The following is a 72,089-nucleotide window of genomic DNA, read 5'->3' as shown; positions in this document are numbered from 1 at the left end:
GATGTCGATCCCAACTGTTTCCGAAATCAATAACACATGCTCGTAGCATGTCTTCAAGCGTTTGTATCGTCCTTTCGCTCTGCCCATCAGTTTGTGGATGATAGGCAGTACTCATGTCTAGACGAGTTCCTAATGCTTGCTGTAATGTCTGCCAGAATCTTGAAATAAATCTGCCATCCCTATCAGAGATAATAGAGATTGGTATTCCATGTCTGGAGACGACTTCCTTCAAATACAGTCGTGCTAACTTCTCCATCTTGTCATCTTCTCTTATTGGCAGGAAGTGTGCGGATTTGGTGAGACGATCAACTATTACCCAAATAGTATCAAAACCACTTGCAGTCCTTGGCAATTTAGTGATGAAATCCATGGTAATGTTTTCCCATTTCCATTCCGGGATTTCGGGTTGTTGAAGTAGACCTGATGGTTTCTGATGCTCAGCTTTGACCTTAGAACACGTCAAACATTCTCCTACGTATTTAGCAACATCGGCTTTCATACCCGGCCACCAAAAATGTTTCTTGCGATCCTTGTACATCTTCCCCGTTCCAGGATGTATTGAGTATCTAGTTTTATGAGCTTCTCTAAGTACCATTTCTCTCATATCTCCAAATTTTGGTACCCAAATCCTTTCAGCCCTATACCGGGTTCCGTCTTCCTGAATATTAAGATGCTTCTCCGATCCTTTGGGTATTTCATCCTTTAAATTTCCCTCTTTTAAAACTCCTTGTTGCGCCTCCTTTATTTGAGTAGTAAGGTTATTATGAATCATTATATTCATAGATTTTACTCGAATGGGTTCTCTATCCTTCCTGCTCAAGGCATCGGCTACCACATTTGCCTTCCCCGGGTGGTAACGAATCTCAAAATCGTAATCATTCAATAATTCAATCCACCTACGCTGCCTCATATTCAGTTGTTTCTGATTAAATATGTGTTGAAGACTTTTGTGGTCGGTATATATAATACTTTTGACCCCATATAAGTAGTGCCTCCAAGTCTTTAATGCAAAAACAACCGCGCCTAATTCCAAATCATGCGTCGTATAATTTTGTTCGTGAATCTTCAATTGTCTAGACGCATAAGCAATCACCTTCGTTCGTTGCATTAATACACAACCGAGACCTTGCTTTGATGCGTCACAATAAATCACAAAATCATCATTCCCTTCAGGCAATGACAATATAGGTGCCGTAGTTAGCTTTTTCTTCAATAACTGAAACGCTTTCTCTTGTTCATCATTCCATTCAAATTTCTTCCCTTTATGCGTTAATGCAGTTAAGGGTTTTGCTATTCTGGAAAAGTCTTGGATGAACCTTCTGTAGTAACCAGCTAGTCCTAAAAACTGGCGTATGTGTTTCGGAGTTTTCGGGGTTTCCCACTTTTCAACAGTTTCTATCTTTGCCGGATCCACCTTAATACCTTCTTTGTTCACTATGTGACCGAGGAATTGAACTTCTTCCAACCAAAATGCACACTTTGAAAACTTAGCGTACAATTCTTCCTTCCTCAATACTTCTAACACCTTTCTCAAATGTTCACCGTGTTCTTGGTCATTCTTTGAGTAAATAAGTATGTCATCAATGAAAACAATGACAAACTTGTCAAGGTATGGTACACACACTCGGTTCATAAGGTCCATGAACACAGCTGGTGCATTAGTTAAACCAAACGGCATGACCATAAACTCGTAATGACCGTAACGTGTTCTGAAAGCAGTCTTTGGAATATCATCTTCTTTCACCCGCATTTGATGATACCCGGAACGTAAGTCAATCTTTGAATAAACAGACGAGCCTTGTAGTTGATCAAATAAATCGTCGATTCTCGGTAGTGGGTAGCGGTTCTTGATGGTAAGTTTGTTCAACTCTCGGTAGTCGATACACAACCTGAATGTACCATCTTTCTTCTTGACAAACAAAACAGGAGCTCCCCACGGTGATGTGCTTGGTCGAATGAAACCACGCTCTAAAAGTTCTTGTAATTGGCTTTGCAGTTCTTTCATCTCGCTGGGTGCGAGTCTGTAAGGAGCACGAGCTATTGGTGCAGCTCCTGGTACAAGATCTATTTGAAATTCAACAGATCGATGTGGGGGTAATCCCGGTAATTCTTTCGGAAATACATCGGGAAATTCTTTTACAATGGGAACATCATTGATGCTCTTTTCTTCAGTTTGTACTTTCTCGACATGTGCTAGAACAGCATAGCAACCTTTTCTTATTAGTTTTTGTGCCTTCAAATTACTAATAAGATGTAGCTTCGTGTTGCCCTTTTCTCCGTACACCATTAAGGGTTTTCCTTTTTCTCGTATAATGCGAATTGCATTTTTGTAACAGACGATCTCTGCTTTCACTTCTTTCAACCAGTCCATACCGATTATCACATCAAAACTCCCTAACTCTACTGGTATCAAATCAATCTTAAATGTTTCGCTAACCAGTTTAATTTCTCGATTCCGACATATATTATCTGCTGAAATTAATTTACCATTTGCTAATTCGAGTAAAAATTTACTATCCAAAGGCGTCAGTGGACAACTTAATTTAGCACAAAAATCTCTACTCATATAGCTTCTATCCGCACCCGAATCAAATAAAACGTAAGCAGATTTATTGTCAATAAGAAACGTACCCGTAACAAGCTCCGGGTCTTCCTGTGCCTCTGCCGCATTAATATTGAAAACTCTTCCGCGGCCTTGTCCATTCGTGTTCTCCTGGTTCGGGCAATTTCTAATAATGTGGCCCGGTTTTCCACATTTATAACAAACTACATTGGCATAGCTTGCTCCGACACTACTTGCTCCGCCATTAATCGTTCCGACACCATTTGTTCCTTTCGTTCTATTAACCCCTGGTCCGTAGACCTCACACTTCGCCGCGCTATGACCATTTCTTTTACACTTGTTGCAAAATTTGGTGCAGAACCCCGAGTGATACTTTTCACACCTTTGGCATAGCTGCTTCTGATTGTTGTTGTTGTTGTGGTTATTATTGTTGTTGGGATGATTGTTGTAGTTGTTGTTGTTGTTGTTGTTGTTGGGCCGTTTGTTGTAGTTGCGATTGATGTTGCGATTGTTGGGATAATTGTTGCGATTGCTGTTGTTGTTGTATTGGTGATTCTTATCACCATTTTCCTCCCACTTTCTTTTGACTTGCTTCACATTGGCCTCTTCAGCAGTCTGTTCTTTAATTCTTTCTTCAATCTGGTTCACTAGTTTGTGAGCCATTCTACATGCCTGTTGTATAGAGGCGGGCTCGTGTGAACTTATATCTTCTTGGATTCTTTCCGGTAATCCTTTCACAAACGCGTCGATCTTCTCTTCCTCATCTTCGAATGCTCCCGGACACAATAGGCACAATTCTGTGAATCGTCTTTCGTACGTGGTAATATCAAATCCTTGGGTTCGTAACCCTCTAAGTTCTGTCTTGAGCTTATTGACCTCGGTTCTGGGACGGTACTTCTCGTTCATCAAGTGCTTGAATGCTGACCATGGTAGTGCGTACGCATCGTCTTGTCCCACTTGCTCTAGATAGGTATTCCACCATGTTAACGCAGAACCTGTGAAGGTATGCGTAGCGTACTTCACTTTGTCCTCTTCAGTACACTTACTTATGGCAAACACCGATTCGACCTTCTCGGTCCACCGTTTCAATCCGATCGGTCCTTCGGTTCCATCAAATTCCAAAGGTTTGCAGGCAGTGAATTCTTTGTAGGTGCATCCTACACGATTTCCTGTACTGCTAGATCCAAGGTTATTGTTGGTATGTAGCGCAGCCTGTACTGCGGCTATGTTTGAAGCTAAAAAAGTACGGAATTCCTCTTCATTCATATTCACTGTGTGTCGAGTAGTCGGTGCCATTTCCTTCAAAATAGTCAAATGGAACAAGTTAATCATACAGAATATTAAGAGTAGTTAATAGTATTTCGTAGCATAATATGAACTCATTTATAAAAGCTTTTTCTTCATATTAGCATTTTATAAGTTTAAATTCGGGTAGTACCTACCCGTTAAGTTCATACTTAGTAGCTAATATACAATTCAACTACTACAATTCTATATGAAAAACTGATTATAATAATATTTCGCGTTCAAACTTTTATACAATATTTTACAAACTTACAATACCGCTTATTTTACATAAAGCATGAAATATAGCACACAATAACTTTGATACAAGATAGTTGTGAAGATAATTCTAGCTAATACACAAGTCGTTCAGCAAAGGCAATAAAGACACGTAATTCATACGTCCAGAAACAAGTCGTGCATTCTGGTTTTACTAGGACTACTTCCCATCCTTGGTCTTGTGCAACATAACCGTTATGGCCGTTGATAAGACAGCGTGTTGTAACGTCGTCAAAGGGACGAGGGTTGCGTAATGTCCAACAGTCCCGTAACAATCTAAAAACCTCATTTCTTACCCCAATTACCGACTCCGTCACTTGTGGAAACGTTTTGTTTAATAGTTGTAGCCCGATGTTCTTGTTCTCACTTTGGTGAGAAGCGAACATTACTAATCCGTAAGCATAACATGCTTCTTTATGTTGTATGTTAGCCGCTTTTTCTAAATCACGAAGTCCAATATTCGGATATATTGAGTCAAAATAATTTCTTAACCCGTTGCGTAAAATAGCATTTGGGTTCCCCGCAATATATGCGTCAAAGTAAACACATCGTAACTTATGGGTTTCCCAATGTGATATCCCCCATCTTTCAAACGAAAGTCTCTTATAAACCAAGACATTCTTGGAACGTTCTTCGAATGTCTTACAAACTGATCTCGCCTTAAATAGTTGTGCCGAAGAATTCTGGCCGACTCTAGACAAGATTTCATCAATCATGTCTCCGGGTAGGTCTCTTAAAATATTGGGTTGTCTATCCATTTTGTGTTTTTAAACTGTAAAATAGACAAGAGTTAGATTCATAAAAAAATACTTATTAATACAAGCAATTTTTACATATATCATAAAGCATAAGAACACTATATTACATATATTACACCACACGAATACAACTATCTTATTCCGACTCGCTCGTTTCTTCTTCTTCGGTTTTGGTTCGTTTTGCCAAGTTTCTAGGGATATATGATGTTCCCCTAATACGAGCCGTCGTTGTCCACATTGGTTTAGAAAAACCTGGTGGTTTAGAGGTTCCCGGGTCATTGTTACAACTTAAGGACTTCGGGGGTTGACGATACATATAAAGTTCATCGGGGTTGGAATTAGATTTCTCTATTTTTATGCCCTTTCCCTTATTATTTTCTTTTGCCTTTTTAAATTCAGTTGGGGTAATTTCTATAACATCATCGGAATTCTCGTCGGAATCCGATTCATCGGAGAATTGGTAATCCTCCCAATATTTTGCTTCCTTGGCGGAAACACCATTGACCATAATTAACTTTGGTCGGTTGGTTGAGGATTTTCTTTTACTTAACCGTTTTATTATTTCCCCCACCGGTTCTATTTCTTTATCCGGTTCCGATTCTTCTTCCGGTTCCGATTCTTCTTCCGGTTCCGACTCTTCTTCCGGTTCCTCTTCGGGAACTTGTGAATCAGTCCACAAATCATTCCAATTTACATTTGACTCTTCATTATTATTAGGTGAGTCAATGGGACTTGTTCTAGAGGTAGACATCTATCACATAATATCAAACACGTTAAGAGATTAATATATCACATAATATTCATATGTTAAAAATATATAGTTTCCAACAAAAATGTTAAGCAATCATTTTTAAAGAAAACACGGTCGAAGTCCAGACTCACTAATGCATCCTAACAAACTCGATAAGACACACTAATGCAAATTTTCTGGTTCTCTAAGACCAACGCTCGGATACCAACTGAAATGTCCCGTTCTTATTGATTAAAAACGTTCCATATTAATTGATTTCGTTGCGAGGTTTTGACCTCTATATGAGACGTTTTTCAAAGACTGCATTCATTTTTAAACAAACCATAACCTTTATTTCATCAATAAAGGTTTAAAAAAAACTTTACGTAGATTATCAAATAATGATAATCTAAAATATCCTGTTTACACACGACCATTACATAATGGTTTACAATACAAATATGTTACAACAAAATAAGTTTCTTGAATGCAGTTTTTACACAATATCATACAAGCATGGACTCCAAATCTTGTCCTTATTTAAGTATGCGACAGCGGAAGCTCTTAATAATCACCTGAGAATAAACATGCTTAAAACGTCAACAAAAATGTTGGTGAGTTATAGGTTTAACCTATATATATCAAATCGTAACAATAGACCACAAGATTTCATATTTCAATACACATCCCATACATAGAGATAAAAATCATTCATATGGTGAACACCTGGTAACCGACAATAACAAGATGCATATATAAGAATATCCCCATCATTCCGGGACACCCTTCGGATATGATATAAATTTCGAAGTACTAAAGCATCCGGTACTTTGGATGGGGTTTGTTAGGCCCAATAGATCTATCTTTAGGATTCGCGTCAATTAGGGTGTCTGTTCCCTAATTCTTAGATTACCAGACTTAATAAAAAGGGGCATATTCGATTTCGATAATTCAACCATAGAATGTAGTTTCACGTACTTGTGTCTATTTTGTAAATCATTTATAAAACCTGCATGTATTCTCATCCCAAAAATATTAGATTTTAAAAGTGGGACTATAACTCACTTTCACAGATTTTTACTTCGTCGGGAAGTAAGACTTGGCCACTGGTTGATTCACGAACCTATAACAATATATACATATATATCAAAGTATGTTCAAAATATATTTACAACACTTTTAATATATTTTGATGTTTTAAGTTTATTAAGTCAGCTGTCCTCGTTAGTAACCTATAACTAGTTGTCCACAGTTAGATATACAGAAATAAATCGATAAATATTATCTTGAATCAATCCACGACCCAGTGTATACGTATCTCAGTATTGATCACAACTCAAACTATACATATTTTGGAATCAACCTCAACCCTGTATAGCTAACTCCAACATTCACATATAGAGTGTCTATGGTTGTTCCGAAATATATATAGATGTGTCGACATGATAGGTCGAAACATTGTATACGTGTCTATGGTATCTCAAGATTACATAATATACAATACAAGTTGATTAAGTTATGGTTGGAATATATTTGTTACCAATTTTCACGTAGCTAAAATGAGAAAAATTATCCAATCTTGTTTTACCCATAACTTCTTCATTTTAAATCCGTTTTGAGTGAATCAAATTGCTATGGTTTCATATTGAACTCTATTTTATGAATCTAAACAGAAAAAGTATAGGTTTATAGTCGGAAAAATAAGTTACAAGTCGTTTTTGTAAAGGTAGTCATTTCAGTCGAAAGAACGACGTCTAGATGACCATTTTAGAAAACATACTTCCACTTTGAGTTTAACCATAATTTTTGGATATAGTTTCATGTTCATAATAAAAATCATTTTCTCAGAATAACAACTTTTAAATCAAAGTTTATCATAGTTTTTAATTAACTAACCCAAAACAGCCCGCGGTGTTACTACGACGGCGTAAATCCGGTTTTACGGTGTTTTTCGTGTTTCCAGGTTTTAAATCATTAAGTTAGCATATCATATAGATATAGAACATGTGTTTAGTTTATTTTAAAAGTCAAGTTAGAAGGATTAACTTTTGTTTGCGAACAAGTTTAGAATTAACTAAACTATGTTCTAGTGATTACAAGTTTAAACCTTCGAATAAGATAGCTTTATATGTATGAATCGAATGATGTTATGAACATCATTACTACCTTAAGTTCCTTGGATAAACCTACTGGAAAAGAGAAAAATGGATCTAGCTTCAATGGATCCTTGGATGGCTCGAAGTTCTTGAAGCAGAATCATGACACGAAAACAAGTTCAAGTAAGATCATCACTTAAAATAAGATTGTTATAGTTATAGAAATTGAACCAAAGTTTGAATATGATTATTACCTTGTATTAGAATGATAACCTACTGTAAGAAACAAAGATTTCTTGAGGTTGGATGATCACCTTACAAGATTGGAAGTGAGCTAGCAAACTTGAAAGTATTCTTGATTTTATGAAACTAGAACTTTTGGAATTTATGAAGAACACTTAGAACTTGAAGATAGAACTTGAGAGAGATCAATTAGATGAAGAAAATTGAAGAATGAAAGTGTTTGTAGGTGTTTTTGGTCGTTGGTGTATGGATTAGATATAAAGGATATGTTATTTTGTTTTCATGTAAATAAGTCATGAATGATTACTCATATTTTTGTAATTTTATGAGATATTTCATGCTAGTTGCCAAATGATGGTTCCCACATGTGTTAGGTGACTCACATGGGCTGCTAAGAGCTGATCATTGGAGTGTATATACCAATAGTACATACATCTAAAAGCTGTGTATTGTACGAGTACGAATACGGGTGCATACGAGTAGAATTGTTGATGAAACTGAACGAGGATGTAATTGTAAGCATTTTTGTTAAGTAGAAGTATTTTGATAAGTGTCTTGAAGTCTTTCAAATGTGTATGAATACATATTAAAACACTACATGTATATACATTTTAACTGAGTCGTTAAGTCATCGTTAGTCGTTACATGTAAATGTTGTTTTGAAACCTTTAGGTTAACGATCTTGTTGAATGTTGTTAACCCATTGTTTATTATAACAAATGAGATGTTAAATTATTATATTATCATGATATTATGATATATAATATATCTTAGTATGATGTATATACAGTTAAATGTTGTTGCAACGATAATCGTTACATATATGTCTCGTTTCGAAATCATTAAGTTAGTAGTCTTATTTTTACATATGTATTTCATTGTTAATACACTTAATAATATATTTACTTATCATTTAACATAATTAACCAAGTGTATCAATATCTTAATATGATTCATATGTACCTAGTAAGACGTTGTTATAACGATAATCATTATATATATCGTTTTCGAGTTTCTTAAATTAATAGTCTCATTTTTATGTATATAACTCATTGTTAAAATACCTAATGAGATACATACTTATAATAAAAACATGTTAACTATATATATAACCATATATATGTCATCGTATAGTTTTTACAAGTTTTAACGTTCGTGAATCACCGGTCAACTTGGGTGGTCAATTGTCTATATGAAACATATTTCAATTAATCAAGTCTTAACAAGTTTGATTGCTTAACATGTTGGAAACATTTAATCATGTAAATATCAATCTCAATTAATATATATAAACATGGAAAAGTTCGGGTCACTACAGTTGAATTGTATATTAGCTACTAAGTATGAACTTAACGGGTAGGTACTACCCGAATTTAAACTTATAAAACGCTAATATGAAGAAAAAGCTTTTATAAATGAGTTCATATTATGCTACGAAATACTATTAACTACTCTTAATATTCTGTATGATTAACTTGTTCCATTTAACTATTTTGAAGGAAATGGCACCGACTACTCGACACACCGTGAATATGAATGAAGAGGAATTCCGTACTTTTCTAGCTTCAAACATAGCCGCAGTACAGGCTGCGCTACATACCAACAATAACCTTGGATCTAGCAGTACAGGAAATCGTGTAGGATGCACCTACAAAGAATTCACTGCCTGCAAACCTTTGGAATTTGATGGAACCGAAGGACCAATCGGATTGAAACGGTGGACCGAGAAGGTTGAATCGGTGTTTGCCATAAGTAAGTGTACTGAAGAGGACAAAGTGAAGTACGCTACGCATACCTTCACAGGTTCTGCGTTAACATGGTGGAATACCTATCTAGAGCAAGTGGGACAAGATGATGCGTACGCACTACCGTGGTCAGCATTCAAGCACTTGATGAACGAGAAGTACCGTCCCAGAACCGAGGTCAATAAGCTCAAGACAGAACTTAGAGGGTTACGAACCCAAGGATTTGATATTACCACGTACGAAAGACGATTCACATAATTGTGCTTATTGTGTCCGGGAGCATTCGAAGATGAGGAAGAGAAGATCGACGCGTTTGTGAAAGGATTACCGGAAAGAATCCAAGAAGATATAAGTTCACACGAGCCCGCCTCCATACAACAGGCATGTAGAATGGCTCACAAACTAGTGAACCAGATTGAAGAAAGAATTAAAGAACAGACTGCTGAAGAGGCCAATGTGAAGCAAGTCAAAAGAAAGTGGGAGGAAAACGGTGATAAGAACCACCAATACAACAACAACAGCAATTACAACAATAATCGCAACAATTATCCCAACAATCGCAACATCAATCGCAACTACAACAAACGGCCCAACAACAACAACAACAACAACAGCAACTACAACAATCATCCCAACAACAATAATAACCGTAACAACAACAACAATCAGAAGCAGCTATGCCAAAGGTGTGAAAAGAATCACTCGGGGTTCTGCACCAAATTTTGCAACAAGTGTAAAAGAAATGGTCATAGCGCGGCGAAGTGTGAGGTCTACGGACCAGGGGTTAATAGAACGAAAGGAACAAATGGTGTCGGAACGAGTAATGGCGGAGCAAGTAGTGTCGGAGCAAGTTATGCCAATGTAGTTTGTTATAAATGTGGAAAACCAGGCCACATTATTAGAAATTGCCCGAACCAGGAGAACACGAATGGACAAGGCCGTGGAAGAGTTTTCAATATTAATACGGTAGAGGCACAGGAAGACCCGGAGCTTGTTACGGGTACGTTTCTTATTGACAATAAATCTGCTTACGTTTTATTTGATTCGGGTGCGGATAGAAGCTATATGAGTAGAGATTTTTGTGCTAAATTAAGTTGTCCATTGACGCCTTTGGATAGTAAATTTTTACTCGAATTAGCAAATGGTAAATTAATTTCAGCAGATAATATATGTCGGAATCGAGAAATTAAACTGGTTAGCGAAACATTTAAGATTGATTTGATACCAGTAGAGTTGGGGAGTTTTGATGTGATAATCGGTATGGACTGGTTGAAAGAAGTGAAAGCGGAGATCGTTTGTTACAAAAATGCAATTCGCATTATACGAGAAAAAGGAAAACCCTTAATGGTGTACGGAGAAAAGGGCAACACGAAGCTACATCTTATTAGTAATTTGAAGGCACAAAAACTAATAAGAAAAGGTTGCTATGCTGTTCTAGCACACGTCGAGAAAGTACAAACTGAAGAAAAGAGCATCAATGATGTTCCCATTGCAAAAGAATTTCCCGATGTATTTCCGAAAGAATTACCGGGATTACCCCCACATCGATCCGTTGAATTTCAAATAGATCTTGTACCAGGAGCTGCACCAATAGCTCGTGCTCCTTACAGACTCGCACCCAGCGAGATGAAAGAACTGCAAAGCCAATTACAAGAACTTTTAGAGCGTGGTTTCATTCGACCAAGCACATCACCGTGGGGAGCTCCTGTTTTGTTTGTCAAGAAGAAAGATGGTACATTCAGGTTGTGTATTGAAAGGATCCGAAACTAATCATCTGGACATCGTCCATATAGATTAAAAACGAATTACAATAGTTGATAACATCGCGAGGTACTTGACCTCTATATGATACATTTTACAAACGTTGCATTTATTTCTTAAAGGCAATCTATTATTACATCGAGAGTTGACATATTAGCCTAACATTTTATAACAACCAAATGATCTAATCTGCCATTTTCATAACAATAGTCTTTAATGAACTTCAATGACTCGAATGCAACGTCCTTGTATCATAGCTTAAATGGTCCCAAGTAGTATCATTAACATGAGCTAATGCACAGCGGAAGACTTAATTCGTACCTGAGAATAACATGCTTTAAAACGTCAACATAAAGTTGGTGAGATATATAGGTTTGATGCTAGCAGCGATATAACGATGGACCACAAGATTTCATATATAAACATTTTAATAAAAATATTCTAAGTGGTTGAGCACTTGGTAACCATACTTAACAATTAATCACGTCGCATATTCCCTTTAATATGAAATCTTACTACACCGTACCAAGGTGTAGTCGCAAAACGAAGTACTGTGCAACCGTTGAATACTGGTCGTCCAGTCCGGTTGGGGTTGTCAGGCCCGATAGATCTATCAACAGGATTCGCGTTTACAATACCGCTGTAAATAACAGTTACCAAGCTACAGGGAAGTATGCCAGTGGTACAACTCAACGTAGAATATATTTTTCAGTTACTTGTGTCCATAACGTAAAACATAAAATACATGTATTCTCATCCCGAAATATTTAGAGTTTAAAAGTGGGACTATATACTCACTGTTGTCTCGAAGATATATATATTTTTGACTTGGTCTTCCGGTTGATATCACGAACCTATCCATATATAATATATCAATATATTTTCATTTTAAACAAACATCTCGTATATATATTTATAATACTTTTAATACTTTGAATAATTCCTTAGTCCGTAGTTAGCGTTTCGATGTTAGTAATTCAATTTTAATGGTTCATTTTTAGATGTTTAATATACCCGCAATAAATAAACCCCCAACGAAATAAATAAAACTCCCATAAAACCCCATCGTATATGTGTTGGTCGAGATTAATCTTGACCCATGGTACCGGTGTTGTCAAATGACGTGTTGCGTACATAAAGTACCGGTGTTGTCAAATGACGTGTTGCGTACAATCATGGGATCTTATGATTAATCTTCTCGTGTTGTTTACGGGTGATCCTGAACCATATGAAATTGAATTATGAGTACATATATATAAAATATCATGTTATCTTAGAAATATGTGATTTATATCTTTTTTTCCAATTGATCCCGTAGTTGAAATGATCTAGGATAACCAATTTTGTTTCGGTCATAGTTTCTTCGTTACAAGTCCGTTTTCGTTGATTCAAATTGCCATCTTCTTGGATCGAGTTCTTCTTTAAGACTATGAACTGTAAATACCTTGGTTTGTATTCAAAATCATACGGCATAAGTGAAACATTAGTGAAACATATGAAGTTAAACATTTTGTTACAAAAAAAAAAAAAATCATTTAATGACCATTTTTCTAAAAATACTTATACTTTGAAAAACCAAGTTTTACCTTATTAAATTAGCATATATTTAAGTTATATTACAGGTCTTGAAGTATTTTAAAAGTTAAGTTAGAAGGATCTATTTAGTTTGCAAACAAGTTTGAAAACATTCAAACTATGTTCTTGTTGTTAAACTTTTGTACCACAAAATAAGATAGCTATATATATATGAATCGAACAAGGTTATGAACATAGATTCTACCTCAAGTTCCTTGGATAAGTTTGCTGTAAAAGAGGAGTAAGAAGCTAGAATCAAAAGGGTGATAGAAGTGGATGAAAGATTGGAAGTAAGTTGGTGTTCTTGGAAGGTTTTCTTGAAGTGTTTTTGTATGGTTTTCTTATGGTGTTTATGTAAGGTTTTTGAAGCTAGATCTTCTTAGAACTTTACTGAATTGTTGAAGGTGTTTAAGGGTTATAAGTGTGTGTGTTTTAGCTAGGAGATTGAAGTAGTAAATGAATCAAAATGATGATACATATATACTCCTAAAAATGTGATCTTTAAGGATAACATGACAAAATTTTAGTTTGTAATCTTATGTATTTGTCAAACAATAATACAAAAGCAATTACCTTATACCTAGGGTAGTAACAAGGGCTGGTTAGGTGGTGATTTGATGTGTATATACCAATAGTAAATACGTATAGAAGCTAGGTATGATACGAGTACAAATACTCTAGATATACGTATAGAAATTTTGTGAAAAATGGAATGAGGATTCAAATATAGCTATCTTTTGTGAATACACTTATATGATTTTATGTATTTAAGTCTTAAAAGTGAGTAAATACATTACTTATACGATATATGTATAAACATTATAAGTCTTAAGTATTTATGTCAAATAACGTTACGTATAGTTATCGTTTTGAAAACTTAAGTTAGTAGTTTCAAAATATACTTATAACTTATAGTTTTTGATACAAAATAAGATATTAAAACATTCATTAATCATGTTAAATATGTATATATACATATATATACGCAAACGTATAATTATCATATATTGTATAGTTCGTGATATCGTCGGTCAAACTAGACGGTCAAACGTTGTGTAAAACTCTTTTCGGAAATATAAATCTCGACAATTTGGATTACTTATCATGTTGGTAAGTTTTAATTTATGTAAATATTAATCTTATAAGTATAGAACGATCGAAAAAAAATGCGGGTCAACTTTAGGGTTTTTGCTTATCGTGTCGGAACCATATAGAGATTAGAGTTTAAATTTGGTCGGAAATTTCCGGGTCGTTACAGTACCCATCCGTTAAAGAAATTTCGTCCTCGAAATTTGGTAGAGGTTGTCATAAATAACCATAGGAATGTTTTCATGACGAATATGAGGTAATAATGAAATTTTATCATTATTGAAAGATTTAGATAAAACGATTTGGTTATGTGAGACGCACGAGCGAAGCTATCACAAAAAAAAATGAAATGAGTAAATATGGAATCGTTTTTAATCGATGACGTGGTTTAGAATTGATTTCCGGGATTTAAGGGATTTAGGAAAAATCTTACGTAATAAGATTTGGTTATTCGGCGATCAGAATCTTCTTTGATTTAATGCGGTAATCTGTTTCGATTTCTCTGTCGGATATTTCACTATAAATCCACCCCTTCGTTTCCTTATTTTTCACAACTCGCATCTTCTACTCTTTCTCCTTAATTCCTACTTTAAGGTATCCTTTGAAATGCTTCATCCCGTTCTGATTTTTGTTATACTTCTAACTTTTATATCTTTCATTCTTCTCTTCCATCTACCGCCAGAAGAATCTATTCACTTTTATGATTTTCTTGGAATTATAATGTTTCTAATTCTCCCGTGTCTTTACGTCGCCATACGTATTGATATACATGGTTTGTAGTTTCTGGGTGGTTGTTGGGTTTGATATCTTTCCTTATACTTCGATGCTCCTGCTTCTGTTTTCCATAATCATTGTCATCCATAGTTAATATTCTCTCCTATTTGCTGTGATCTATACCCCAATTTCTATTTTGGGACTTTGTCCCTTCGTTTCTTCTTCCCGTCCTTGAGTCAAGCGATCAATAGTTCGGAATTCGTAGGTATAAAATTTGGAATGAACCTAGCTATTGGTTTTAGAATAAAATTGTAATGGCACGATCTTGATTCGTTAAATTACTCGAATATTCCAGAAAAATAGAACTATCAAGGTGATACGTTCTAATATGTTTGGAGACTTGATAGAATGTAAGAGCCGTGTAACATGGCACATGATGACGGTACTGTGAATCATCACATTCCATTAGAAACTTAACATGACTTACTGTAATATAATGAAGTTGATCAAGTTTCATTATATTATACTAATTCATGTATCAGTTCCCAACACTACTTCAAAACATTCCTATTTTAAACTTGAAGGTTTTAGAACTTAGAAACTAACACAGTTTCTTTTATATTGTAACGCAGATATTACGGAGAAATACATGATTTTGGATAAGAACAGTTGTGAGAATATCTCCAGAAATATGGAGGATATGTATAACAAAAGATATGAAGATATCTTATAATATCTAAGATAAGATGATGATGAAGAATATCATCGGGAAAGGTTTAGGATAAGGGGTAGGTTTTTTTTTTTTTACTAATGGTTTCAGCAAGCACTGAATCGTTTGAATCCTTTGAAAGCAGATTCAGTTCTTGTGATTTATCTACATCCTCCTTCATACTTTGCTCAATCCGTTTTCCAGTTCCAACTCTCCTCTTTTTCTAAGCTTTACCAATACAATGTACTTCATCATTAAACTTTTGACTGTTAAAGTCGTTTACAGTTTTTTTTTTTTTTTTTTTTTTTTTTTTTTCTGCTTCTTCAGCATTTCAAGAACTACTTCATAGTCCAGGATGTTTTTCAGAACTTCACATTCGAAAAATGTAATTCTTAGGGATAGTCGTTCTCGGTATAACTGGGAGAATTTCTACGAGATTTTCAAAATACTGATTGCGGGTTTCGCCAAAGAGATAACGAGTTGCTGGTACGTCTGCTGATGATGTTGTGAAAAAGGTTCTCCGGTAACAACGTCGAAAGGACAAAGTATAAATATCGAGATTATAATAGGAGTAGTCTCACTGAGAAGTCGAAGTGGAGCTGTGACAAAATTAGCTTCTTGAAAAGGAATCGTATGATTGTTTTTGATAATGAATGATAAGGAATTTGACGCGGATACGTTTTAACTATAACTTCGGCTTCGAAAATTTTTCAGGTGCATCACTGTATGCATAAATCTTTCTTCCGTAAACGAGGTGCGGCTGGTTCAACTTCTCGATCGAGGTGTTTTCAAGAATCATGAAAAGATTTGAATGAGGATTATAATTGTCGAAGTACAAATGAGGTTTAGGATGAAATCAAGTGGCAAAATTGAAGAATTGTTTAGTTTCATATGTTATAATCAACATTTTATTTCATTTTAATTGTCCAATGTTTCTTCTTTATGCCACTTGTTGGATTTGGATAGGTAAAAAAAATTCAAATATGAAATTTAAATGGAAATGGTTATTCTGGGGTGAACGGATACGTATATCGATGGTTGTAAGTAAAATAACAAATGACCGTTGAATCAGATTCAAGAATGTACAATATAACTTATTAATGTGAATTCTAAATATTCCTCGGGTACTACCCACCCGTTAAAATATTTTCATCATTATTAGTTTGTACGAAGGAATTTTTAATTACTATCTTTATGAAAATATACTTGCATATATATTTTCTTCAGAGATAATCATAGATTTAATGAGTCAATAAGATAATAAACTCATTTGATTTATCGTTAATTCTAGATTACATAATCTCTAAGACTTTAGAAATTACATAATCGTCATACGATACGTAAAGCGAAGATAATCGATGTAGAACGATATATAGAACGAAGATCATACTCGAAGTACAGATATTGAGTCGTGTGATGTTGATATTCGAAATACAGATTGTGATGTTGAGATTTTGGGGGTGACAAGAGTACTGTCGGCGTTGATGATGGTGGTATAGATTATGCTGCTGGTGCTGCTGCTGGTGTTTGTAACCTTCGCACCGTATTTTCTAAAGCCACTACCCGAGCGCGAAGCTCGTTGACTTCTTCTATTATACCGGGATGATTGACGGTTGGAACGAGCGAATGAACAAGATTCGAAATATGGGATAGTATGTAATCATGACGAGATACTCTAGAAATGAGCGAGAAAATGGTGTTTCGAATAGGTTCACCGGTAAGTGCTTCAGGTTCATCGTTAAGAGGACAATTTGGTGGATGGAATGGATCACCTTCTTCTTGCCTCCAGAGATTTAGTATATTACGAACCCATCCCCAATTCATCCAAAATAGATGATGGGAAATTGGTTGATCCATTCCGGTGACGCTGTTCTCGGAGCTCGAATGGAAATCCATATCGGCGTAGCTATCGAAGTCGGAGGAATTCGAACTGGATGAAGAATCCATCTTGTATAGTCGGAGAAGTGAATTTTTGGTTTGGAATAGATTATAGGAGTTGGGTTTGGTACTCTTCAATACATAATTTACATATGTATATATAATATCAAAATCCCATGAATTACGGAGAATCTTTGAAATACGTCAGGCAATGTCTATAGTAACAGATACGCTAAGATATGAATTTTGTCTATACACTATCGATGCACTAAATGCAGTAAGACGTGTCTAGACTTAAGAATGATAAGCAGGCAGTTCCCTAAGGATGATAAGCAGATGATTTCCGACTAGGATTGATAAGCAAAACTTTTGACAGGCAGACACGGTCAAAGTCCAGACTCACTTAATGTATCCTAACAACTACTAGTTAGACACACTAATGCAAGGCCTGGTTCGCTAAGACCAACGCTCTGATACCAACTGAAAGGATCCGAAACTAATCATCCGGACATCGTCCATATAGATTAAAAACGAATTACAATAGTTGATAACATCGCGAGGTACTTGACCTCTATATGATACATTTTACAAACGTTGCATTTATTTCTTAAAGGCAATCTATTATTACATCGAGAGTTGACATATTAGCCTAACATTTTATAACAACCAAATGATCTAATCTGCCATTTTCATAACAATAGTCTTTAATGAACTTCAATGACTCGAATGCAACGTCCTTGTATCATAGCTTAAATGGTCCCAAGTAGTATCATTAACATGAGCTAATGCACAGCGGAAGACTTAATTCGTACCTGAGAATAACATGCTTTAAAACGTCAACATAAAGTTGGTGAGATATATAGGTTTGATGCTAGCAGCGATATAACGATGGACCACAAGATTTCATATATAAACATTTTAATAAAAATATTCTAAGTGGTTGAGCACTTGGTAACCATACTTAACAATTAATCACGTCGCATATTCCCTTTAATATGAAATCTTACTACACCGTACCAAGGTGTAGTCGCAAAACGAAGTACTGTGCAACCGTTGAATACTGGTCGTCCAGTCCGGTTGGGGTTGTCAGGCCCGATAGATCTATCAACAGGATTCGCGTTTACAATACCGCTGTAAATAACAGTTACCAAGCTACAGGGAAGTATGCCAGTGGTACAACTCAACGTAGAATATATTTTTCAGTTACTTGTGTCCATAACGTAAAACATAAAATACATGTATTCTCATCCCGAAATATTTAGAGTTTAAAAGTGGGACTATATACTCACTGTTGTCTCGAAGATATATATATTTTTGACTTGGTCTTCCGGTTGATATCACGAACCTATCCATATATAATATATCAATATATTTTCATTTTAAACAAACATCTCGTATATATATTTATAATACTTTTAATACTTTGAATAATTCCTTAGTCCGTAGTTAGCGTTTCGATGTTAGTAATTCAATTTTAATGGTTCATTTTTAGATGTTTAATATACCCGCAATAAATAAACCCCCAACGAAATAAATAAAACTCCCATAAAACCCCATCGTATATGTGTTGGTCGAGATTAATCTTGACCCATGGTACCGGTGTTGTCAAATGACGTGTTGCGTACATAAAGTACCGGTGTTGTCAAATGACGTGTTGCGTACAATCATGGGATCTTATGATTAATCTTCTCGTGTTGTTTACGGGTGATCCTGAACCATATGAAATTGAATTATGAGTACATATATATAAAATATCATGTTATCTTAGAAATATGTGATTTATATCTTTTTTTCCAATTGATCCCGTAGTTGAAATGATCTAGGATAACCAATTTTGTTTCGGTCATAGTTTCTTCGTTACAAGTCCGTTTTCGTTGATTCAAATTGCCATCTTCTTGGATCGAGTTCTTCTTTAAGACTATGAACTGTAAATACCTTGGTTTGTATTCAAAATCATACGGCATAAGTGAAACATTAGTGAAACATATGAAGTTAAACATTTTGTTACAAAAAAAAAAAAATCATTTAATGACCATTTTTCTAAAAATACTTATACTTTGAAAAACCAAGTTTTACCTTATTAAATTAGCATATATTTAAGTTATATTACAGGTCTTGAAGTATTTTAAAAGTTAAGTTAGAAGGATCTATTTAGTTTGCAAACAAGTTTGAAAACATTCAAACTATGTTCTTGTTGTTAAACTTTTGTACCACAAAATAAGATAGCTATATATATATGAATCGAACAAGGTTATGAACATAGATTCTACCTCAAGTTCCTTGGATAAGTTTGCTGTAAAAGAGGAGTAAGAAGCTAGAATCAAAAGGGTGATAGAAGTGGATGAAAGATTGGAAGTAAGTTGGTGTTCTTGGAAGGTTTTCTTGAAGTGTTTTTGTATGGTTTTCTTATGGTGTTTATGTAAGGTTTTTGAAGCTAGATCTTCTTAGAACTTTACTGAATTGTTGAAGGTGTTTAAGGGTTATAAGTGTGTGTGTTTTAGCTAGGAGATTGAAGTAGTAAATGAATCAAAATGATGATACATATATACTCCTAAAAATGTGATCTTTAAGGATAACATGACAAAATTTTAGTTTGTAATCTTATGTATTTGTCAAACAATAATACAAAAGCAATTACCTTATACCTAGGGTAGTAACAAGGGCTGGTTAGGTGGTGATTTGATGTGTATATACCAATAGTAAATACGTATAGAAGCTAGGTATGATACGAGTACAAATACTCTAGATATACGTATAGAAATTTTGTGAAAAATGGAATGAGGATTCAAATATAGCTATCTTTTGTGAATACACTTATATGATTTTATGTATTTAAGTCTTAAAAGTGAGTAAATACATTACTTATACGATATATGTATAAACATTATAAGTCTTAAGTATTTATGTCAAATAACGTTACGTATAGTTATCGTTTTGAAAACTTAAGTTAGTAGTTTCAAAATATACTTATAACTTATAGTTTTTGATACAAAATAAGATATTAAAACATTCATTAATCATGTTAAATATGTATATATACATATATATACGCAAACGTATAATTATCATATATTGTATAGTTCGTGATATCGTCGGTCAAACTAGACGGTCAAACGTTGTGTAAAACTCTTTTCGGAAATATAAATCTCGACAATTTGGATTACTTATCATGTTGGTAAGTTTTAATTTATGTAAATATTAATCTTATAAGTATAGAACGATCGAAAAAAAATGCGGGTCAACTTTAGGGTTTTTGCTTATCGTGTCGGAACCATATAGAGATTAGAGTTTAAATTTGGTCGGAAATTTCCGGGTCGTTACATGTATCGACTACCGAGAGTTGAACAAACTTACCATCAAGAACCGCTACCCACTACCGAGAATCGACGACTTATTTGATCAACTACAAGGCTCGTCTGTTTATTCAAAGATTGACTTACGTTCCGGGTATCATCAAATGCGGGTGAAAGAAGATGATATTCCAAAGACTGCTTTCAGAACACGTTACGGTCATTACGAGTTTATGGTCATGCCGTTTGGTTTAACTAATGCACCAGCTGTGTTCATGGACCTTATGAACCGAGTGTGTGGACCATACCTTGACAAGTTTGTCATTGTTTTCATTGATGACATACTTATTTACTCAAAGAATGACCAAGAACACGGTGAACATTTGAGAAAGGTGTTAGAAGTATTGAGGAAGGAAGAATTGTACGCTAAGTTTTCAAAGTGTGCATTTTGGTTGGAAGAAGTTCAATTCCTCGGTCACATAGTGAACAAAGAAGGTATTAAGGTGGATCCGGCAAAGATAGAAACTGTTGAAAAGTGGGAAACCCCGAAAACTCCGAAACACATACGCCAGTTTTTAGGACTAGCTGGTTACTACAGAAGGTTCATCCAAGACTTTTCCAGAATAGCAAAACCCTTGACTGCATTAACGCATAAAGGGAAGAAATTTGAATGGAATGATGAACAAGAGAAAGCGTTTCAGTTATTGAAGAAAAAGCTAACTACGGCACCTATATTGTCATTGCCTGAAGGGAATGATGATTTTGTGATTTATTGTGATGCATCAAAGCAAGGTCTCGGTTGTGTATTAATGCAACGAACGAAGGTGATTGCTTATGCGTCTAGACAATTGAAGATTCACGAACAAAATTATACGACGCATGATTTGGAATTAGGCGCGGTTGTTTTTGCATTAAAGACTTGGAGGCACTACTTATATGGGGTCAAAAGTATTATATATACCGACCACAAAAGTCTTCAACACATATTTAATCAGAAACAACTGAATATGAGGCAGCGTAGGTGGATTGAATTATTGAATGATTACGACTTTGAGATTCGTTACCACCCGGGGAAGGCAAATGTGGTAGCCGATGCCTTGAGCAGGAAGGACAGAGAACCCATTCGAGTAAAATCTATGAATATAATGATTCATAATAACATTACTACTCAAATAAAGGAGGCGCAACAAGGAGTTTTAAAAGAGGGAAATTTAAAGGATGAAATACCCAAAGGATCGGAGAAGCATCTTAATATTCGGGAAGACGGAACCCGGTATAGGGCTGAAAGGATTTGGGTACCAAAATTTGGAGATATGAGAGAAATGGTACTTAGAGAAGCTCATAAAACCAGATACTCAATACATCCTGGAACGGGGAAGATGTACAAGGATCTCAAGAAATATTTTTGGTGGCCGGGTATGAAAGCCGATGTTGCTAAATACGTAGGAGAATGTTTGACGTGTTCTAAGGTCAAAGCTGAGCATCAGAAACCATCAGGTCTACTTCAACAACCCGAAATCCCGAAATGGAAATGGGAAAACATTACCATGGATTTCATCACTAAATTGCCAAGGACTGCAAGTGGTTTTGATACTATTTGGGTAATAGTTGATCGTCTCACCAAATCAGAACACTTCCTACCAATAAGAGAAGATGACAAGATGGAGAAGTTAGCACGACTGTATTTGAAGGAAGTCGTCTCCAGACATGGAATACCAATCTCTATTATCTCTGATAGGGATGGCAGATTTATTTCAAGATTCTGGCAGACATTACAGCAAGCATTAGGAACTCGTCTAGACATGAGTACTGCCTATCATCCACAAACTGATGGGCAGAGCGAAAGGACGATACAAACGCTTGAAGACATGCTACGAGCATGTGTTATTGATTTCGGAAACAGTTGGGATCGACATCTACCGTTAGCAGAATTTTCCTACAACAACAGCTACCATTCAAGCATTGAGATGGCGCCGTTTGAAGCACTTTATGGTAGAAAGTGCAGGTCTCCGATTTGTTGGAGTGAAGTGGGGGATAGACAGATTACGGGTCCGGAGATTATACAAGAAACTACCGAGAAGATCATCCAAATTCAACAACGGTTGAAAACCGCCCAAAGTCGACAAAAGAGCTACGCTGACATTAAAAGAAAAGATATAGAATTTGAAATTGGAGAGATGGTCATGCTTAAAGTTGCACCTTGGAAAGGCGTTGTTCAATTTGGTAAACGAGGGAAATTAAATCCAAGGTATATTGGACCATTCAAGATTATTGATCGTGTCGGACCAGTAGCTTACCGACTAGAGTTACCTCAACAACTCGTGGCTGTACATAACACTTTTCACGTCTCGAATTTAAAGAAATGTTTTGCTAAAGAAGATCTCACTATTCCGTTAGATGAAATCCAAATCAACGAAAAACTTCAATTCATCGAAGAACCCGTCGAAATAATGGATCGTGAGGTTAAAAGACTTAAGCAAAACAAGATACCAATTGTTAAGGTTCGATGGAATGCTCGTAGAGGACCCGAGTTCACCTGGGAGCGTGAAGATCAGATGAAGAAGAAATACCCGCATCTATTTCCAGAAGATTCGTCAACACCTTCAACAGCTTAAAATTTCGGGACGAAATTTATTTAACGGGTAGGTACTGTAGTGACCCGAACTTTTCCATGTTTATATATATTAATTGAGATTGATATTTACATGATTAAATGTTTCCAACATGTTAAGCAATCAAACTTGTTAAGACTTGATTAATTGAAATATGTTTCATATAGACAATTGACCACCCAAGTTGATCGGTGATTCACGAACGTTAAAACTTGTAAAAACTATATGATGACATATATATGGATATATATATATATATAGTTAACATGATACTATGATAAGAAAACATATCATAAAGTATATTAACAATGAACTACATATGTAAAAACAAGACTACTAACTTAATGATTTTTAAACGAGACATATATGTAACGATTATCGTTGTAAAGACATTTAATGTATATATATCATATTAAGAGATATTCATACATGATAATATCATGATAATATAATAATTTAAAATCTCATTTGATATTATAAACATTGGGTTAACAACATTTAACAAGATCGTTAACCTAAAGGTTTCAAAACAACACTTACATGTAACGACTAACGATGACTTAACGACTTAGTTAAAATGTATATACATGTAGTGTTTTAATATGTATTTATACACTTTTGAAAGACTTCAATACACTTATCAAAATACTTCTACTTAACAAAAATGCTTACAATTACATCCTCGTTCAGTTTCATCAACAATTCTACTCGTATGCACCCGTATTCGTACTCGTACAATACACAGCTTTTAGATGTATGTACTATTGGTATATACACTCCAATGATCAGCTCTTATCAGCCCATGTAAGTCACCTAACACATGTGGGAACCATCATTTGGCAACTAGCATGAAATATCTCATAAAATTACAAAAATATGAGTAATCATTCATGACTTATTTACATGAAAACAAAATTACATATCCTTTATATCTAATCCATACACCAACGACCAAAAACACCTACAAACACTTTCATTCTTCAATTTTATTCATCTAATTGATCTCTCTCAAGTTCTATCTTCAAGTTCTAAGTGTTCTTCATAAATTCCAAAAGTTCTAGTTTCATAAAATCAAGAATACTTTCAAGTTTGCTAGCTCACTTCCAATCTTGTAAGGTGATCATCCAACCTCAAGAAATCTTTGTTTCTTACAGTAGGTTATCATTCTAATACAAGGTAATAATCATATTCAAACTTTGGTTCAATTTCTATAAGTATAACAATCTTATTTCAAGTGATGATCTTACTTGAACTTGTTTTCGTGTCATGATTCTGCTTCAAGAACTTCGAGCCATCCAAGGATCCATTGAAGCTAGATCCATTTTTCTCTTTTCCAGTAGGTTTATCCAAGGAAATTAAGGTAGTAATGATGTTCATAACATCATTCGATTCATACATATAAAGCTATCTTATTCGAAGGTTTAAACTTGTAATCACTAGAACATAGTTTAGTTAATTCTAAACTTGTTCGCAAACAAAAGTTAATCCTTCTAACTTGACTTTTAAAATCAACTAAACACATGTTCTATATCTATATGATATGCTAACTTAATGATTTAAAACCTGGAAACACGAAAAACACCGTAAAACCGGATTTACGCCGTCGTAGTAACACTGCGGGCTGTTTTGGGTTAGTTAATTAAAAACTATGATAAACTTTGATTTAAAAGTTGTTATTCTGAGAAAATGATTTTTATTATGAACATGAAACTATATCCAAAAATTATGGTTAAACTCAAAGTGGAAGTATGTTTTCTAAAATGGTCATCTAGACGTCGTTCTTTCGACTGAAATGACTACCTTTACAAAAATGACTTGTAACTTATTTTTACGACTATAAACCTATACTTTTTCTGTTTAGATTCATAAAATAGAGTTCAATATGAAACCATAGCAATTTGATTCACTCAAAACGGATTTAAAATGAAGAAGTTATGGGTAAAACAAGATTGGATAATTTTTCTCATTTTAGCTACGTGAAAATTGGTAACAAATCTATTCCAACCATAACTTAATCAACTTGTATTGTATATTATGTAATCTTGAGATACCATAGACACGTATACAATGTTTCGACCTATCATGTCGACACATCTATATATATTTCGGAACAACCATAGACACTCTATATGTGAATGTTGGAGTTAGCTATACAGGGTTGAGGTTGATTCCAAAATATATATAGTTTGAGTTGTGATCAATACTGAGATACGTATACACTGGGTCGTGGATTGATTCAAGATAATATTTATTGATTTATTTCTGTACATCTAACTGTGGACAACTAGTTATAGGTTACTAACGAGGACAGCTGACTTAATAAACTTAAAACATCAAAATATATTAAAAGTGTTGTAAATATATTTTGAACATACTTTAATATATATGTATATATTGTTATAGGTTCGTGAATCAACAGTGGCCAAGTCTTACTTCCCGACGAAGTAAAAATCTGTGAAAGTGAGTTATAGTCCCACTTTTAAAATCTAATATTTTTGGGATGAGAATACATGCAGGTTTTATAAATGATTTACAAAATAGACACAAGTACGTGAAACTACATTCTATGGTTGAATTATCGAAATCGAATATGCCCCTTTTTATTAAGTCTGGTAATCTAAGAATTAGGGAACAGACACCCTAATTGACGCGAATCCTAAAGATAGATCTATTGGGACTAACAAACCCCATCCAAAGTACCGGATGCTTTAGTACTTCGAAATTTATATCATATCCGAAGGGTGTCCCGGAATGATGGGGATATTCTTATATATGCATCTTGTTATTGTCGGTTACCAGGTGTTCACCATATGAATGATTTTTATCTCTGTGTATGGGATGTGTATTGAAATATGAAATCTTGTGGTCTATTGTTACGATTTGATATATATAGGTTAAACCTATAACTCACCAACATTTTTGTTGACGTTTAAAGCATGTTTATTCTCAGGTGAATATTAAGAGCTTCCGCTGTTGCATACTAAAATAAGGACAAGATTTGGAGTCCATGTTTGTATGATATTGTGTAAAAACTGCATTCAAGAAACTGATTTCGATGTAACATATTTGTATTGTAAACCATTATGTAATGGTCGTGTGTAAACAGGATATTTTAGATTATCATTATTTGATAATCTACGTAAAGCTTTTTAAACCTTTATTTATGAAATAAAGGTTATGGTTTGTTTTAAAAAGGAATGCAGTCTTTGAAAAACGTCTCATATAGAGGTCAAAACCTCGCAACGAAATCAATTAATATGGAACGTTTTTAATCAATAAGAACGGGACATTTCAAAAACCCCCCTTTATAATAATAATATTACTTATATATATGTTTGTATTTTTATAAAAGTAAACTAATATAGCGTTGAGCTTTGTTTAAAGATTTCCCTGTGGAACGAACCGGACTTACTAAAAACTACACTACTGTACGATTAGGTACACTGCCTATAAGTGTTGTAGCAAGGTTTAAGTATATCCATTCTATAAATAAATAAATATCTTGTGTAAAATTGTATCGTATTTAATAGTTTTTCCTAGTAAAATATAAACTATTTTATATACTACCCCGCTGCACATCAAGTATTTTTGGCGCCGCTGCCGGGGAATTCGCCGAAGCGAAACGCCATATTTTTAATTTTTAAGTTATAATTAGTTTTTGTAAAATTTATATTTTTGTTTAAAAATTAAAAATATAAAAAAAAAAACTTTTAAAATCGAAAAAAAAAACATATTTTAAAGTGTATTTTAAGTTTTTCTTTATTATTTACAAAATATTAAAGTATTTGTATTTTATTTTAGTATTTTATTAAGTTTTTATTTAAATTATATATTTATATCTTATATTATATATAAAACAGAAATTAAAAATAAATATTAAATAATTACGTGACCTGTCATTTGAACCAGTCCAATTGAACCAGTTCAGGGTGTCCATGCGACTCGCATGACCCACCCCCTTATTCCATGCGACTCGCATGAGGGGTCTGACAAGACCACAACCGAACCCTAATTCCGCATTTATTACGGATATTAATTTATTATTATTAATTAAACCCTAATCTTATTATTATTATTATAATTAAGTTTTTAGTTTATTTTATTACTTTTAAACTAGATTTATTTATTATAAACTTAATACTTTTATTATAAAATATAAAAATAATATTTTTATAAAAATTATACTTTTTACAACTTTTTGTATATTTTTATATTTTGTCCCTTTTTAATCGTTGTAGCATAACTTTTGTATTTTTAACTCATATTTAATTTTAAACTTAGTTTTTGCTATAGTCATTTTTACTCCTAGATTTTTAGGCTTTGCCGTAAAATTCCTTAAGTGCTTTTTCTTTAGACTAAGATTTAGGTGCTTTAGAATTTTGCGACGCCTTTTTAAGTTTTAGTTTCTTTTTAAGTTATTTCCATTTGGGATTTAGTTTTTCCTGTAAGCTTTAATATTTTTAGACCTTTTACTATGTATCAATTATCATTCCAATTAGTAATTTCAATTTGCGATTATAATTTTAAGTTAGTTGTAGTAATAAGGTTAGGTTAGTCAAGTATTTTTAAGTTTTTATAAGTTTCTTTTATTTTTCCGTCACTTTTTATTTTTCAACCATTTTTTGTTTTTCGACCTTTTTCGACGAACTCTTTTTCTCTCTTATTTCTCGCTATTCTAGTTTTAGGACTTAGAATTTTTTCTATTTCTTATCTAAATTTCTTAAAATTACGAAAATTTATTTTAAGTGGTTAAATTGATAGACATCAAAATTTTCTGGTTCGTAGTAATAGTTGGATTTGTACGTAGACCGGGTTATTGGAGCCAAACAGTCCTCAATTATATTGAGACCAAACGAATCCTGCCCCTCTGCTGCATCTTTTGGCTATTCGAAACGTGGGCAAAATCAGAAAAGTCTATTGATTGGATAACTTATTATAATTTTTCTTTCCTTTTAAAAAATAGGATATTCAGTGAATGCACCGAGCAAGACGTTCATCACCTTTTGTACGTTCACCACCTGTAACTCGATCAAGACATCGTTTAACAAATATAACCGCCGTTGATTTTTCTTTAGAATCGTCATCCAGTCGACCAAGTACTTCAGTTCAAATTTCCGATAATCCATTTTTTGAACCCAACCTCACAATTGAGAATCCGGAGAATATTCAGGAACGGTTCATAGATCCTGAACCACTAAACTTTCCTCCGGAACCACCAATCATTCAAACAGAGATTGTTGAGGAACGAACCATTAAATCAGAATCATCTAGTGATTCCGATTCAACAAATTCAATTATGGAGAATCTAGAACCTCTAAGTATGGAAGACCGAATGAGAGCTAAACGCACTGGCCAAGGTCACGCAATTACTCATCCAGACATTAATGCGCCAGATTATGAAATCAAAGGACAAATTCTACACATGGTGACTAATCAATGCCAATTTAGTGGTGCGCCGAAGGAAGATCCAAATGAACATCTACGTACCTTTAATAGGATCTGCACACTATTTAAAATCCGAGAAGTGGAGGATGAACAGATATATCTCATGTTATTTCCCTGGACTTTAAAGGGAGAAGCCAAAGATTGGTTGGAATCGTTACCTGAAGGGGCGATTGATACATGGGATGTTTTAGTTGACAAATTTCTTAAACAATTTTTTCCTGCATCTAAAGCCGTAAGACTTCAAGCAGAAATTGTTACGTTCACACAGAAACCAAATGAAACTCTATATGAGGCGTGGACAAGATATGGAAAGTTATTAAGAGGATGTCCGCAACATGGTTTAGACACCTGTCAAATAGTACAAATATTCTACCGAGGATGCGACATCACTACAAGAAAAGACATAGATATAGCAGCTGGTGGTTCTATTATGAAGAAAACCGAAACTGATGCTTACAAAATTATTGACAACACTGCTTCCCACTCACATGAGTGGCACCAAGAAAAAGATATCGTTAGATCATCTAAAGCAGCTAGAGCCGATTCTAGCCATGACTTAGATTCCATTTCAGCAAAGATAGATGCTTTCGAGAGACGAATGGAAAAGATGACTAAAGATATTCACTCAATACGAATTAGTTGTGAGCAGTGTGGAGGACCACATTTGACAAAAGATTGTCTCAGTATTGAATTAACAATGGAACAAAGAGAGAATATTTCATACATAAACCAAAGGCCTGGAAATAATTATCAGAATAATTATCAACCGCCCAGACCGATTTACAATCAAAACCAGAATTATAACCGAAATATTCCATACAACAACCAACAAGGTCCTAGCAATCAACAAGTATCCAATAATACTTATAATCAGCAAAGACCTAATTTTCAAAACAAACCACCACAACAAACCGATGATAAAAAGCCGAATTTAGAAGATATGATGACGAAGCTAGTTGAAACTCAAACGCAGTTTTTCACATCTCAGAAACAAACCAATGAACAAAATGCTCAAGCATTTAGAAATCAACAAGCTTCTATTCAAAATCTGGAACAAGAAGTGAGTAACCTAGCAAGGTTAATAGGTGAAAGAAAACCGGGAAGTTTACCAAGCGATACAAATGCTAACCCCCGGAATGAAACAGCTAAAGCTATTACCACAAGAAGTGGTACAACACTTAAACCACCTGAAATACCTGTAACTTCTGATGAAACTATTCCTACTCCACAAGAACCACAACCTGATCAAGATAAGGAAAAAGAACCGGTAGTTGAGAAGGTTAATGAAGATAACACAGTTAAGGATAAACCTTATGTTAAACCATATCAACCACCACTTCCTTACCCGAGTAAAATGAAGAAAGAAAAACTTGAAGCCGAGCAATCCAAATTTTTGGATATGTTTAAACAGATAAATGTAAATCTTCCTTTCATTGATGTGATTTCAGGAATGCCAAGATATGCTAAATTCTTGAAAGATCTAATCTCAAATAGAAAGAAAATGGAAGAACTCTCGGCTGTTACTATGAATGCTAATTGTTCAGCAGTGCTGTTGAATAAGATACCAGAAAAACTATCTGATCCAGGAAGTTTCACAATTCCATGTTTTCTGGGTAGTCTTAGTTCAATAGAAGCATTGGCAGACTTAGGTGCTAGTATAAATCTAATGCCGTATTCACTATACGCTAAACTAGACCTTGGAGAATTGAAACCAACCAGAATAAGCATACAACTAGCCGATAGATCAATAAAATATCCTAGAGGGATAATGGAGAACATGCTAGTTAAAGTTGGTAATTTAGTATTTCCAGTAGATTTTGTTGTTTTGGACATGGAAGAAGATTCTCAAGTTCCTCTCATATTAGGAAGACCATTCTTAAACACGGCTAAAGCAATGATAGACGTGTTCGGTAAGAAACTGACCCTAAGTATAGAGGATGAGAGTGTTACCTTTTCAGTGGATAGAGCAATGCAACAACCACAATCTGCAGATGATACATGTTATTATATTCAAACTATAGATGCACATGCAGAATTATTAGAAGAATTTCCAGAATTACAAGGAACAGGAGAATGTTCTTTAGGAGAAGGTAATGAACCAATTGATGAAGCTGAAATGTTAGCTACACTTATAGCTAATGGATATGAACCAACAACAGAAGAAATTCAAATGCTAAAAGAAGAAGACAGATATCGATATAAATCATCGATAGAAGAACCTCCGAAATTAGAGTTAAAGCCACTTCCAAACCATTTGGAATACGCTTATTTACATGGTGAATCTGAATTACCTGTAATAATATCGTCTTCTCTTACTGAAAATGAGAAATCACAACTCATTTCTGTGTTGAAAGCTCATAAACCAGCCATTGCATGGAAGATTCATGATATTAAAGGAATAAGTCCTTCGTATTGCACACATAAAATCCTTATGGAAGAAGGTCATAAAACGTATGTGCAACGCCAACGAAGACTAAATCCTAATATGCAAGATGTAGTTAAGAAAGAGATTATTAAACTGCTAGATGCAGGTTTGATATATCCAATCTCTGATAGTCCATGGGTAAGCCCAGTTCAATGCGTGCCTAAGAAGGGTGGCATGACTGTCATTACAAATGAGAAAAATGAGCTTATTCCTACTAGGACTGTAACAGGATGGCGTGTATGTATTGATTATAGAAAATTAAATGACGCCACCAGAAAAGATCACTTTCCCTTACCTTTCATAGATCAAATGTTGGAAAGATTAGCCGGAAATAGTTACTATTGTTTTCTAGATGGATTTTCCGGATATTTTCAAATTCCAATAGCACCCGAAGATCAAGAGAAAACCACATTCACGTGCCCTTATGGTACTTTTGCTTACAAACGCATGCCATTTGGACTTTGTAACGCCCCTGCAACCTTTCAAAGGTGTATGATGGCGATTTTTCACGACATGATAGAAGAATGCATGGAAGTATTCATGGATGACTTTTCAGTCTTCGGTGATACATTTAAATCATGTCTAGTTAATCTGGAACGAATGCTAATTAGATGCGAAAAATCAAATCTAGTACTTAATTGGGAGAAATGCCATTTCATGGTTAAAGAAGGCATCGTTCTTGGACATAAAATTTCAAAAGAAGGAATTGAAGTGGATAGAGCTAAAGTAGATGTAATTGCTAAACTTCCACATCCCACCAATGTTAGAGGAGTTAGGAGTTTTCTAGGGCATGCCGGTTTTTACCGACGTTTCATAAAAGATTTTTCTAAAATTGCCACTCCTATGAATAAACTCCTAGAAAAGGATGCTCCATTCATCTTTTCAGATGAATGTATCAAATCTTTTAATATTCTTAAAGAAAAACTCACTAATGCGCCGATCATGATAACACCAAATTGGAATCTACCATTTGAACTAATGTGCGATGCAAGTGATTTTGCAATGGGAGCCGTTTTAGGACAAAGGATTGAAAAACGATTTCAACCTATATATTATGCTAGTAAGACATTACAAGGAGCACAAACGAACTATACAACTACTGAAAAAGAACTCCTTGCTATTGTCTTTGCTTTTGACAAATTTCGATCATATCTCGTTCTAGCAAAAACGGTGGTCTATACCGACCATTCTGCTCTTAGATACCTATTTTCAAAACAAGATGCTAAACCAAGATTAATCCGTTGGATCTTACTCTTACAAGAGTTTGATATTGAAATCCGAGATAAAAGAGGAGCAGAAAATCTCGCCGCTGATCATCTTTCTCGTCTTGAAAATCCTGAGTTAGAAGTTCTAAATGAATCGGCCATACAAGACAACTTTCCTGATGAATATCTATTGAAGATAGATTATAAAGAAATCCCATGGTTTGCAGACTATGCAAACTACTTAGTTTGTGGATTCCTTGAAAAAGGATTATCGTACCAAAGACGAAAGAAATTCTTCAGTGATATAAAACACTATTTCTGGGAAGATCCACATCTGTTTAAAAGTTGTCCCGATGGAATAATACGCCGATGTGTATTTGGAGATGAAGCTAGTAAAATTTTAAACCATTGTCACACAGGACCAACAGGAGGGCATTATGGGCCTCAACTAACAGCAAGAAAAGTTTATGAAGCTGGATTCTATTGGCCTACAATTTACAAAGACGCACACCTTCTTTGCAAATCCTGTGATGCATGTCAAAGGGCCGGAAAAATAAGTCAACGTGATGAAATGCCACAAAATGTCATCCAAGTATGTGAAGTATTTGACATTTGGGGTATTGACTTTATGGGTCCATTTCCAAAATCTCATAATAATTTATATATACTCGTAGCCATTGATTATGTATCTAAATGGGCGGAAGCACAAGCTCTCCCAACTAACGATGCACGAGTTGTAGTCAACTTTTTAAAACGTCTTTTTGCAAGGTTTGGAACACCGAAAGCTTTAATAAGTGATCGGGGTACTCATTTCTGTAATAATCAACTTGAGAAAGTTCTTAAAAGATATGGAGTAACTCATAAAATCTCCACCGCATATCATCCACAAACAAGTGGACAAGTTGAAAATACCAACCGAGCTTTAAAACGTATTCTAGAGAAAACCGTAGGATCAAATCCAAAGGAATGGTCCATTAAATTGGAGGATGCACTCTGGGCTTTTAGAACAGCCTACAAAACTCCAATTGGAACCACACCTTTTAGACTTGTTTATGGAAAAGCATGTCATCTTCCAGTAGAAATTGAACACAAAGCATTTTGGGCTTTGAAGACATGTAATCTTGATTTACATGAAGCCGGACGTCTACGATTAAGTCAACTAAACGAATTAGAAGAATTAAGACATGAAGCATACGAAAATTCGTTAATCTATAAAGAAAGAACGAAGAAATGGCATGATAAAAGAATCAGAAGTTCAAAAGAATTTAAAGAAGGAGACAGAGTTCTTCTTTTCAATTCACGATTCAAGCTATTTCCTGGAAAATTGAAATCAAGATGGTCTGGACCATTCATAGTCAAAAGAGTTTTCCCATACGGAACGATAGAATTAATAAATTCAAATGGGATTGAATTTAAAGTTAATGGTCACAGAGTTAAACATTACATACATGGTCCGATGGAAGTCGACAACGAAGTTAATCACAATTTCGACACCACAGCTAACTAAGTGTGGGGAGAATCAAGTCTTTAAAGGATAATATATATTTCTGTTAGAGTTAGATTGTCTGTTTTCGTGTAGTTCTCGAAAATGGAACCCGAATGGTCTTTCCCTAGCAGACCCTAAAGAACTAGTCTTCTCCCCCCATTCTGAATTTTTAATTTTTTTAGGTTTTTACGAAATGAAGACTGCCTGTGAACTAAACCATGGTCTAATGCTACACGCTTTAATCACTAAAAGAAATAATGATATACTACCGAGCGAATTAGTATCAGTAATCAGAGAAAGAATGGACGGAGTTAGAAAAGAATCCAGATGCGAAGATAATAAGTTACAATTTGGTAAAGGAAAATCAAAATCCGCAGCGAAAAGAAGAGCACGACACCTAGAACGATGTCACAAATGCGGAAAATGGTCACATGGAGGTAAATGTTCAAATAATCAAACCTATTCAAATACCGAATTTGTTACTTTATGCAGAGACGGACCGTTCATATGTTTAGAAGAAAAGACACTGAATGCTCGAGGTTACGCCTATGTAGCCATGGAAAACCAATTAAACCGACTATCTTATGAATGGAATAGATCATATAACTAAGAAATCTATTTCACAGGTATGTCTGTACAGTTTTTATTTTTATTTTTAACCTTTTGATAATAAACGCTAATTTGTTCGCTAAAAAGTATTAAATTGGTATTAAATAAAATTAGGTTTGGCGACCGAAATTATTGATATCATTCAAAAATTTATTACATCACTGCGAAATTTAACGTTTATTCTTAAGGTATAAATATCTTTAATCAATCAACCCAAAATATTTCAAAAATTCGTCATGAGTTAAATTAGGTCTTGGAACCGAAATTACTTTACCGAAAAGAGGGGCGCATATTTTTGATAATATTTGATTGATTAAAGTGGGATAAAAAGACAAAAAGATTTTTAATTTTATTTTTACCATGTTTTTTTTAATCTTAATATTTAAATCTTAAATTAATATTGTAAACTTTATAAAAAAATATATTTAAAATTTTAAATATTTGAAAAATTAATATAAGTTTGGTGTGAATTTTTAATTTTTAAAAATAAGAAATTTTAATTTTATGCATTTCAAATTTTAAGTTTGGTGTGAATTTTTAATTTTTAATATTAATTTTGAATTTTATATTTAAGTTGTGTGAATTTAAAAACAAAAATTTACTTTATCTCATTAAGTTAAGAATATGATTTTTAAAATTCGTCGTAAGTTGAAGACTAGGTCTTTGAACCGAAATTGCTTTACCCGAGGGAGGGACGAGAACTTTTATTATCATTATTTTTAATCTTATTGATTTAAAGTATGCCAAAAAAATTAAAAAATCCAAAAATCTAAGCTTTTAAAACAATCGCTTGAAAATGACAAAATTTTAAAATTTTGTCGAGGGACAGACTAGGGCATCGTCCCGAAACGACCTCGTCTTAAAAAGAAACAAAATTTTTAAAATTTTATTAATTTTATGTTTTAAAAGTATAAGGTTTATATAAAAAAAAAAAAAAAAAAAAAAAAAATACCAGAAATTACACCCCATGCGAGTCGCATGGGGGTATGCACAAAACCATGCGACTCGCATGGCTACAAAAAACTGGACAGGATCATTTATCCAGCGAATCTGCCTCTGTCTCTCACAAATACACACACATACACGAACTTACTCCAAAACCCTCTCAAAAATTCATCATTTTTCACCAAATTTCTTGCAAAACTTCACAACAATCATGCCTAGATTCAGTAGTCTCAACCCCTTCAGGAGAAAGGTAAAGATTTCACCCCTAATCTCTTTAAATTCGAATTTTTGTGTTCTTGAGCTAGAAATTTTATATTTTGATTTTGTTAATTTTAGGTGTAATTAGAGCTAAATTGTTGTTATATTATGCATGTATATCTTAGATTGAAGCTATTTAACATGAATTGAAGCTAAAAACTTCAAATTTTTAAGAATCTAGGGTTTGTGTTCTTGAGCAATTTGGGGCTTTTTGATATAAACAGGTTATGGCCGATTTTTGTCATGAATTGTTGCTAAATTAAGTAGTATAACATGTTTAGGTAGTTAATTGATCCAAACTTTGAGCCTAAACATGTTTTTGAGAATTAAAGTGGACTTTTTAAGTCTAAAAATTCATGAACTTGGATAATTTGATATAAAGGCCATTTGAAACTTGTTTAATTGCTAGTAGTGATTATTTTGGCATGTTATTTGAGATAAATGCTTATGAACTTGATGTACATTTTTCATATATGCTTATTTGACAAAGTGTAGACTTGACAAAAATATGAAAATGAGCACTAGTTTGATTTGAATGCCATGTAACAAGTGTTTAATTGCTATAATGATTATTGTTGACATGTTTAAGAGTTTAAATGTGATAAAACATTGTACACATTTTCGTATGTAAAAGTGTAGAATTGTTATTGTTAAGAAAATGTGTATAAAATGTGTTATGAATTGAACATGTCATCATAATTGTTTCAAGTTATTATTTTGCTAACACTAATGCATATTTGGATGCACAAATTTTGTGTTTAATGTGTTTTGCAGAGAAATACAGATACGGACGGTGCATCATCGTCCAGACAACCAGAGCCCGAACCGGAAATGTTTTATGAACAAGAACATATGCAACAAGAATAAGAACAACATGAGGATCAACATATTCCATATCACGATCAAGATCAATTATTCATGAATCAGTTTCGTCAATTCGCTCCACATCAAATGATTCTGAGCTTAGACATTAATGAAGATCAGTTACACCCAAATCTGAGATTTGATCGATGTTGGATAGAGTATCCAGATTATCAAAAGAACATGCACATTCTCTACTTTAAGGTTGTTGAAATGCCAAGGGCAATTGACTGGGTACCTTTGGAAACAGTTGACCTTGCCGAACCGATTCGGGAATTATTGGTGCAAAGGTATGGTAATTCTCAGTTTAACGATTGGATGCGCCTATTTTCCATTCGTAGAACCATATATAGGGAATGGTGTATAGAATTACTTAGTACTATTAAGTTAAACAGTGATGTTAGGAGGATAGATGATAGAAGCTTTATTAGATTTCTGTTAGGTGGACGCATGTACAGAATGTCCATGATAGATTTAGCCAGGGCCTTACAGATTTACACCCCTGCTGAACTTTTGAGCCCCGACTGTAATAGCCTGATTGCCCAAGGAGAAAGGATAGATAGGGAATTTGATATTAACGCCGTCTGAAGGCGTATGTCCCACTTTAATGAATTTCACGCCAGTGGAAATCATACATACTTAGATATAGACAGAGCTGAACTCCGGGTGATTCATAGATTCTTAGCAAACACAATTACACAAAGGGGTAAGAATAAGGAGAAATTGACCGTAAACGATTTGTTCTACCTCAAGTGTATTAGAGACCCGAGGAGTTTCGTTAACATTCCCTATTGTGTTGGTTATTATCTCGCTAATGTAGTTTCGGGGATGAAATCGGGGAGTATTATAGGTGGTGGTATTTTCATTACTCTCATTGGAGAGTATTTAGGTGTGGATAAGCACCAAGGGGGTCCAATGAATGAAATAGAGGACGAAGGTGAAACTATAAGTTCAAACCTTTATCACGGTGCAAGGGTATTATTGATGAGACGTGGTCGGGTATATCGATACGAGGGACCTCAGCGACAGGTAGAAAGAGGTTCGGATGACGAAATGGAAGAGGCGAACAACATTATAGGAGTTGTTCGGGAGACTGCTCTTGATTTAGGCGTTCGTATGGAGGATGAATACATGACGAACTATGATAGGCATATGCAGTACGAGGCATGGCAACGTCGGAATGACTACGAGCATTCCCGGCAACGAGAGCATGGCCGATGGGATTATCATCAGCGCCAAATTATAAGCCAGTTGCAGCCTGGCGAGATGTATTATCCGACCCGACCCGCATACTATCCCGCACATCAGCCAGAAATGAGACCACCCTATGATTCATATGATTATGACGCAGCATACCAGTTCACCTATAATCAGCCATGGAACCCGGACGCGAACATGAATTGGGATCCATATCCTAATTTTCCTCCTAACTCACCTCCTGATCAGTAGAGATAAGTTGGTAATTTTTATTTTTATTTTAAACACTTAACATTTTATTACGTTTATGTAATGTTTGATATTCTTATTATTATTGTGTACTAATATTTTTCTTATAGTTTGAAAGTGGGATGCCAAAGTTCCATTTCAAATTGCATGTATGATTATATTTGTATTGTATGTATTCTATTTTATGCACACAACAGGGTAAAACAACGCATTTTCAAAGACTGGCATTAAGTTCAGCAAAAGCAACTAATTTTGACGACAAGATGCAAAATATATGTGAAATAACAACAAGACGGAATGAACAAATGATGTGCACCATTTATCATTCAGCAAACAAACGCCAATATATTTGGAAACTTTGGTAAAAATTTAATCATTTTCACACAAATCACCCTCAATAATTTAAATTGTTACTGATTTCTTGCAAATGAGGGCATTGCAAGATCTTAAGTGTGGGAAGGGGTTAAATTCTTTCGGATTTTAAAATTTTTATATTAAACACTTGGTTACCATTAAAAATGCTAGTAATGCAGTAGTTGTGTTAGAATCTAGTGCTCTCCGATAACAAGGAACAGCCCTAGTCTTATATACTAACTACCCAATTCTAGTAAAATTTGTCAAAATTTTCAATTAAATGAATTCAAAATCATGTTTATACATATTTATGAACGATAAAACTAGGTTTTAACACCGAAATTATTGTTACCTCGGAAAGGACATAAATTGAGAAACAAACTAAAATGTTAAAATTCATTTAAAATGGAATAGAGGACGATAAAAAGGAAAATAAAAGCCAAGTGTGGGAAAATTTACCAAGTTATTTTAAACATATGTCACATATATCTGTAACAAATAACTGAAAATACTTTTGCTTTGGACTAAACTAAACTGTTTTACCCAATGAAAGAAAAGAAGAGATGGATCTACACGATGAATCAATTCCATCATTAAAAGGAAGTAAAGTCTTCCGAAAAAGACACGCGCTTCTTGATTTAGGTCATGAAGTTGTCGTCCAGACCAGCTGTAGGTTGACAAAAAATCTAGAAAAGTCATCACTAAAATCGGCTGGAAATCCACGGACCTCAGCATCAAACAGGGTCGCCAAGTGGTCAGATTTATCCTAACCATGAGAAGGATTTATCTCGTACAATGGGGAGGCACCGTGCAAATTAGCTGGATAAGACTAATGAATCAGATCCCCAGAAAGGATAATCTCCTTAAAGATTAAAAAAAAAATCAGCTTTTAAGACTGATATTACTCAATCCTAGAGATTGACCTTAAAGATTGAGAATTCAAACTCATGGAATTCAATGATATCTAAACTCGAGCTTGAACGAGAAAATATTTTGATCAAAATTACAAACCGATTTGTTTTCTGAAAACCCTATTTTCAATGCGTTCATTACCATTGAACGTAAAATCCTAGGAATTCACCTGGAATTCATTAGGTCACCTGAACTAAATCGGGTGTCAACCGTAAGAACGGTGGTTGCATAGCATGGTCGGAGACAGGACCTTGTGCCAGACCGAAAAATTATAAGGGTGAGCTTTACTATTGCTCCTACCAAGGATAGTAATTGCGTCCGACACGTTATAGACTATAATCAAAAGCATGTCACGGGACATTGCCTTAAACAGTTGCTTGTTCAAAGCTTTCCTTTACAACCGGACGGTAGTTTGCCGAAAGGTAATATACGGGACAAGTAAACTGGACGTGTTGCTTTCCTAATACAAGGTTAGCAAGTGGGTGACACAAAACCGCAAGTTTGAGCTAAAATTTTCAAATCTGAAACCCACCAAACCCACAAAAATATTTTGCAAACACCGGTAAAGGGTTATTCCGGAAAACTTATCTAGGGTAAAAACTAGATTTAATTTTCAAAAGATCAAATGTTTTCATAAAGATCCAATTTCCTTAATGGATCTAAATTTTTATAGTCATGTGGGACTGTAAACCACATCGTTACTACCATTGTTCATACCGCCGTATTGAAGTCACTGATGTACAAAGTGTGAAGAATAAAGAAGTGATTCAAGTGTTTCAAGACTGTATTGCTTGAGGACAAGCAACGCTCAAGTGTGGGGATATTGATAAGGCTAAAAAGGAACATATATTTTATAGCATTATTCCCCAAGAAAGACAAGATTTTAGTTGGTATTGTTCGATTTACAAGCAATATTCGTTTAAATATTAAAAAGTGAAGACAAAAGGCAGATTCGACAAATTGAAGACAAAAAGGTCCAAAGAGCTAAAAAGTACAAGATACAACTAAAAAGGTTCAAAATATTGATGAGGAACGTCTCAAAATGACAAGAGTACAAGTTACAAGACGCAAAGTACACGATATAAAATAATACGCGAAGACGTCCGAAAATCCGGAACCGGGACCTGAGCCTAGAAGAAACGCCCGACGCAACGGACCAAAAATATCTAGTCTACTATGCACAAGAATATAATATAATATATATATAATTATATATAATTATATATTATATTATATATTATTATTATATTACGTCGGCAAGAAGAAAACAAAGCAATTTGGCTGGATCCAGGGTGGCCATGCGACTCGCATGGCCAGAGGCACAAAATCCATGCGAGTCGCATGGAGTGAAAATGCTGGTCAGGTCCTATATAAAGCCAGTTTTCTGCCGAGTTTTAAGGATATAATTTCTATCTCTCTCTCAATATATACGTAATATATATATATATATATATAATTTATATTTTAATTTTAATTTTAATTATAATTCTAATAATAAGGGTATGTTAGCGAATGTTGTAAGGGTGTAAGTCGAAATTCTGTCCGTGTAACGCTACGCTATTTTTAATCATTGTAAGTTATGTTCAACCTTTTTATATTAATGTCTCGTAGCTAAGTTATTATTATGCTTATTTAAAACGAAGTAATCATGATGTTGGGCTAATTACTAAAATTGGGTAATTGGGCTTTGTACCATAATTGGGGTTTGGACAAAAGAACGACACTTGTGGAAACTAGACTATGGGCTATTAATGGGCTTTATATTTGTTTAACTAAATGAAAGTTTGTTAATGTTAATATAAAGATTTACAATTGGGCGTCCCTATAAATTACCATATACACTCGATCGGACACGATGGGCGGGGTATTTATATGTACGAATAATCGTTCATTTAACCGGACACGGGAATGAATTAATAGCCACTAGAATAATTAAAACAGGGGTGAAATTACATTCAAGGGTAATTGGTGTAATTGTTAACAAAGTAGTAAAACCTTGGTTTACACGCAGTCGATAACCTGGTGTATTCATTAAACAAAGTATTAAAACCTTGTTACAATTCGAATCCCCAATTAGTTGGAATATTTAACTTCGGGTATAATAATAATTTGACAAGGACACTTGTAATTTATATTTATGACTGATGGACTGTTATGGACAAAAACCAGACGGACATATTGAATAATCCAGGACAAAGGACAATTAACCCATGGGCATAAAACTAAAATCAACACGTCAAACATCATGATTACGGAAGTTTAAATAAGCATAATTCTTTTATTTCATATTTAATTTCCTTTATTTTATATTTAATTGCACTTCTAATTATCGCACTTTTATTTATTGTTATTTAATCGCACTTTTAATTATCGTACTTTTTAATTATCGCAATTTTATTTTATCGCATTTTTATTATTCGCAATTTCATTATCGTTATTTACTTTACGCTTTAATTTAAGTCTTGTATTTATTTTATATTTTACATTAGGTTTTAACTGCGACTAAAGTCTTAAAATCGACAAACCGGTCATTAAACGGTAAAAACCCCTCTTTATAATAATAATATTACTTATATATATGTTTGTATTTTTATAAAAGTAAACTAATATAGCGTTGAGCTTTGTTTAAAGATTTCCCTGTGGAACGAACCGGACTTACTAAAAACTACACTACTGTACGATTAGGTACACTGCCTATAAGTGTTGTAGCAAGGTTTAAGTATATCCATTCTATAAATAAATAAATATCTTGTGTAAAATTGTATCGTATTTAATAGTTTTTCCTAGTAAAATATAAACTATTTTATATACTACCCCGCTGCACATCAACGAGCATACCCATGAACCATACCCATCACCTCCATAGCTATAACCCATAATTTCCTTAGCTTCGACTCATTCAAAAAAACTATTTTGAAATCACTCGGACAGCACTCCGTCGTAATATTTTATGTATACTAATAATATCTTGAAATAATACAGAGCAAATATATATATATATATATATATACATATATATATATATATATATCAATTGAGAGAGTTTAGAGAAATATATTTTCAAGTTTCTATGAAATAATGAAACCTATTGAATTCTATTTATAATAGATTTTTGAATTATAAAAGTGAATTATTAAAGTATGAATTATTAAAGTGAATTATTAAATGTGAATTATTAAAGTATGAATTATTAAAGTAAATTATTAAAGTATGAATTATTAAAGTGAATTATTAAAGTATGAATTATTAAAGTTAAAGTAAAGTAAAAGTAAAGTAAAGGTAAAGTTAAAGTTAAAGTATAGTAAAAGTATAAAAACTATGTATGTATAATACGCGTATAAATATATATAATATTAATTTAAATCGTTATATATATTTAATGAAATAAAATATAAATATCGTTATATTTATTATACTGGTTAAGTAATGAGTTGTCAAAAGTGATTCTAGATATTTATAAAAGTTATATACGTTTTAATAATAAAGTTCTTTTTAAACTGAAAACGTCTTTGTACGTTTGAAAATAGATTAATAGAATATTATGGAAACAATTCTCCACTAACTTTTGTCTAAATTTCGTAAATGACACTTTTTATTTTTATTTATAAATAGCTTTACAAATTATTCTGAATATCGTTAAGAGGAATAGATTTTCTCAAATCATAGTGGACCTCTCAACAGAGACTTGTAATCATAATTCAATGTTTCTGATAATTCAATCATTTAATATATTTTTTTTCGTCAAAAATCATATTGAAACAAATACGTTCGTGTAAAGTATTATACGTTTAATACTTTATTAATATTCTCAAGTTATAATATATATATACATATATATACATATCTATTTATATATAACGGTTCGTGAATTGTCGGAATTTGGTCGAGGTTATAATGAATGTATGAACATAGTTTAAAATTCTTGAGATTTAACTTAACAAACTTTGCTTATCGTGTCTGAATAATATAAAGATTAAAGTTTAAATTTGGTCGGAAATTTCCGGGTCGTCACATTAATAGCACTACTTACTACATAACCCTAACTACTAATACTACTTAACTAATAAACCCTAATACTACTTATACTACTACTTAACACCTATACACTTATACTATTACTAACACTTATAATATACTACTTATAGTATAACATACGATTACGATAGTCATTCATGATAACGTGAGGATTACTCGAACGTCAACGCTACTTAAGGCCTAGGGTGATCCTTGGTACCACTATGGGATGCTTGTGGATCTCGAATGCCAAACTTAGATTTTGGTCAAGAAATCCTGGGCCAACCGGTAAGAATTGATCATTCTAGTGTCTCGGCGGTGGCATAGATGTTTGGGTATGGTGCACAATATCAAACCCGACTATAGTGATCATACACTTAGTTACTTTCACATTTAATAAGTGGTAGACTCATTAAGGACAACTCACTAGTGTTCAACACTAACTTACTAAACGTGAAAACTTACTAAAAATGGAAATTTAGTAAAACGAACTATACTTAAACACTTGCATACTTAAACCTAAATTTGGGCAAAACATTTAACTACTCTTAAATGTCATTAGGTTGACTTTCTGCTCACGATCATCCAACTCATTTATCTTTCTATTCCAAGGAATAACTCTTCTCCTACTTACTAAGGTGAACTCATAGCCCCACGGCCCACTCTTTATTGCATGCAACTTATTTAACCTTTTGGGGCGAGACACATGCTACTTTTACTATTTACAATTTAGACACAAGTACCAACTGTTAAACTATGCTATACCTGGCTATGTCCAACAAAGTCCCTATAGTGATATTTTTAATTGCTCGTTAAATGCATTCTTAATTATTAGGGGTAGGCCTATCGGGAGTAACGTCCCCGATACATTTGACTAAGTCTTTGTATTACTTGATAATGAAATTAAACCGACAAGGACAGAACAACTTGTCATGAGGCAAACTTTAAACGTTTAGTCTAAATATCATGAACTGGCATAACTTTTTGATCTGCGAGATCAACTTTATAAATAAAAATCTTGTGGTCTAAAAACAACGATAACTACTTTTATTAAACCTATGATTTCACTCAACCTTTTTGGTTGACACTTTAGCATGTTTGTCTCAGGTGCTTTCAATAAAATATTTTATTATTATTTTTAATTACATCCAAAATATAAGGAATCGATCGCTGGATTAGTCATGATTACTGAAAAAGAAAATGATTACTGACGTGGCAGTTAAGAGGAATATAGTTTAGTCATGATAGACAGTGTTTAGTTATATGATATTATGGGTTAGTTATAGGATATTGATGTTGATGTGGCGCTGATGTGGAATGTTAAGAGGATGAATAGTTTAGTTACGATAGGGAGTGACCTTATAAACTTATAAGTAGTGGTTTTCGACGAAGAACGATTTCATTTTACCTTTTTGGCTAACATTTTAAGTGAAATAATATTCCAAATTAAAACCAAATTAACCAGACTAACTTCACTCAAAGTAATTGATTGATGAGAAAAAACTACAAACAGGTAACCATATTATTGAAATTGTTCGAAATAAGCTAATACCACAAAAAGGTTTCGATTTTCGTTTGGTGGGCAAAATTAAAAAGGATTCCGGTTCGTAAAAAATTAGATAAGCGTGGTATCGATTTAGATTCGTTGTTGTGTCCTATTTGTGGCGACGAGATTGACTCCGTAGAGCATGTGCTGGTACAATGCAAAAATGTAATAGAATTTTGGAAAGGTTTTCTAAGGTGGTGGAACTTCTCGGAGGATGCACTAAACGAGGTTAACCCACTAGTTGACGATTCGATGTTTACCCCATTTTTCTAAGAATGAACATTCAATATGGGAATGAGAGGCAGTTAAATGGGCAGGTTGCTATTCGCTATGGAAAGCGAGGAATAATAAAGTCTTTAAAGGAAAGGAGTGACATAGTGTTTCGGTTAGAAAACCCAATATTCCTATCCGAGGTACAAACTACAAGTTTCGGTTGGATTTTAAAACGTAAGAAAAAACTCGTTTTAGAATGGCATCAATGGTGTTTGAACCCGAGTTTCTATGTGGCCAACCAAAATAATATAACAGGGATAGGCTAGTTGTCGATTCATGTTGTTTTAATTTTGTTCTATTTTGGATTTCTAGACGTGTACACATGTATATAGCTCGAGGCAATCATGTACATTTGTAAATTGCTTCGTTGCTTCTGTTTCTTGATGTATCATTTGCTTCTGTTTCTTAATGTATCATTTGTATAATATATCGTGCTCTATTTCAAAACAACAAAAGAAAGAAAAAAAAAAAAAAAAAAGTTTATGAGTACCGACACCCATTCATCTCTTAATGTATCATTTGTTTAATATATCGTGCTCTATTTCTTAATGTATCATTTGTTATATGTCAAGGACCTTGATGCAAATACACACAAAACCAACACCCATTCGTTACAATTACACAAAAAGTACACACCTACTTTCCTATAAAACGGGTCCACCCACCGAATAAAATTAACTATTCCATTCATCTCTTTTTACAAAAAAATGGAAAACAGAGTTTGATTAAAGTTTTTGGTTTGTGTTCTTCATCCTCTTGAGCCTTAACCAGTGTTGTTTCAGTACGTTTGGGAATCTATTCGAAACCAATTGGAAACAACACTCTTTTGTGGTTTTTGGCTCTTTTGAAACCCATATTTCAAGATTCTTATAATAATCATTCTTGTAGAATTTTTTTTTATATAATTAGAATTGGAGTAATTAGAAAACCCAATATTCCTTTTATATAATTGATAATTAATTTTTGGAAGAATGGTGTCTGCAAATAGAGAGATGGTTGTGTATTGTTTTGATACACTGGTGGCTCATTACAATGATGAACAAGTTCCTGCTCCTGCTTTTGATGAGGATCAACAGTAATATTATATCTTTATGTGTATATATAATGTTTGTATCTATATAATTAAACTGTATATGCAGATTTGTGAATCCAACAATAAAGTTATGATTTTTGATGTAATTTGGAACCGTAAAGTTTTAGTCTTTGATGTATATTATTCATATCTATATCTATATATATGACATATGCAACAATAAAATTTTGATCTTTGATGTATTTTTGGAATTTTATTGCTATTTTGATAAGTGGGTAGTATGAATTTATTATTTTGTGATTGCTGCAATTGAAACATCAACGTTTAGTTCTATGTGAATAAACTTGAGAGTGAAAGTACTAAAATTTGGAACCCTAAAGGAGTTGTTTTGAGAATCTTTTTTCATGTTTTAGCAATCATTAGAGGGGTGTTTGATTGTGATTCTTTAAGTTATGATTGTTGCTTTAATATCTGCATCTAAACGCCTATGACGATATGATTTCGATTCCTTATGCCCTGACTAGTTGTGTTACTATATCTTGTGTGTTGCTAAACTTCATAAGATGCATTATAATTATAAATTTAATCTGGTCAATGGAGACTTGTTTGACTTTTGGATGTTGGTTTTCGAAATTCTTTGTTTTAAATCAGTTTCAATTCATTTGAGTTGTTACTTATCATTGTTACTACTTGCAACTTCAGTGTTTTCACAAGTTGGAAAAGATCATGTCAACCTTCATATCATAGTATTGAAATTCTAAAAGAAATATGTATATTAGTCTTATGGTTGTGAAAGTTCATGTCTTTGTTTCTTGATGTAAGAAAACTGTAACTATTTGTGTAAATGCAGAAGGAAAAATTGAATAACGAATACTGCATTTTGAATCTTCGAACATTTTGAATGAATTGTGAAGTCTAAAAGCACAAATGACTGTTGTATTTGCCAATTTTTGTCCAAAAGGCTTTGTTAATTCTATGTTCGGTATGCTTATTAAGTTATGTATTTCTACAAGCATGATGCTTTAATGCGGGGGAAAATATCAAAGTAGTATGCTCCTTAAATTAATTTTATGTTGTTTTGTGTTAAGTCTTTGACTTTCTTTTTTAACCTGGTCAATGTATGTATGTATGTATCGTTTTATATTGTTATGCTATAAAATTTGAACCTCTTACGTACAAGCTATTCTTGGATTTCAGCCCATTGTTTGTGACTTGGAAAAAGGTGGTGAATGGTTACGAACCTCGTTTACGTGGATGCATAGGGACTCTTTCTCCTCGTGGCATAGTAAACGGTTTCAAGGATTATGCTTTAACCAGGTTGGTACACTCTTGGCCATTGTTTACATTATTCTTGTACATTGTCATTGTGTTTTTTTTCTTTTTACAATTATATTAAGGGCTTAATGAGGGTGTGGAAACTTACCTATGTTAAGGTTTTGGTCAACCAGATTTTATGATGATGCGTTGATTCACAGGCTGGGGTTACGGGTTTAGATCACCAGGTTATGGACCATGATCAGCGAACACTGGACCCTTTTTTTAAAGGCAATGATATTGTAAATAGATATAAAAATAGCAAAAAATCTAGAAAATACACCGATTTCAAATGATAACTTCGACCACAAACTCTAAGAGAATATAAGGGATTAAAAACCCACTTTCAAACAACTCGACACCACGAACCTAAATCTACTACCTAATATAACGTTTCATCCAAACCTCAAACAACTATCTTGAAAATACAAACAATCTAAGAACAATTTAAGAAACCTTTAAGAATCAAGGAAATGACTCGCAAATCGATTCAACATCACACGCGACCACATAAGGGCAAACACCTGTAGAAAGCATGACGCCAGAAGCGACCAAAGACCACAAACAAAGTCGGCCAATCTTAGAGAATAAATCCCAGAGATCAGATTTGTTCAAGTCTTTCAGTAAGTTTGTAAATAAGTAGTTTTTTACTTTCCCTGTACAAATCATAGCTATATATGTCTATATCTATAAATATTAAAAATAAAATGCTACTAACATAAACAAAAAGTTAGTTACCCGATGCAAATGAATTACGAAGTAATAAGCTACCAATGTCGGCCGCTACCTGTGAACCGTAACCCGAGAATCACCTAACACCCCCTAAACATCGAGATCTGAACCCCAATACGACTAACACCTGAACCACCTATGACTGAAATCGCCAGAACCTGAATCAACCCACAACCACCGGGATCTGATACCGCCGAATCAACTTGAAGTTATCGTGACCTGAACCCCACCTGAAACAACGCATATACACAAGAAACATTGAATATGAAATTGAAGCTGATATGGCAAGGGAAAAGATGCCCTCCGGACCGCCGGCAAAAACCGAAGGGGAGTAGACAAGGGTGGTGGCGGCGGCTGATCTTTTGAATTAAGGGTTTAGAGAGAGCGCAGAATGTAGGTTTTGAAGGAATGATGTTCTGAAACTGATATGGGAGGGGAGAGGTGGACCGCCTGTAGAACCGGACCGCATGAAAGGAAGAAGACAACGGTGAGGTGGCGGCGGATGAGGACCTTGATTGGTTTCACTAAAACGGTGATCTTAACTTCTTGTGTTAAATCAACTTAGAATGTCTATCGATTTAAGTACACTTCAAAACACTGGATTCATTTACATTTGTAACATTTGAGTAATAACATATATATTGTTAGAACGAATAATGGAATAAAGCAGTTTATTGTCTCGGGTGGCGATTTCCTAATATGGTAACCCACATTACACTTGAGTGTAATTGGATTTACGCCACACATCCATAAACCGAACCTTCGGTGTGTGATTTTGGAACAGAGTGAACAGGAGAGTATTATGAGAGCGGAATAGTAGTAGATTGGTATGATTTTTCAGTCCCCCTTAAAGCTTTTTTAATGGCACCTATTTATTGATCTTGGTATTTTAATGGATTTAAAGCTTTTTCATGGGGTCATAGAAAAGGTTTAACATATTTTGTCATGGAAAAAGTTTATATTGGTTTGATTAAAATTCATATGTAAATTGGATACCTTATTATCTTCATTTACTTGATTCACTTTGACTTCAAAAGTCAAATAAACCACTTTATGATTTTACATCAATACGTGGAATATTTTAAATACCTTTTTCCTTTGATTTTGTTTTTGTTTGCAGTGCTCTAAGAGATCATAGGTTCCCTCCAATACAGGCTAAAGAGTTGCCATTGTTGCAATGTACAGTTTCGATTCTTGCTAATTATGAAAATGCTGCTAACCATCTCGATTGGGAGGTACGTATATTGTTTCTTATACAACTCTATTCTTGTTTTTTACTTTTGATGATTACAGTTAACACAAAGCTTTAGCAGTTTAGCTCATGTATATATAATGGCAATCCAAAAACAATCTTGTGTTATGTTGCAGGTGGGAAAACATGGTATAATTATCGAGTTCACTGATCCTAACTATAATACAAAGCGAAGTGCCACATACTTGCCTGATGTCGCTGCTCAAGAAGGTTTGCTTAATATTTAAAAATATAAATATAAATAAATAAAAGTCAGTTAATTATGAAAAAATAGCAAAGAAGTTCTTGCAGGACCACCTCACCCGTTTTGAGTTTTAACTGATCTCCTGACCCGCCCATATTGTTGGTTTGCAGGTTGGACAGTAATTGAAGCTATCGACTCTTTGATGAGGAAAGCCGGTTACAATGGTGCCATTACAGACGAAGTGAGGAACCGTATTCGGCTCACTCGTTACCAGAGCACACTGTTCACTATGCACTACAACGACTACGTTAACTATGTGAAAACGACAAGGGGTGCAGCCCCATCCGTTGTGGGCCTCAAGGTTCATTAACAAATTTTAACTCATTGGGTACCAAGTCCATAAACTTATCTTGGTGTCATTGTTATTTGAAAGAAATCAGGTATCTGGTTGGGATGTTTCTAATTGTATCCCACTTATCCATTTCTGCTTAAACAGTTGTTATGACATTGTATCTAAATTGTTCATTTAGATTGAAAAACATTGTGATTTAAGTTCGGGCATTTTATGTTTGTAACATATCATGCTAGTTTTTTACTTTTTTATGTAAATCAGTGGTGGTTAAGATGTGTGTTTGTCGATAAGAACACTATTGAAAGGTTTGGACGGGTTTCAAGTCGACACAATCTTTAGTTCCAATCCTTTTCAGGTGATACACATGATATAATGAAACTTAAGTCAGAATCACCCTTTTCTCTCTTCGTTCATGCTTTTCCTGTTTCTTCTCTTCTCGCTTCCTTTTTTTTCCGGTTACTTTCGTCTTATGAATCTTCCTTGGCATCTCTTGCAATAGGATACAGGTGTTCGATATTTGGTTTCGAACCGTTAGAATCGAAAATCTAACCGAAGAAAACTGATCCGAATTTGAATTCGTTTTTCGGTTCTGTTTCGGTTTGGATTTCAAATCTAATTTGGGCTCACTTTGGTTTAAGTTTTTTGTCCGTTTACCGAAAACTGAATTTGATTAATATTATATTAAATTATTAATTTTTATAGAACAGAAATTAATTTAAAAACTCAAAAATGAAAACCAAAGTCAACTTTTATGTCATTTTTTAATAAATTATAATTTTTTGGTTTTGACCGAAACCGAACCGAATTCAAATTAGTTTTCAGTTCGGTTTCTGTTTAGAAACTGAATTCAATCTTCGGTTAGGTTTTAGTCCCAAAATTTTCAAAACCGAAAAAACTGAACTGAATAAGCCGAACAAACTGAAAACCGAACTGATGAACACCCTACAAACCATAGGAGATGCGGACACATTTTTATTTTTAGTCCCTTTAGTAGTTAGGTTTCTCTTCCTTCTTCAAGGTAAATATCGAGTTTTTCTTTTGTGCAAAAACAACGAAAATTGTATAGCAAAGCAAAAGTTCTTTCATTGGGAAATGAAGAAGACAAACAAGGATACAAATGACACGGCAATGTTCGAAAACAGTAAACAAACAATATAAGTCGAACTATCGCTAATTAAAACCTAGCCTAGCCAAACCGGGCCAACAGAATAAACAACCAAATGATTGCGAGAGTACCAAAAGGACAACATACGAACCAAAAAGACACCTAAGAAAAATATCAGAGACAAGCAACGTCAACAAGAGCCTACAAACTAACAAAACGAACACACAAACCAAACAAAAAACTACACGATCACGACTTTTCCTTTTCGATTCTTAGTACGGCTTAACCACCTTGCCATCAACTTTAAAACGGTTGATTTCCTTTCCCATCGAGACTCAAACGAATATGACAACACATTAAACAAGCCATTCCCAATTAATGCTTTCGACGACGGAGGATTCAAACATTTCTTCACTAACCCTTAAAAATAAACGATTATTGCTATCTGGCTCGGCAACATCATCTTCATCTCGTAACACGAAAACATCTTCAGCCTTTATTGAAGATGTCGAAGCCTTCATCTTTGAATCACCGCCATTGCCTTCTACGCCTAATGAAGAAGACTCCACAACCTTGGAAACATGTAAATCATTCGTCTATAGTCAAAACCAAATGAGGGAAAACAGTTTCCTTGCCGAATCCTCCAACTCAACATGAGGAAGTTGTGATGTGGTCCAGCGGTTGGTGGCCCGCCTTTAGGGGAGGTCAGGAGTTCGACCCCCGTTGGCTACATATTAAAAATACAATTTCATCCCTGCCATGAAATATCCACCCATGGCACGTTTCCCATATCGTTTGGGGGGGTACATGGGAGGGGGTTTTACTTGGCCGTTCCCTTGGATCGGTTTCAAGGTTTCCTCCCGCGCAGCGATGAGGGCGGGTTTATTATAACTGCATCGGTATAGTTGAAACGAGAGATGATCGCAACGGGTGGTTTAGTCCCCTGGTGATCCCAATCGGTGTAAAAAAAAAAAAAACTCAACATGAGCGTATTCGTCATCTAACCCGGATCGAAATTTAATCCCCAAATTGTTCTCTGTTTAGTCGAACTAACCAGAGGTGAATTGAGCTGGGTTCATTTACGCAGTTAGGGCATTAATATCGTTTCCTAGCCTAGTCCAACTGTATAAAGTATTCTAGGGTTATAGGATTAGCCCACTTTTGTATACGTCTTTATACTCTATAAATGTATAAATAGATATCGACTAGTTTTCGAACCCTCGCTTTGCGCCGGGAGTTCGGTTTTCATTGTATTTTATTGCGTTTAGTTTGTAAAAAATTTTCGTGGCTAACGATGATGTCGTTGAAGCGCAACTCGAGTCGAACTAAAAGGTATAACCCGTGAAAGATTTAAATATTATTTTAATTTAACAATATATGTGCATCTCCGCGTTTCGCTATGGAATTGTCAACTTTTAAAAATTTAATGCAAAATCAACGTGTATGAAAATTAACCAAAATATTTAGTGTTTTTTAAAAAGCTTCCGTTTTGCGTATAGTTAGTGACATTGTGTTCTTAAAATTATTTCGAGTTTAACGATGGTGTCAGAAAAATTTAACTCGTTGCGAGCGAGAGGATATGACCCGTTCAATATTTGGGTGGAGTTTATTTAAAAATTTTTATGAAAATTGTTCTTTGACACTTTACCTCTGTTTGGGGGTCGATTTGATTTTTTTCAAAAAAGTGGGGTACTTTGTAAGTGAAATGATATTTAGGGGAAAAGAAAAGGAAAAAAAGTTAAAAGACGATAATGCTTTAAGTTACTATTCATCGTTTTAGTGTAATAAATAGTATAGTGACGGGTGTGCATTGTTTACCTATGTTTAACTGCCGTATATCAACTTGCTAAAACGAAATCAGAAGTAGCTAAACTAAATGGAAAACGGAAACCACAAACGAGTCCCCGATAACGCCAATGAACGTATGACTATTAACTGTTATTCAATCAATAAATTGATTGATTGATTTTGTGCTAATCAGACTACCCAGGGACAGAATCGGAAGATGCAGGGAAATCAGTGTTAGGATATTAGGACTCAAACAACGCTAGTAATTCTACAAGATTACTAGTCGAGTAGTGATACTATCAAGATCACTCAACCCACTTAATGAACGAAAGATAATAAATGCGAAAATGTAAGAACGGCACAAGATATAACGTGGTTATATGCAATCGTTGTGATTGCTTTAGTCCACGGACCAACTAGAGATTGTTATATTACTGAATACTTGAGAGTGGTGTGTTACAATGACTATGAATGAGCTCTATATATAGAGCAAACAAGAAACCAACCAAACTACAACTTGATCTTCAAGTGTGCTAGTAATCATGAAAGATAAACCAACTAGCCATGCTTTACACCCACTAATGACATGATCACAGCCACAATTAGTGGTGTAAAGCAATCCACTAAGCACCTAAAGTGAAAGGAGAATCAATCAAGATCGGATCCCATGTGTGCAAGTTGCCCACTTGCTGCCAGACATCGTGCGCGCCGTGCACACTCCCAAACTTCGAGCAAGCCTTCTGATCAAAACTTCTCTAGTGCGCGCAGGGAGCGCGCCGCGCACCATCACCGCGCACAATCAATTTGCTCTGTTTTTGATCTGTTTTTCTCTGTTTCACGCTTACCGAAATCTGCAAAATCCGTGCAAGTGTTGAAACAGTTTTTAGTGACACTTTTTCCAGTTTTGTTTAAATGTCTCCACACTCCAACAATCTCCCACTTGAAGACTTTGAACAAGCTCCATTCATATCAATGAATTTACCAAGAACATTAAACCACCTTCGATTACCGCCAAATATCATTTGGGACACGCACGCTCAACACATTCTTCGGATGAGTAGACTTTCGATAAAAAGTCTTCAATACTACTTGTTAAACTTGTAACACCATTCACATCTCTAGCTGGGGTCTTCTCTCATCAATTCATGAGAAGACCAATTGAGGTAATGCAAAACCTCAATTTTTCCGTCGTAACCACCTTAGTAAACATATCGGCATGATTCTTTGTACCAAGGATTTTCTCCAAGAATAAAGTGCCATCATTTATATGTTGTCGAATAAAATGATACCTTATCTTGATGTGTTTCGTTCGACTATGAAACACCGGATTCTTCCCAAGATGAACCGCACTTTGATTATCACAATACAAGACGCAATAGTCTTGTCTTTTACCCAACTCGCCTAAGAAGTTCTTCAACCACACTAGCTCTTTAGAAGCTTCCGCAATAGCCATGTATTCGGCTTCGGTGGTTGACAAAGCAACACTCTTTTGCAATCGAGATAACCAACTAATCGCCGTCTTCCCCATTGTGAAAACATAACCAGTTTTTAGTGACACTTTTTCCAGTTTTGTTTAAATGTCTCCACACTCCAACAATCAGATGCATGTGCAGGTTGCCCTAATCAAGCAATATGTGCTTCAGCTCCTAAAGGCCCCGATCCAGGTTTCTTTATTGTTTATGTCGTTACACAACTTTTATTTTATGTATATGTGGTTCCTGCTGCCTAGACATAAAAAGCCCTCGAAATCGTTCAACTTGTAGAAGTTAGGAGTATAAATTTTGTTACAGGTTGTTGTGGAATAGGTTATATATTAGTTGATAGATAAACGATAAAGTTATGTATAATTGTTTTTGGAAAACTTACCTGAATTAGGCAAAAATATTAAAGTGTGTTTGGTTGAAGAAATAATTTCTAATTTTCTATCTTCAATATCTTACTATATTAAAAGATTGTTTGTGTTTTTCTCTAACTGTGCACCTGAGATGTGTAGATAACTTTAATTCTCTGTTTTAAGTTGTAGTGTTTTCATGTTAGAGCTACTTTTTTTTTTTGAGATAATGATCTGATAGAATTATTAGGTTTAAAATGTTATGGATTTATCTAACTGTTAACTGTGTAATATCTACTGTTTGCTTGTTGTGCTCTTTTCGGGTTATATTCTTTATTTATGAATCATATTCACTCTGTTCTTACTTTCGTACAATTTTTTTTGTGTTCTGTCAGATTTGATTACAATTGCTGAAAACATGGCTAATGTGAAACATAAGATACTGATTCAATCGTGTAAAGGTGGTGTTGGCAAGAGCACGCTTTCATCTCAGCTCGCATTTGCCCTATCTGCAATGGATTATCAAGTAGGTCTACTTGACATCGACATTTGCGGGCCCAGCATGCCAAAAATGCTCGGGTTAGAAGGCCAAACGGTTCACAAAAGCAACCTAGGTTGGTCACCTGTTTATGTCGACTCCATTGCGGTCATGTCATTTGGGTTCATGATTGATGACCCAAATCATGCTGCTATATTGCGAGGTCCACGAAAAAACGGGTTGATAATTTTTTTTTTAAGAGACTTTTATTAGGATGAGATTGACTTTCTAGTTGTTGATTGTCCACCAGGGACATCAGATGAAAACATCGAGATCGTTCAGCTTCTTGAAAAATCGGGGATCGATGGGTCGATTATAGTTACGACCCCACAACAAGTTTCGTTAATAGATGTGAGAAAAGGTGTGAGTTTTTGTAAGAAAGTTGAGGTTCAAGTTCTTGGGGTGGTTGAGAATATGAGCGGGTTATGTCAACCCATATCTGAATTCAAGTATATGAAACGATCCAAGAATGGAGAAGAACAAGAAGATGTTACGGATAGGGTTATGGCAGTTTTGAGAGAAAAAGATCCTGAATTGTTGGATTTGATTGCGTGTAGTGAGGTGTTTGATAGTAGCGGTGGAGGTGCGGGGAGAATGTGTGCTGAGATGGGGGTCCCGTTTCTTGGTAGAGTACCGTTGGATCCTAAACTGTGTAAAGCTGCTGAAGAAGGTAGATCTTGCTTTGTTGGTGACGAAAGAGGGGTGAGTGCCCCCGCGCTTTCGGCGATAATTAATAAATTGTTGAAGAGTGACACTTTTGCGTGAGTGTATAATGTTGCAAGTTTATAGCTTGTTATCAGTATTTCGATTATGTGATTCTTGGTTTCATTGAATAATAGTATAGTATATAGTATTATGATAAACTGCAAGCAAAGGACATATTCTTTGGTTTAGTTTATTGCATTTATCTATATATTATATATGTTCACAAATTGTCAATTTTTTTTTTTTTTTTAATTTAGCTTAAAAAATGGCTTCAAACCTTCATCATGACATTCTTAGAAGTTAGGTTTGTTGACATAACTTGTAAGTTGTTTACCAAAAGTTGCAAGTAGGTGATATTTTTGTGTTTCCCTTGAAGGGCTCGTCCATTTTCAGTTTAATGGTGAAGCTAAGTAACCAGCATTGGCATTGTCGGCCTATGGAAATGTGATGCTAGGGTTGGTATTGGTTCCGAATTCTGTTGTTAATACTAGTGTTAATAACGAAGTTTAGCTAAATCGTTTAAGACAGATGTTGCTACAATTATGAAGATCAAGTGCAGGTTTCGGGTTAAACTGCATTTTGTGTATCTTGTTTGTGATTGCAACATTGATAGTGTTCTTGATTTGGTTAAATAAATTCGATGTTAATAAACAACAACAAAACTCAATCCCACAAAAGTGGGGTATGGGATATAAATTCGATGTTTATCTTGGAGAAATTCAGTGTTAATCGCGGATAGTTCCTCTGGTTTATATGAATTTGCGATTGCGATTATACCTAAACTTTTTTTTGCACATGTTATTTTAGTTTTTCTCATACATTATACGTTAACTCTCATACGTTTATCATCATTTTCAAAACGACTAGGTGTCTTTCTCGTTTCTTCAAACCTGCATACATTCAATCCAGTTTCAATTACGACGATTGATTATGGTGCAATGCAATTGTGGTAAGAGTGTGTATATCCGAACATCTTGGACCCCTCAAAACCGCTCATTTGGCTTGTTTCAAACGGCACAATATAATATAAAGGCGAGTAATATATTGTACACAATCAGATTTAAATGATGGATCAATTGTGTATATTCAAAAAGCTATACGAGTTCTATAGGTAAATTTCATTTTTTAAGGAATATACCTATCATATGCTTTTGACACAATATATGACATATTTTTTATAAATGTCATATTATTCAATGTACTCCTTGTTAAGAATCATGGCTACATTTGTCCATGCTCTGCATTCGATCCATCTACTTGCATCTTGTTAGTCGAAAAAGATCAAAATATCGTTCCAAACAACGTTACAAGTTTCAAAAGTGAATTTTTCAAGTTAAATAATGTCATAAAAGTATCAAAAACAGAACATCAATAGAAATAGAAAAGGTTAGAATGTTAATAAAACTTCTAAATTTTCTTATTAAAAATATAGAAAAACATAAAGATAATGTACCTTAACAATGTGATGATCAAGATAAACATAATATCCTAGGAAACAACCTTGTTTTATCCGATAAATTGTTCCGAGGAAACAACCTTGTATCATCTTATAAATTGCTCCTAAACCCCTTACAAAGTTGAAAATCCTAGATTGTGGAACACAGATTATAATACAAAATGTTTACGAAGCTAGAAATAACGTGCGCTCTAGTTTTCGTGTTCTCTATACTTCATATAGCAAACGCTGGGGATCCTGATATCCTAACTGATTTTGTGGCCCCAAACACAACAATTGATGCCAACTATTTCACATTCACGGGATTGCGTCAACTAGTTGGTGGCGTCTACCCGACAACTTTTGAGGCAATAAAAGTGAGCGTGAATGAGTTCCCTGCACTTGATGGTCTAAGCGTTTCATATGCTGTTCTTCAATTCCCATCAGGATCGGTTAATCCGGTTCATATCCATCCTAGGCCTTCAGAGCTCTTGTTTCTTATATTTGGAACACTTCAAGTAGGGTTCGTGGATACTAATCATACGCTATTCAAACAAACTTTACAATTAGGTGATATGTTTGTGTTTCCTAAAGGGCTCGTACATTTTCAGTATAATAATGATACTAAAGAACCGGCGTTGGCAGTTTCAGCTTTTGGCAGTGCCAATGCTGGTACTCAGTCTATTCCGACTAGTGTTTTTAACACTAGTATCTTTGAAGGTATCTTAGAAGCATCTTTTCATGCTAAGAGAGCAACTATCCGAAAGATTGAAGATGGGCTCAAGGCATAACTTTTCCAACATGCTACATCCTCTCTTTTTTAATTTTTCCCCAAAATAATGCTTTTGTATGAATACACAGTTTTCTATATTCAGAGTCTTTGTAACAGATTCGAAAATCATACAACGTTGACCATCTCGTTAATAACTTGATATGGTTATAATTTACTCATCTCCAAGATTTGTTGTAACTTTTATCATTCATTGAACATTGTAAAATGCATTACATGCTCACTGCCTAATAAGAACAGTCAATCGTTATAAACGAGCCGTCTAATACAAGTTGGCACCGCGTATTGAGCAATAGAACTAGAATGAATAATGAATGTTGAAAACGATATGCAACAAAATGTACCAAAGATAGTGAAAGTACTTTAACCAACAACTAAAACATGAAAAGGAACAACTACCAAATCTTGAAGTACTTGCAAGAAAAGAAAATGAAAGTTTGATTGTGAATGGTAGAATGAGCCAAACATGGTTCACTTTACAAGTCAAGAACTTATCCAAAATGGTCAAAACGCACATCCATATCATTTTATCTCCTATGTTTTCTAGTCATGGCATTCACACCTTCACATATAATGACCTCAAACGTTCTTATAAAATTTCACAAACTCAATTCTCTCATTCTCATATCTTTTAACATCTCCAGACATTTGCATAAAACTTAACGCACCATATCCATTTTTGCATCCAATCAAAGATCGCAACGTTTGCAAAATTGATAACGATTTACAATTGTATGATTTAATTTTTTTTACTAATTTGTCACACAATGATTATATCCATAAACATAAAGTACATAAACATATAATAATATTACCAAAGTACTCTATTCAACTATAATCAAATTAGCATTCAATTTCACTCCTATAACTTGCAATAATCACTTTCATATGACACATTACCCAACACTATCTAAGCCTCATGAGTCATGTCATAAAATTCAAAGACTTCACAAATTAGAGTCCTTAATTGTTAACTTGAAAAGTAAAATTATCCAATTCTATCCTATAATTATAAAAATACGGAGTAACTCTATAATCATAATATTTACACTAATCTTATTTGTACTTGTACTCCTACATAGGGTAACCATAGTTTTGTTGATGTTCATAACCCAACTGTCCTTGATAATTTACTGGTGGCTGTGGTGGCACAGTCATTGTATCCGCCGTGGTGGTGATGTCATGAATACTCGACCTCTTCCTCTCTTTCTTCATCGAGTTCTGCCGGAGAAAATACTTTTGAGCGTGACTCGCAACTTGTGTCGGCGTCCTCGAAACCACCACTTTTCGCGAAATGCTCCGCCAGTCCCCCTTTCCGTACCGTTGCAATCCGATCAAAAACAATCTAATCAAAATAATTTCAAAGCACAATTAATACACTCCTGTTGAGTAGTAGTAAATGTTTCAATTTAATTGTCCACTTATATAAATAAGAAAAATAAATAACATCCTTTAAAAAATAAGAAAATTATTTATTATAACCTTTAATCCATGTGGATAGGATTAAATGAGAAAAAAATAAAAGATAATAACAAACCTTAATTATATATTCACACGTACATTCGAGATTTCTGCAAACTGAATTATAAATTTATAATCATAAAAAAATTAACAATCCTCTTTCTTAAATAAACCTGAAATTATTTTTATTTTTATTTGATATGACATGCCTAAAATTTCGTACAATATACTCGAATCACATTTTTTTGGCAATCCGATAACATACAATTATTAATTATTAATCATAATATAAGTATTTGATACGGAGTATATGAATGATAAACATGGTAAAATAGAATTAACCCTAATTATGAAACGTACAAGTAATAAAGCGAAACGTACCTATGTTCTTCTTCAGTCCAGGGTGTTCCCTTTTTCCGTTCACCATCAATACCATGTTTATTATTATTATTCCCTTTCCCCATTCCAAACGAGATCTGACTCGCTTGTAACTCAGGATCCCAACTCAGAAACGAGTCATCAGCATCAGCATCATCGGAATAACTCGGTAACTCAACTTGACCGGAATCAATTTGTAACAAATCATGAACTAACACGTCATAATGAGCTCTCACCTGATCTACCGTTTTACCAGGAACCGCATCCGCTATCTTCTGCCATCGTCCGATTACGTCATCAGGATACAAGACTAAAGCTTCTTCAAATAACTTGTCTTCGTATCGTGTCCACGTGGATTCTGCTGCTATCGCCCAATCGGTGTCTTCTTGTTGATACATCATAAACTTTTAATCGATTTAACTTGATCGATTTAACTTTAATCGATTTGAAATTGAAAGTTGAGAGAATTAGAGTTTTGTTGAAACTTTATTTTATTTTATTTTATTCAATAAATGAATTTGTTGGTGAATCCGTGTGCGCGTATTTATACGTGTAACGGTGGCCCTAAAATAAAAGCTTTTGGAGTTATTCTTTTCTTAAAATATACTTTAAAAATTAATATTAATATTAAATATTAATTTTAATATTGAAAAAATTACGCCGTTAGTACCCGTGGTTTTGCATTTTTGCACCGATACACCTAAACTTTTATTTTTGCATCGTTGATACCTGAGGTTTGATTGAATAACGTCTGTGGTACCTCATACTAACAGCCGTGAACTCTGTTAGCTTAAACCCTCACATGTGCACTACATGTGAGGGTATTTTCGTCCCATCAAGTAATGTATTATCTCTATAAAACACTACAACGACTCATCAGTTATAATTCGATTGTATTCCCAAATATTTGTAAACCCTAATCGCGTAAACCATAATCAAATCACATCAGTCTTCGAGTTTCTGTTAATTTAAACACCTAATTCATCATAATGGTTGATTGCTTTTGTGGAAGAACTGTTGTTATTCGTTGTTCATGGAATGATCGAAATTCTGGTACTATAGTTGCCCTACTAAGGTATTAAACTACGTTTTTATCTCAAAAATTTCTAATTGTTTGTTATTAATAAAATGCATTTTTGTTCACAGTGGTCCAATTGTCCGTTTATTGCTTGGTTCGATCCACCTATGTGTTCTCGATCACTTACTGTTATACCTGCTTTGTTGAGGTCAAAAAATAATCTTGAAGCTGAGGTGAACTTGCTTAAAAGTCAGGATAAGAAGATGAAGCTCCCAGTTGTGTTAATGTTTTTTGTTTTTGTGTTGTATGTTGTTTTCGTTAGTTAGATGATTGATTTCCAATGTAACTGTAGTTTGGTTTTTTGGATGTTTTGATTGTTTAATGTAATCATCAGTTGGATGTAATGTTTTGGAATGTAATCATTCAAATGTTATGTTTAATCGAATGGATGGTTTTCTACTTAATTCATCTGTTGTAACATATACTAGTTTGTTCGAATGTTGTATTGGTTCAAATGCCTAAAGCTTGAAAGCCACTTTTCAATGGTCCTAAACATATATATACTCTCTTAAAGATCATACTTGTTGCATCTTCATCACATGGTTCTGTTCCAACCTTGACAGTAGTACCTGGATTAACTTTTTAAGTTCCACTAAATAATCCCTTAAGTGAGCATATTATTCAGCATAATCCCCATCCACAATTGTTCTTGCCTTCTGTAATGCTCTGTATGCCTTCATCTTTGACACATTCATTCTATATTGTGTTTCAGCCTGTACCTTAACTGCCTTTGCTGGTAATCTTGGATTTGAGGGTAGTTGTGCAACCAACTTTGTTGCAAGAAAGTACTATGTGAAATGTGTAACATCTCTAAACCAAGCACATATGTGTTTATCCTTAAATGTTACCACTTGCCATGTTTCTGAACCACTTCTCTTTGATACATGAACTACCCACTTGCATTCCACATTGTTATGTTCTCTGGTTCTCTAACTTTTATTACCCTTCTCTTTCTCAGAATCAACAATTACATTCTTGCCATTCTGTTTATTATTACCCACTGTTTCATCCTTTATTCATTCACTTTTACAACGTCTGCTTTTAAACCTCTACAAACTGCTCTAAGCCTCCTATTATCATTTTATTTAAACACAATATCCCTCTGAGTTTCAATGGCATGCAACCTTATACATTCAATAGCTTCATCTTTTATCCCAAATTCTTGACCCATATACAGATTACTCTTTGTCACATCCAACACATGTTTTTGTTGCAGACTTAATTCATTTAACTTCTTCTTCCTGTCCGCTTCAATATCATGCTCATACTCAAGTTTACTATCAAACTCATCATCATTCAACCTTTCTATAGTAACTATATGTTGATCAGTGGGACATACATAAATAATTTTAGAAGCATTTCCCATGAATTCAATATCTTTGTCAATGCTACAATGAAAGTCATTCATATCAATATCAAAATGTTGTACTTGATTATCTTCATCAACATTAAAATCAATATCATCATCCTCACTTTCTTCTTTACCTATCTTATCTTCATCAACATTCAAGTCACTATCATCATCCTCACATTGTTCTTCTCCTATGTTATTCTCAACTAAAATTGTCACTATATCATCAACCTTTGTTACTTCATGTTCAATAAACAAATAAATCTCTTTATTTAACCCCACATGCTGCTTCAAATTGTTAATACCATTTTCTGTACTTAATGGTTCTAATCCATAATCCAAATTTGAATCAGGTATACAAAAATGGTATGACATCTTAGAATTGCAATCATAACCAAGATCTACCACCATTTTTGTTATCTCCTTAACACTAAATGTATCACTTACAACTAAGTCGAAATAAGTTGTCTTACCATTCACATAATCCCTACGTGGAGATGAGTAAATTGGCCACCATGACGTAATTTGATTGTAAAAAGTCTAGGATATTCAACTACAAAAAAAAAAAAAAAAAAAAAAAAAAAATCTGATCAATATCAATGAAACAGTAGCAGTTAAATTATAAAAAAACATGATGAATATAACATCTTACTATATAAATCGCTGAAATCATAGGAGTCTGATTCGTTTCGCATATGATATAAACGAGAATCCATCTCGTTCGCAAATAGGGTTATTGTATTGTTTATGATGTTGAACGCATAAGAATAAGGAGAAAAAAAATTGTCACTTGTATATTTCAACTAACTGGACGTATTGTATGTATTTTTACTAGGGAAACATATAGTTGATGGGATAAAATTACCCGCACATGCAGTGCACATGTGAGGGTTTAAGCTAACAGAGTTCGCGGCTATTAGTATGAGGTACCACAGACGTTATTCAATCAAACCTCAGGTATCTACGGTGCAAAAATAAAAGTTTAGGTGTATCGTTGCAAAAGTGTACAAACTACAGGTACTACCTGCATTATTTTTTCTTTAATATAAACAAATACTCCGTCAGAAATCTTATCTGCAGTCAAATACTTGCAATGTTAGTTTAAAAAGTGTATTGACACATGTAAGTAACTAGAGGGGGTTGAATAGTTACTTAATACGATTTTTAAAACTTTTTCGATGATCAATAAGATTTGAACAATACTTGATCAGCCGTGAAGAACATAAACACAAGGATTTATAGTGGTTCGGGTGGATTTTAACTAATCCACCTTAATTCACTCCCCGATTCACTAATCGGGATTTTTGCTTCACTAAGCACCTTTCTCCAAATCCGGTGGAGATCTGATTTACAAGCCTTGTACTTCTCCTTAGACAACAAACCTAATCCTTCTATCCCTTTGAAAGATTACCTCAAACTTAGATCAACTTGTCTTCACCTTGGACAAGTATTAATCTTCAATGAGATTAATCAACTCCCTAATTCCCTTTAAGGAAGAAGATAGCTAAGCTATCATATGCTTCTAATTACAAACTACAAGGACTCACCCTTTTCTAGTGATGACAATCATAAGACAATTCTAAGGGTTATTACAACACTATGCAAACTTACAAAGATAAGAATTTGAAAGTAAGTTTACAAACACCCCTTTTATAATCTATGAGATTATAAAACTTCTCTTGCTAATCACAAACATATGTAGAAGTGTTTTGTTCTTGTGATTCTCTGATGATCTTGAGTTGTAGCATTCAAGAGGTCAAAGTCTTCAAAGTTCTCTAAGCCTTGCTATTTATATAGAGAGATAAACAAGTCAGCCGTGTCTGCGGCTTGACCCACGGTAGATCGTGGGTCGACCGCACATGGTCCAGTCCAAAATATGTATCCGCTGTATAGCCGCTTGAATCAGTTTTGGACATCACTCTTTAGAGACTTTACTTCATTTAACACCTGCGAAAGATACCTAACATCCTATACAAGTACTATATGCATTAAATGTCTATTTACCTTGGATGTATTGCATTGATAGTGACTTGTCATGCTCAAAGTGAAAAGTCTAACATTCTTGAATACACGTCATGATAATCATTTGATGCAATCTCAGTTTTGTCATAATCCTTGATATATAATTAACACATTTGCTAAATCTCTATTGGTTGGTCAACATGTCATTGATGACACAAACCCACTTTAATTACAAAGCATGTTAGTATTCAAATTTGAACTGGTTTGCAATTAATTAAGTGTGTTAATGATGTCTTGACAATTTAAGCAAGTAATAACAATTAAGCATGTTGCAAGACATCAAGTTAAATCAAGTATAAACTTATTCATAAACTTAATTTTAGACTTAGGCAAACCTATGTGTGTTAATTATTCATTTTCTTTTAAGATCACTAGATTATGACATTTTAAGCATTATCCAAGTAGCACAAGCATATATTGAAGTAGTCAAAATACTAGTTAGTGGAATCCAACTTGTAACATATAGCAAGACATGGTTCACACATAAATATATTAAATAACTACTTAGCATTTAGCACTTAGCACATAGCTAAATAATACACATGTATTAATAGCAAGTAGTCAAGTAATATTCATGTAGTGACTAGCAAGAGATCACTAGATAATTTTGAATTAAACATATAGTGATAACATAGCATTAAGTTAAGGCTATGTAAGTTTTACTTGTAAAGTGGCATTTGCAAGATTAATGTACAAGTATACATTAATATCCAACACATGTACAAGGAAGGAGCAATTCTTGGTTGGGACTTGGTGACCATCCTAAGAATGTCTAGATACATTTTAGATGTACATGTTTTCCTAAAACACTTATGTGTTATCCTTAATCAAGGCTTAATCGTCATTAAGAAGTCATGAGGTGTGATTAACCAAGATTAGTGTTCTAGTGATCAAAATTTCTTTGGGTATGAAGGAGGCAACTATTCTAAGCATGTTTGAACAGGTTTCATGAATTATAGATGCCCCAAAGTAGTCGAACTAAAATCGATGGAATTTGGGACAGAAGCTTCTACGGTTAATCAAAGGTCAGCCGTGGAGTCGACCGTGCAACCCAGATTTCATAAATCTGAGTGCAAGTCTCCAGGGTCTGACCTGCGATTGACCGTTGTCCTAACCGTGTACCTCAGTTTTTATTTTAAGCTTTATTTAGTTTTGTTCTTTTGCTAGAGTAAGTGTGGATTAGTGAACTTGTATATTTATATCTAGATGTCTATCATCACCTTTAGTTATGTGCATATGTCATCATCAAAACACTTATTGTTATGGGTTAAGATTAGTATAGTCATTAAGCATAATCTCACATTAACCCACATTCGCCCCCAACAACACTCTCAAATTATCTATGTCACACTAAGATTAGTATTACAACATATATTTCAAATAATATTAATATATTGATAATGTCACACTCTCAAATTATTTTATATATGTTGCAATTTTCTTTTTAAAATTTTTGAAATTATCTATGTGATCTAATTAATAAAATAATTATTTTTTTTGAAAAACAAGTAAATCTTTATTGATGATAACTATGAATTTACAAAGTATGACATATATCAAATATACAACAAGAATTCTAAAAAAAATTATAAAGTAAGTCTTTAAAAAATCGTTTTGATTTTTTTTATTTGGATTCGATTCGATATTCGGTTTATTCGGTTTGAAACCAGATAGTGCACACTTGTAATGTAGATGGGTTAGACAGCCAGAAAGATTTGAAAGACTAACCTTATTATTATGTTTCTTCCTAAGTAGATGTTTTAGAACTTATTTGTATAAATATGTCAAAAATGCAAACCGAAACTCAGACAATGTCCGTGTTTAATATTTAATCTTTTGTAGACACAAAAGAGAAACAACGACTAAAGATAACACACTCAAACCCAGGTGCCTTTTCATTACAATGCATGTAACATGTTTTTTTAGTATTGTACATTTGTATTAACAAACTCTAGTTCCAGTTAGGGATGAGCAGATTTCCCGATTTCCCGAAACCGAACCGGTACCGGTACCGAAAATCGGTGCCGATCGGGATTCAGTATCGGTTCCGGTCCTTGATTTTAAGCTAATTCGGTATCGGTATTTTTCGGTACGGTACCATTCGGTATTGGTCTAATTCGGTATCGGTATTTTTCGGTACGGTACCGAAAAATCGAAAAAAACGTATTTAAACCGTACTAAATACATGAAAAAATAAAAAAATGTAAATTCGGGACAAACGGTATAATACCGAAAATTACCGGTACCGAACCGGTACCGGTATTGGAAAAACGGTACGGTACCGGTATTCGAAATTGGGTAAATTCGGTACGGGTATTTTTCGGTTCCGGTATGGTTCGGTACCGATTCCGTACCATGCTCATCCCCATTTGGTATTAGTCTAATTCGGTATCTGTATTTTTCGGTACGGTACCGAAAAAAATCGAAAAAACGTATTTAAACCGTACTAAATACATGAAAAAATCGAAAAAATGTAAATTCGGGACAAACGGTATAATACCGAAAATTACCAGTACCGGTATTGGAAAAACGGTACGGTACCGGTATTCGAAATTGGGTAAATTCGGTACCGACACTTTTCGATTCCAGTACGGTTCGGTACCAGTTCCGTACCGTGCTCATCCCTAGTTCCAGTGCATGGTGCATGTTTGCTTAGCTAAGAGTATGTTGTACAAGAACAAAATAAACCATCTATGTAAACGTGAATTATTAAAGCTATGCAATTACGTCGTACCGCGCGGACCACATGACTAGTTATACACTAAAAACGGTCATACTTGGTGAAATAAAAGTTCACAAATAAGATTGAAAGTTCACAACAGGTTTAGAGAAACATATATTTACGTTAATTAACTGGAATTCTACTTGATTATTAAACTGCACCGATGACTTTCGTTTTGTGGAACACCTAAAGTCATGCATGAACTATTTGCCTGCAAAGTTATTAAACAAAATGTAAACATATATAGATGGAAAGAATTATAAGGATGCTATTATCGGGTTCGGCGCTGGAGCTCCCTTGCCCCAAGTCGTTGAAGACTCTAATACTAGCAAGCTTTCTTGGCATGTCGTTGAATGACCGTGCTTCACCAAGTCGTTGTTGAGCATATTCAATCACGGAGCATTTGGCTTTTTTGTTAAACATTACCCATTATGAGTGGTACATTGTATTAATTAATTTAAGTGGACCTGGATCCATTTGATGATAAAAAGGTATGTCATGAATATATTAAAGGGTTAGTATTGATTGTTGATGTGACGCTGATATAGCATAGACAGACAGACTACACAGTGTACTTATTTGACATGTGTCATAGAAAAAAGTATTCTTTACCTCATACCAAATGAAACTTACAATTTTTGTGTACCACTCTCCACTCAATCTTTAAGAGTAAGAAAATCTATGAATACCTAATATCTTATCTTATGTGTAACGACCTGACAAAATCGTCATTGACGGCGCCGTTAACTTAGGTCCCGTTGCGTGGTCATAGTCCCTAAATGAGACGCGTTTGACCAAAATTATGTCGCATTCATTTGAAATGCGTATGACTTGCAAAGTTTAGTTACCAAACGGTTGGACAACTAGTTTAAGTTTACAAAAGTATAAAGTATAAATAAAATAATTTGCGACATAATATAAGTTGTAAATCCCGAATGCTATCAATAGCGTATGTATGTATGTATGTATGTATGTATGTATGTATGTTTGTATGTATGTATGTATGTATGTATGTATGCTTGACCCCAAGCAAGTAATCAAAGTGTGCGAATGTATGCTTGACCTCAAGCAAGTAATCAAAGTGTATGCATGTATGCTTGACCCCAAGCAAGTATGAGTGTACGCAGAAGCATGTATCAAATAGCCAAGTATGAACCTGAGAAACATATAGAAAACTGTCAACGAAAAACGTTGGTGAAATCATAGGTGTATTTGTAAAGTATGTTTTTGAACCATAAGATTTAGTATAAATCAATTATCAAGCGTATACATCTCAAAAGATGTTGTTTGTATCACGAGCACCCAATTACCAAAGCTTAACTGAATCTTACCTCTGCATAATAGTGTTAGAACATACACTATTCTGATAAAATTATATTTTATTCGCTAACGGTAGGGAACCGTCCGAATGAGGGTTCGTTAAACCCGTATGGCCACACAGCATAAGTTCTCGCTTACACCCTACAAGTGTAACTGATGATAATCGGGTTTGAGGATTTTCGTTCTAACTCGTACGTATCTTTGCTTTCGTATTTGTGTTCAAAGTATAAAAGTATAAACCGTATAAAATGTATACAAAGTATATGTTTCTCAGCCCACGATTTAAAAGTATAAAAGTTATTGAAAAGGTGGGACTATGATCTCACCGTAGTTGCATGCCAAAGTACTTGAAATTAAACGTTGTGCAAACGAAAGTTGTTTAGCCTTGACCTAAACAAATAAGTCGTATCAATTACGGGTTACGACACAAGGACGGGTGAAATGTGTTCAATTAGTCCTATGGCTCGTTACAACTCGATTAAGTAGCATGTGAATCACGTTGTCAAGTTTCATGCAAGATAGAAGTATAAAAGCATTTTAGAACGCTTGTATAAGTATTTGGTCAAGTTTGACTAAAAGTCAACTTTGGTCTGGTCAAAGTCAACGAAAAAGTCAACACGTTCAGGTCGGGTCTCGAACAATTTTTCTGAGTTTTATAATCATATATGAGCATGTTAGAACAAGTTACATGTTAATTGGAGGTGCGTAGCATAGTTGGAATTAAACGAAAAATGGCAAAACTGGACAGCCCTTCACAGACCATCTGGACGGCGTCCAGAATGGCTGGACGGTGTCCAACAGTGAAGAGCTAGATGGCGTCCGGGTTGGGACGGCGTCCAAATGTATTACATATTGCTGTTGCTGCAATTTGACAAGTCTCGAGCCAAACCCATTTCAAACACAACTTACGAACCGCAAACACTCAAAACACGTATCTTATATCATTGGAAAGGTATTTTAATGAGGAATACGACTAAACACATATCATCAAACAATTACATCATTTAAAAAGACCAAATCCTCGCCGAATGATCGTTAAAAGTTCATCATTAAAGTTTCAAGTTCGTAAAACGCATTTTATGATTCGGGAACTTACTACACATATATAATATGCCGTTTTGTAGGTAATTACGCATACAATACAACTAAACATTCGCTAATAACATCTCATAGCATTCAATGCATCAAAAGTTCGTCTTAAGGTCTATCAAACCCTAGTCAAGAATCACGAAATCATTAATCATGTTAAAGTAAGGTTTTCATGTCATCCAACGTACCAAATCGAAGCATATGAAGCTAGTAACACAATTAACACATGAACTTTAATATCTAACAACATTTAATCAACTAAAATCAAAGATTAAACTAACCCATTTTTCATATTCAAGCTAGTTACTCAAAATAACAAGATCGAGCATACAAATTACATACACGACATCACAATGAGCCATAGACACTAATTAACACCATTTCAAGTCTATAAAATGAATCTGAGAAATCTAGAGTTTTTAGAAAGTTACCCAAGCGAGATGAAATTGGTATCAAGTTGTAGAGGATGAAGAGAGGATTCCAAATATGCAATCGGATTTGTTGTAAGCTTCCTAGATGTGAAATAGATGATGATTCTTTACAAATGAAGAAGATGGAGAAAATATGGAAGTAAGAAAAAAAAAAAGAGATGGTGGAAGATGGAATGAGTGGTGGGTGGTGACTTTGACCATTTGACCAAGTTACCACTTTGGTCAATTGGCAAAGTTGGCCCCTCGAGTTTAAAAGCGGGCGCGTGAATTAACCGAACGAATTATTTTAAATACGCTAAAGTAAACGGAATGTTATAATCCAATAGCGAAAATATTAAGAACATTAGCTAATGGAGGATACGAATCTAGATACGAACGATATTATCAAAAATAAAAAGACGGGCGTTAAAATAATTTAACGGAAAAATGCGGGATGTTACATTATGTATTAAAACAGAATAAAACATTATTTGAAATATTATTTTTTTGAAGATGAATAAGAGGCTTCATAAATATAATTTTAAATTCTTGAATGTAGAGAAAATAATTCATATAATTTTAAATTTTTGCATGTATAACAAATTTTAATCTTCTTAGAGGTGAATGTATAGAAACTCATTAAATAATTTTAATTTAATTAATATAAGACAATGAGAATAATTAGGTTTTGTTTGTTTTTAAAATATTTTTATCTAAAAACATGTGAACCGTGTGTGTAGATAAGATGTTGCTTAAAGGTCTGTATAGTGAAGGTTACTTTTTTTATATCTACAAAGTAACTTAATTATGTCTGAAACATGTAAACGCATATTTATAAGTTTGCGAGTTTGCAGACAGAATAAGACATTATTTTAGAAAAGCAAACACTTCGTAATACAAACGGCTGCAACGCATACATAAGATATAATAAGATATGCAGACTGGAAAACAAACACTACCTAAATCTTCTTATGTAACCTTTAATTATATAAATGTGATTCACTCATCAAAATAATAATAATAATAATAATAATAATAATAATAATAATAATAATGATAATAATAATAATAATTTTAATAGTTTGAAAAATAACAATATATATATATATATATATATATATATATATATATATATATATATATGAATAAGCTGATGCATTTTAAAAATCACGAGTGATGTGGATCGAGTGTGGTGAAGATAACTCTAAATTCTTTCACACTTTGTTGAATCATACGCGAAACACGAATTCTATAAATGGCATAAATGTAAATGGTGAATGGTGTACCCAATCTAAGGTAATTAAACTCAATTTCTTCGAGTACTTCAGTGCTAAATTTAAGATAATGGAGTATGGTTATAACGACCCGTCCTAATCCATCTGGACGAATACATTAAATTTGGTTACATCGCGAGGTACTTGACCTCTATATGATACATTTTACAAACATTGCATTCGTTTTTAAAAGACAAACTTTCATTTCATCGAAAGTTGACGGCATGCATACCATTTCCTAATATATCCAACTATAATTGACTTAATAATAATCTTGATGAACTCAACGACTCGAATGCAACGTCTTTTGAAATATGTCATGAATGACTCCAAGTAATATCTCTAAAATGAGCAAATGCACGGCGGAAGATTTCTTTCAAACCTGAGAATAAACATGCTTTCAAGTGTCAACCAAAAGGTTGGTGAGTTCATTAGTTTATCGTAATCAATCATTTCCATAATTTTAATTGACCACAAGATTTCATTTAATTCAATAATCATACACTCGCAAGTGTTTAAAATTCATTCATATGGATTGAACACCTGGTAACCGACATTAACAAAATGCATCTAGAATATCCCCAAAAATAAAATCGAAGTACTAAAGCAGTTCAAATTCTCTGACTGGGGCGTGTCAAAGCCCATAGATCTATCTTTAGGATTCGCGTCAATTGGTGGCAATTATAATAAACACCAATTCTTAGGCTACCAAGTTCAACAAGGGCGATATCCAGTATAACAATTCAACCATAGAATGTAGTTTCGATTAATTGTGTCTATTTCGTAAAATATTTATAAAAGCAGCGCATGTATTCTCAGT

The 72,089-nt window shown here is 34.1% G+C and overlaps 3 protein-coding genes and 1 pseudogene across 3 annotated transcripts; 3 read left to right on the top strand and 1 right to left on the bottom strand.

Moving 5' to 3' along the window:
• The first annotated feature begins 45,804 nt into the window (after positions 1–45,804).
• Positions 45,805–50,172, top strand: LOC139867177 (uncharacterized protein At2g38710-like). The gene is made up of 5 exons (XM_071855507.1): positions 45,805–46,180; positions 47,336–47,455; positions 49,305–49,419; positions 49,553–49,646; positions 49,791–50,172. Exons 1-5 carry the CDS (start codon positions 46,077–46,079, stop codon positions 49,988–49,990), a joined length of 633 nt encoding a protein of 210 aa, XP_071711608.1. The 5' UTR covers positions 45,805–46,076; the 3' UTR covers positions 49,991–50,172.
• A 2,781-nt stretch (positions 50,173–52,953) lies between these two features.
• LOC139868987 (cytosolic Fe-S cluster assembly factor NBP35-like) lies at positions 52,954–56,106 on the top strand (annotated as a pseudogene).
• Positions 56,107–57,556: 1,450 nt separating this feature from the next.
• LOC139869360 (germin-like protein 9-3) lies at positions 57,557–58,165 on the top strand. The gene has a single exon (XM_071857672.1). The coding sequence runs from the start codon at positions 57,557–57,559 to the stop codon at positions 58,163–58,165; it is 609 nt and encodes a 202-aa protein (XP_071713773.1).
• Positions 58,166–58,997: 832 nt separating this feature from the next.
• Positions 58,998–60,523, bottom strand: LOC139866242 (transcription factor SRM1-like). Its single transcript, XM_071854423.1, has 2 exons — positions 60,007–60,523; positions 58,998–59,509 (listed from the first exon to the last, which is right to left on the bottom strand). The coding sequence occupies exons 1-2, from the start codon at positions 60,402–60,404 to the stop codon at positions 59,239–59,241; spliced, it is 669 nt and encodes a 222-aa protein (XP_071710524.1). The 5' UTR covers positions 60,405–60,523; the 3' UTR covers positions 58,998–59,238.
• Positions 60,524–72,089: the final 11,566 nt, after the last annotated feature.

The sequence above is a fragment of the Rutidosis leptorrhynchoides genome, chromosome 9 (assembly GCF_046630445.1).
Source record: "Rutidosis leptorrhynchoides isolate AG116_Rl617_1_P2 chromosome 9, CSIRO_AGI_Rlap_v1, whole genome shotgun sequence".
NCBI lineage: Eukaryota > Viridiplantae > Streptophyta > Magnoliopsida > Asterales > Asteraceae > Rutidosis > Rutidosis leptorrhynchoides.
Note: the sequence above shows the minus strand (reverse complement) of the source record. Positions and strands in the feature narration are given on the sequence as shown.

Bases quoted from the DNA above. Each gene is read 5' to 3' on its own strand.
- LOC139866242 (XM_071854423.1), bottom strand. From the start codon at position 60,404: ATGATGTATCAACAAGAAGACACCGATTGGGCGATAGCAGCAGAATCC. The intron at 59,510-60,006 runs GTACGTTTCGCT...TATTTTGATTAG, and splicing joins TGGACTGAAGAAGAACATAG to ATTGTTTTTGATCGGATTGC.
- LOC139867177 (XM_071855507.1), top strand. From the start codon at position 46,077: ATGGTGTCTGCAAATAGAGAGATGGTTGTGTATTGTTTTGATACACTG. The intron at 46,181-47,335 runs GTAATATTATAT...CTTGGATTTCAG, and splicing joins GCTTTTGATGAGGATCAACA to CCCATTGTTTGTGACTTGGA. The intron at 47,456-49,304 runs GTTGGTACACTC...TTTTGTTTGCAG, and splicing joins AAGGATTATGCTTTAACCAG to TGCTCTAAGAGATCATAGGT.
- LOC139869360 (XM_071857672.1), top strand. From the start codon at position 57,557: ATGTTTACGAAGCTAGAAATAACGTGCGCTCTAGTTTTCGTGTTCTCT.